Source organism: Coptis chinensis, unplaced genomic scaffold (assembly GCF_015680905.1).
Source record: "Coptis chinensis isolate HL-2020 unplaced genomic scaffold, ASM1568090v1 utg1487_pilon_pilon, whole genome shotgun sequence".
NCBI lineage: Eukaryota > Viridiplantae > Streptophyta > Magnoliopsida > Ranunculales > Ranunculaceae > Coptis > Coptis chinensis.
Window position 1 is genome coordinate 1915 of NW_028238105.1, and position 71118 is coordinate 73032.

Here is a 71118-nt window from a genome sequence, read left to right on the forward strand (position 1 = left end):
ACATACGCCACTAACCGCATAAATCATATCGGCATGCTTCTTTAATATTCAAAATATAGCTTTCACAATCATCATACAACTATTGTGGCCGCTACATCCTATTAGAATGGTGAGGGTACGAGTGGTACTTTACCTACACATGCAATCTCGGTTCAAGATTTCCCAGCAAACCATGCACCGTTGTTTTCCCCGATTTTACCCTACAGGAGCCGAATGCCGTTGTTGTTCGTAACACACAAAATCCCAAAGCTTTTAGGGCTCAAAGGGCCTGCGGACTACCCCCATTCCCCATATCTGTCACCTAACTTTACGGTGGTCAACCGCTCGACGACTATGATCGCCGGGATCCTCGACACATCCAGGAGTGGACTAAACTCTCACTCTCGCGTCTAAACCCTCATCGAGGTAGCATGTAACCCCACACAAGCTAATCACCATACAAATAAGGACACGCATAAGCAATGGTTATCTAGAAAAAGTAGAAAAGGAATTCCTGACTACATCCAAAGGATGCATCCCTTTAAAGGTGGCCCACCACCTCGAAGGTGTACACCACAGTTGAATCTAGAGCTTAATTGCCTCCTCAGAAATGCGCGACAACAGTTCCTTCTTTATAGAATTCACGGTTCCTTTTCTAAATCTCCTCGTGATAAACATAGTAATATCTATATATATATATACTAGTATTACCGATTATTTTCAAATACTCTAGTTACATATCTAGTTTTTCTTTTAAAATCTGTTGATTATATAGGTGTGAGTTCCCCGGATTTCCAAATCGAAAGGTAACAACCTATGACTCCCAAACGGGCGACCATAGTAAATAACAACCGATGATTCCCAAACGGCGAATCATCGTAAATAACACCTACCATCCCGGACCAATCCGTAACCTCGCACCTAGTTACAAACAACCGGGTAATCCTTACCCGCATTACAAAATCCATCTCTCTGTCTCCTTGCTGAGACAAGAGACGCGAACCTTTCCCCAAAACCAGTTTTTCACTTTTAACCAGAAAACAATCCCTCGCTACCCCGATTTTACAGAAAACCCATTTCACGCGAAAGCTATCCATATACTTAATTCATATCGAGGAAAACTACAATGCAAAAACATGAATATCATATATACATGCATGGTTGATACGCAAACTATTTCTTAACATTTTAAACAACTCAAATCATGCATGAAAATAAGCAGATTATATATTGGTATGTAGGTTCCTACCTTAGCAAGCTCCGTTCTCCTCCGTATTTCCACTTAATCAATCAATCCCGCTTAACCCAATCCACTCGAATTCATTCCTATAATAGCATATACAAATACGTCGATTATTAGAAGTTATCGAACAACGAGGAATTCTTAACTAATATAAGCCGAGAAGAAATCTCGACGTTAAGAATTTGGTTTCGGATAATTTCCATCTAACTACCGTTAACAGAGCTACAGGCCATTTCTGGCACTGTTACTCTGACGGTCTCTACGGCTATTTCGACCATGGCAGGCCCTCATATCGACGCCAATCCTATCCCCTCTCAATTCAAATTCCAAATTTCAACTACAAACAAATTCCACTCTTCGGTTCATATAAAATCTAATTACAATTACTGTCGTGTTTCTTATCAATCGTGCATTACTGAATCAAATCCTAAACAAGTTTAGACTAACATAACGTCTTTAAATTAAAGTGAATATAGCAATTCTTACCGAGTCAGCAAGCGAAAATCACTCCTAGCTTGCTGCTCCACCAAAATCGCTCACTTTGTCTCCTCCCACAAATTGCCGACCTAACAACCACCCATTTCAATCATCCTTCATCCATACAACCAAATAGAACGAAATCGAAGTTCAAATTATTTGATTGAGGCTTAAACTAACTCACCTCTTATCTCGATTTCGCCGGTATGCTTTCGAATTCACTTCATCTAACCAAGCATCTTGCCGAAATACTACACCCCGTCCAATACTTCCATCAATACATCCCCAACTATCGACGTCGAGTTCAAACTAGTTGTTTGGAGCGGTTAAACTCACCCGGCAGCGGCGGCAGCGGCGGTACGACGCAAATCCAATAATTTTTTGAATTCCCACGCTTGGTTGAGTGTTGTTAAGGTTTGGGCGTGAGGAATTGAGGTTGAATCGATGGAATTTTTGGCGAATTCGTGTTTCTCTCTCTTAGGTTTAAAGGATTGAGAAAATCAAAGATGGGTGCGATTTGGGTTGTTTTCGCGATTCGTTTAGTGCGATTTTTGTTTTACTAAGATTGGGGTGAGGAATTATAGGTTTGGATTCTTGAAATTGGGAAGAATTAAGTTTCTCTCTCTTAGGGTTTGAGATCACGAATTTGGGGAAGAAGAAGTGGGTTTCGCGATTTTCAGTTTTGTTTGGTGCGTTCTCTGTTTCCACGATTTTGGTTTTGGGCCTATTTTTGGTTTAGTGCGATACGGTCAAGGCCCAAACCCAACGTGACCCAATTGGCTTAAGGTCCTAATTAACTTCTAACCCCCACTAATTCGACTTAGCGTTTTGATTATTTTTCGGCCTATCCCGCTAAATTTAATCTGCTATATTCTATCTCACCGCAGGTTATGACAATAACTCACTCATGCGTGTAAGTTGTTAACTCGTGCCAGCTTCGACGCGGAAAACTGCTAACCGCCATTTTTGGTCAAATTTTCGCCTATGGTCGCTTACCTAACGTGACTTATGAGTCGGAGTTAAATTTCATTAAGTTACGTACGTTTGAAATATAAACCCGACGACCAACTTACATAACCGACCCTAGATTTAATAGGAAATTTACGAAAATACCCTTAATAATAATTCAGGACTTTACATGAAATGTCTGGCCTAGTACACACCATTGCATACATCAAACCATATAGCAATTTTTTCAGTTTGCACACCAAATCCTCTTTTCCTACAACTTTAAACCCACTTGGCTGAGTCATATAGATCTCCTTTTCTAAATCACCATGTAAAAAAGCAATTTTTACATTGAGCTGGGCTAGCTCCAAATCATACTAAGCTACCAAGGCCAAAAGGATGCGTATGGAGGAGTGCTTCACAACCGGAGAAAACACCACATTATAGTCAATCCCCTCCCTCTGAGCGTAGCCTTTAGCTACCCATCTTGCCTTGTAACGTAACTAATCACTTAGAGATCCTTCTTTCAATTCAAACACCCATTTCCTGCCAATCGCCTTCTTATATCCTTAGGTAACTTTACAAGCACCCAGGTATTATTCTTATAAAGAGATTGCATCTCCTCATCCATAGCTTTCTTCCACCTTTCTGACTTGGAGCACTGGATTGCTCCATAATATGAGGAAGGAACATCTTCATTAAGACTTTCAATAACAAGGAATGCATAGGTAACATAATCGTTTAGCCAATACAATGGGGGAACATTCCTCTTAGATTTACCAGTTGCAATAAGCTCATGAACTGGAGCCAAAGGACCAACATTCATCTGCTCCTCTAATGGAGCCATATCCTATGCATCATCATTTGTTCCATCACCTGTATTTACTATTTCTGTGTCTTCAATTGGAACATCAACTGATTGACTACCCATGGTTGCCAATCTACTAGATACAGAACCATCTGGACTAGGTGAAGATGCATCAATCTCCACCTGTTGCAATACCTCTTTGACCATACTCTCCACCTGCTGAGAGTCAGTAGACTTCAACATAGAAGCCTCATCAAATGTTACATCTCTACTCAAAACAAATTTCTTATCTTTCGGATCCCATAGCTTATAACCTTTAACTCCACTTTTCAGACCCACAAAGATAGCTTTCTTTGCTCTAGGATCCAACTTACCATCTTTGACATGAAAGTAAGCAGGACACCCAAACACACGAAGGGAATCATAATCCTGAGTAGGTTTACCAGACCAAACCTCCATAGGAGTCTTACCTCCAATTGCAGCCGAAGGCAACCTGTTAACAATGTAGCATGTATAACTCACAGTCCCAGCCCAAAATGCTTTGCCCAATCCAGCATTGGACAACATACACCGCACTTTCTCCATTAGAGTACGATTCATGTGCTCAGCTACCCCATTCTGTTGCGGCGTACCTTTCACTGTGAAGTGTCTCTCCATTCCCTCATTCTGACATACTTGCAAGAATGGATCACTCGTATATTCACCACCATTATCAATTTGGAGTCTTTTGATCTTTCTGCCAATATGAGTTTCAATCAACTTCTTCCACTTTACAAAGATATCTAGGACTTCATCCTTGTTTCTCATGGTATATACCCACAAATGCCTAGAGTAATCATCAACAAAGGTCACATAATAATGTTTGTTCCCTCCAAGAGATGCATTCCTAGAAGGACCCCAAACATCCGAATGAACATAATCAAGGGTTCCACGCGTACGATGGATAGCGGTGCCAAAATTTACCCCTGTTTGCTTGCCCAGAACACAATGCTCACAAAAATCCAACTTACAGGTCTTAGCACCTTTCAACAGTCCTTGTTTTATTAATGTTTGCATGTACTTCTCACCTACATGTGCAAGATGCATATGCCATAATCTGGTGGCCTCCTTAGCAACTGCCTATGAATGCTCAGTAACAGCTACTTCTCCACTAACTGTACCACCTTTCAAATAGTACAAGTTATATCTGACGTATGCCCTTCATGATAACCATTGCTCCAGAAACTATCTTTAGAGCACCATTGTCAATGACTATCTTGTAGCCCTTAGCTTCTAAAGTACCAATAGAGATAAGATTATTTTTCAAAGTGGAAACATATCGATCATCCTTTATTTCCTTAACCATTTCATCATACATCTTGAGACAAATATTGCCCATCCCCATAATGCGACAGGGTTGATCATTCCCCATCAACACATCACCACTTTCAAGCTCCTTGAAACTTGTAAACCACTCCCTTACATGACAAACATGATAGGTAGCATCCGTATCCAAAATCCAATGACTGGAATCAATGAAACAAATACTTGATGTAACAGGAAAAGAGAAATTTGAACTATTAGAATCATTACCTCCTTGAGCAATGTTGACATTGGACTGTTTCTACTCAGTATCTTTCTGCTTGTGTTTCAACTTCTTATAGTCCTTTTTCCAATGTCCAACCTCATGACAAAAAGCACACTCATCACAGGCTAGATTTCGTCCTCTTGACTTGGAATGAGATTTACTTCTTCCACCACCAGAGTTTGGGCGGTCATTAGACCTCCTTCTTACCACAAAAGCAGTGCTCATCGACTCTCTTGACTCATTTTCATTGTTGTTCATCATATCTCAATTTGTCAACGCAGACTGCACCTCAGAATAGTTCAAAGCTTTCTTTCCGAACATAATGGTGGTTTTTATATGCCCATACTCCTTCTTGGGAAGAGATCTCAACAAATGGAAAGCTTTGTCTTCAATTCATCCTTCGTTTCTTCTTCAATGTTCAACAAGTTGGTAAGTAACTTGTTAAACTCGTTCATATGCTGGGACAATGAAACACATTCTTTCTTTCTCATATCGTACAACTTTGATTTCTTAAAGACACGATCTTCTATTGTCTTATCTAAGTACTTCTCTTCAAGGGTTCTCCAGATTTTCTTGGCCGAAGTCTCATTGAGAACAATGTACTTCACATCCCTAGCCAAACACGATCTTATAATACCACAAGCTCGCCTATTTTTCTTAGCCCAAACACTCTCCTCTATATCCGATGGTTTTTCGTCTAACATATCATCCAAGTCTTGTTGGCATAGTGCATCTATAACTTCACAACGCCACATACTAAAATTGTTAGATCCATCGAATTTCTCCACATCAATCCTTGCATGGTTAATATTCAAAGTCGTAGGAGGTGATTTCTCCTTAGACGTCATAGAAGTAGTACTCGATGGAGGATCCGTCGTCATACTTTCTCAAACTTTCATACACCACAAAACAATCAATAAACCAACAAAAGAAGCCCTAGGTAGAACCTTGGCTCTGATACCAATTTGTTACATAAACGAATGCGGAAGCGTGACAATTGGACAAAGAAGATTGAATGTGGTGATAGAAATCGACAAAAATAAATCAATTAAATACTTACCAATACAAAGCGAATAACCAATAGAAGTGGAGATTTAGATTTTACGTGGTTTGGCTAGCCTAATCCACCAAGCAAAAGAGGAGAACTTTATTAATCAAGAGATAAACAAATAGAGTACAATCACTCACAAATAAATCCCGAAGAATTCACAAACTCTCTCTCACAAATTGAAGCTCACAAATCTATACTCTCACAAATTGAACTTAACTAATTTGAGCATCCAAACTTGAGCATGACATATCCCATAAATCGGTCTCATATTTATAGAGGTCGTGGGTATCAAATTAGAATCCTATTTAGAATAGGAAACAAAAAACTTAACCATGTGGTTTATCCAAATCTGAGCCGTATACCAACAAAACATGGGGTAACTGTGTCGTTGAATAGAAAACTACTAATTCATACCAAACATATGCACTACCTGTTGGGAGATTTCACTAGAAAGTCACACCTCAATCTAGTTACTTTCTATCCCAAATGATTTCAACTTGGAGCTCACACCAAGGAAATCACCCACCCAAGACTTTGGTAGTTATCACAACAACCTCAACAAAGCAAAACCACTACAATATCATCACAATTCATAACAACAATAATAATGGAAGTAACAATGCAAAGAGACACAAAGATTTAGGTGGTTCGGTAAATGTTACCTACATCCACACACAAGAGCCGAGTTTCCTTTATAACAAAGATTGGAGAGTTTACAAGAGATCAAGAATCAATAAGAAGAGGCCTCACTCAAACCCTAGCTCAATAGAGCTCCCACAATACCCTAGAAATGAATCTCTCAAAGTTGTACTTCAAAACCCTAATCTATTTCCTTTATATAGGTGTACATAGACAAAGGGGAAGTAAAATGGGCTTGGGCCGCACTTTAGAGGAGCTGGCGCTTCATAGGTGAGCTGAAATCCCCTCTTCATCGAGCATGAGCGAAGTCCGCCTCTTAGGTGAAGCGGCCTTCTTCTTCTTCGGACATCAGAAGGTGTGACGAAAGCGAAAGCCTTTATGGACGGCCAGCGGTCGCCCTCTTCATCGGGTTCGTAATGTAGAGTGGTGAACGGACACCGAGCAAAGCTTCGGCGGTTCCAACAACCCAACAATCTCCACTTGAACCTTCGAGATTCTTCATGCACATCACATCTCAATTGTAACCACTCAATCCAAATCCAATATACTAAAGAAACACTCGGCTCATCCATCATGGTCTTCAAGCAAGAAGACCCACCGGGTTGAACACAACTTCAACTTCTCGATAGGGGCACGCCTTGGTCAACATATCCGCACGGATTCTCACTCCCTTGGATCTTCTCAAGTGCCAAGACCTCATCCTCCAACAGAGATCGGATAAAATGATACCGGAGACCAATGTGGCTTGGTCCTAGAATGAAAGGCGGAATTCTTGGCAAGATGTATAGCACTGACCGGCCACCGTGTAACACACTTCTCTCTTGCTTCATCCCAAGCTCTTCCATCAATCCCTCAGAACCGGATCATCTCTTTGCTTGCCTCTCAGAATCTTGACCACATACTCGCTTACGTGGTAGACAAAGCAACAATCTTCAGAATCGAAAATCCAACTCATCATCGCAGAGCACCTACCGTAAAAGACATAACCAAGAGTGCTTCTTCTCATGATCTACTTCTCCCAAAAATCGGCATCCACATACCCTTGCGGGTTCACAACACCCTTCCATAACATAGGCATTTCTCTGTAGTACCTCTCGGATATCTCAATATCCACTTCACGGCTTCCCAATGTTGCTTGCCGGATTAGACATAAATCCATCGACAGCTCCCACTTTGCTTTGGGCTATATCCGACGCGGTGCAAACCATGGCATACATAAGACTTCCAATGGCAGAGGCGATGGTACCTTGGCCATGAAGTTTCTTTCCTCAACAGCCTTGGGAGAGTGTTCCTTGACAACTTGAAGTGAACCCAAAGGTGTGCAAACCGGTTTCGCACTACCCATAATCCGAACCTCTTCAATACCTTCTCAATATACTCACCGAGACAACTCCGAATACCTTTACGCCTATCTCTTCGATCCTCATCCCTAGAATGCTTTTTTTGCACCCCAAATCCTTCATAGAGAACTCACTTGCTAACTTCTTTCAATCTCCCAATTTCTCGACATATCGTAACTTGCTACTAACATATCATCAACATATAGCAACAGGGATGATGTAGCCGAGTCGAACCTCTTGGAAGTAGCAACAATGGTCGGCGTTGCACTTATAGTAGCCATTTCCTTGCATGAAGTTATCAAACTTCCCTGTACCACTGCCTAGGGGCTTGTTTCAAACCATACAAGCTCTTTTCGAGCACGCATACCATATTCTCTTTACCCTTCTTGATGAAACCCTCCTGTTGTCGCATATATAAATTTCCTCAACTAGGTCACCATGGAGGAAGGCGGTTTTAACATCCAACCGCCAAGATATAAATCTTCCGCCGCAACAATACTCAACACCGACCGAATAGTATTCCGTTTCACCAATCGAGAATATCTCTGTGAAGTCAATGCCGCTTCTCACAAAACCCTTGACTACTAGCCTTGCCTTGCCTATCTCTCTCAGGAACCATCATGTTCCTCTTTGACTCTAAACACCCATTTGTTCTGTAGAGCCTTCTTGCCCACGGGTAGTTTGGCTAACTCCCATGCCACAAGAGATGAGGGACTTCATCTCATCTTGCATAGCAAGCTCCCACTTGCTTGCATCACTCACCTCCAATGCTTCATCATAGCATTGAGGCTCGCCACCATCAGTAAGTAGCAAGTAATTCACATAGGTGGAGGGCGGATATCTCGAACTCGGTACATGTGGCCTGGATGTCTTCCTTGGGGCACGAGGTGGAGATGGACTCGGTGGTGTGGTATCCTCATTATTCTCTGAGTCACTACTACTGTCATCCTCTGACTGTGGAGCTCCCACTATACCACGACTTACATCGAAGTCTTCCAACTCAACATACTCTGTGCCTCTCTCTGTACCCGATTCCTTGGTTTGTGCTTCATCTCTGTCCTTGTACATCACCTTTTCATTAAACACAACATCTCTACTACGAATGATTTTCCGATTTTGATCATCCCAAAAGCGATACCCAAAATCATCACCGCCATAGCCAATGAAGGTGCACTTTAGTGACTTAGCATCAAGCTTGCTTCTAGCTTGGTCACTAATGTGGACATAGGACACACAACCAAACACCTTCAAATGGGAAAGGTTCACATCCTTCCCGCTCCACACTTCCTCCGAATCTTAAAATCCAAAGGTACCGATGGTCCTCTATTGATCGGGTAAGCCGCCGCCGTATAACACTTTTTCGCTTTTAACTCGCATAAGCCTCGCTAGTGTACGATACACCTAGCTCTCTCATCGGTGTTCTATTCATCCGCATTTCTGCACCCCATTCTGGCGAGGTGTCCCCGCAAAGTCTTTTCCATCTTGATGCCATTGTCAAGACAAGATTTTAAAACCTGAATCCTCATACTTCCACCGTTTGTCGGATCTCAAATTCTTTACTTTCAAGCTTGTCTCATTCTCAACCATGGCCTTCCAAGTCTTGAACACTTCAAATACTTCCGACTTGTGTCTCAAGAAATAGACCCACACCTTCCTAGTATGGTCATCAATGAAAGTCACAAAATATGACTTTCCGCCAAGTGAAGAGACATTAGTCGCCCCCGGACATCTCAGATGTATCAACTCAAGCCTTCTAGCTTTGGTCCGACCCATCTCTCGAAAACTCACCCGGCTCGCGCTTTCCAAATACCACAGTTCTCCACGAAGTCAATTTCAAATGACCGTAACTTTGGGAGTTTACCGTAAGAGTGAAGGATTTTCATTCCTTTCTCACTCATGTGACCAAGTCTCATTGCCAAACATTCGATCCTCTTTTGCCATGTGCCACGGCAATCGACTCACAACCATGTGCGGTCATGTAGAGAGTACCATCTTTCTTACCATTTGCAACAATCAATGAACCGCCGAGACCTTCCAAGTATCACCAAGAAAGATCAGAATAAATCCTTCCACTTGCCAATTGCCCCACGTAAATCAAATTCTTCCTCAACCGAACGTGTCGGACGCCCCTCAATAACCATGACGAGCCATTCATCTTGATATGCACGCCACCGCTTGCCGACAATGTCACAAGGTTGGTCATCACCGAAAGACCGTTCCAAGGTCACCTTCGTGTAGTTCTCAAGAAACTCTCGATGTGAGGTAGCATGGAAAGATGCGGCTGAATCAAGTACCCAAGACTCCTTCTTGTGCTCCATCGAACATATCAAAGCGTCATCTACCATCTCAACAACATTAGCTTCTTGATTCTTTTTCTTGTTCTTATTAATGTTGTTGTTGTTTCTTGGTGCCGCAATCAGGCTATAGTGGCCGTGCCTACCACAATTATAGCACACCACTTCACTCATGTCTCGAGGTTTGTGTTCAACGCTTTGCAATTGGGAGGCTTGAGATTTCGATCTCCCCACTTCTTACTTACTACGACTCTGTTTGACTTTCTTCCCCTACTTTTCGGTGCTCAATGCCGACCACGAAGTTGATCCCAAGATGACGGACAATCCCTCGCTCCGGATTTCTCGCTTAGTACCATACTAACAACGTGCTCAAACTTCAACTTGGTCATTCCCAGAGAGCCACTAATAGCCGCCATAGTCGTGATTCCAACTTGGTGGCAATTGTCCAAGTATCGCCAAAGCTAGCACCTCATCACTAAATGTAATCTCAACCGACTCCAATTGGTCCTTAGTTTGGTTGAATTCATTTAGGTGATCCTGAAGGAGGTCCCTCCAACATTTTCATACTAAATAGCTTGGTGATCAAATAGACTTTGTTCAGCGTCGGGGTTGTTCATACATCGTAGTAAGTGCCTCCATGAGAGACTTCCGCCGCTTCTCGGTCTTAATATTGAAGGCTACCGACTTCAAAGACTCAATCGGATTGTGGCCAAAGCCTTTCTATCTTGCAAATCCCATTTATCTTGCGGAATCTCCTCAGGCTTCTCACTTATCAATGTTTCCATCAAATCCTTTTGATAGAGAACATCCTCAATTTGCATCTTCCAATAGCCGGGTTTGTTCCACAAACTTCTCTATCTTGTAGCTTTCCTTTTCTTATCCATGATTCCCACTGAACCAAAACAACGGTGGAGAACTTCTCAGAGGAATTTCTTCAAACACCTAGCTCTCTCTGTGCTAAAGGTGGAGTCTTTCCTCACACACCTTGTTCCAATGATTCAAAACCGTGCTCTGATACCACTTGTTGGGAGATTTCACTAGAAAGTCACACCTCAATCTAGTTACTTTCTATCCCAAATGATTTCAACTTGGAGCTCACACCAAGGAAATCACCCACCCAAGACTTTGGTAGTTATCACAACAACCTCAACAAAGCAAAACCACTACAATATCATCACAATTCATAACAACAATAATAATGGAAGTAACAATGCAAAGAGACACAAAGATTTAGGTGGTTCGGTAAATGTTACCTACATCCACACACAAGAGCCGAGTTTCCTTTATAACAAAAATGAGAGTTTACAAGAGATCAAGAATCAATAAGAAGAGGCCTCACTCAAACCCCTAGCTCAATAGAGCTCCCACAATACCCTAGAAATGAATCTCTCAAAGTTGTACTTCAAAACCCTAATCTATTTCCTTTATATAGGTGTACATAGACAAAGGGAAGTAAAATGGGCTTGGGGCCGCACTGAGTTTGGAGCTGGCGCTTCATAGGGTGAGCGCCCCTCTTCATCGAGCATGGCGAGTCCGCCCTTAGGTGGCTGCGCCTTCTTCTTCGTGACATCGGCCAAGCGCTTAATTGCCCGAAGGCCCATGGACGAAGACGGGTCGCCTCTCTTCATCGTTCGTTGAGCAGTGGTGAACGGACACCGGAGCAAAGCTCGACGGTTCCAACAACCCAACACTACCACCTTCAGAACAAGTTAATAAATTGAAGTTTATATTAAGTTTACCTGATCATTCTCACTTTTTCCTTCTGTTTTCTTATAAATCGTCCTTGTCGTCATTCAGTTCACTACTCCATACTCTTGGTTGGATTGCTTCTCAAAGCAACATTGTACCACCTAGAAGGATGGAAAACCCACGAATGTTTTCACCTGAGGAGCTCAAGATAATTACATCAAATTTCAATACTATGATAGGTTCTGGTGGTTTCGGAGACATCTACAAAGGACAAATGTCTAACGGTGTGGAAGTAGCCGTTAAAGTGCATACGGGCGTTTTCACGGAAAAGGAATTCATGAGTGAAGTGGCAATATTGGGCAATGCACATCATCGAAATGTAGTTAAACTATACGGGTTTTGCTATGATGATGAAAACATGAAAGCACTTGTTTATGAGTATATCGAAAATGGGCCATTGGATAAGATTTTGTTCGACAATCACCTTAGTATAGAATGGGTGGAGTTATTCAATATTGCTATTGAGATAGCAAATGGGCTCTCCTATTTGCATGAGAGTTGCCAACCGCAAATAATTCACTATGACCTGAAGCCCGACAATGTGCTCATTAACTCAAACCTTTCTGCGAAGATTACAGGCTTTGAATTGGCTACTTCTCGCTACAGGAGTTCGAGTTTTGTCGAACAGTCCGGCTTCAGAGGGGCCCACGGTTTTGCAGCCCCCGAGGTTGGTAAGGGATACAATGTAACTTCCAAAAGTGATGTTTACAGTTTTGGGATGATGTTATTCGAAATTTTAAGAAGGAAAAGAAACTCTGCGGGCCCTGGTTGGTTTCCAGGGGATGTTGGAGCTCATTTGGAGAAAGGGGAATTTGAACGTATTTTTATTGAGTGTGGCATTGAGGAGAAGGATAAGGCAAAAGCAGAGAGATTATCTGTAGTTGCATTATTGTGTACTCAGTATAATCCCCTAGGCAGACCTAACATGAGCACTGTGGTGAAGATGCTCAAGGGTGAAATACAACTACCTCAGGCTCCGACCAATCCTTTTCCTTTTTATGATCAAGGATGTGATGACAGAAGGTACGTTTCACTTTCTTTGAGATATTTATATTAAGCGGCGGATGATAACGTCAGTTTTTTCCATTGAGCATGATCGCATTGAAGTTTGTTTATTTCACCATAGGAATCCCACTTTTTTTTTTTTTTTTTTAAGGAAAATTGATACCACTGCTCAAGCTATCTGATATTAATAAAATTGCATGTATATTATATTCATAAAACTATTTATATTTCTTACTACGTTTATGAATTACATACAAAATTAACTCTTTGATTTTCAGCCTGCGTGGGAGCTCTTTAGAGATATCGGAGGGTTCACCCCAAAGAGCATCTGGTTCAATACTATTTTCAGTGGACTCTCAAGAGGATATAGAAGGAGCTAGCACCAAAAAACGCATTGTGGTTGGAATACAAAAAGTACTAAATGAACTGAGAAGCGATCGTGATTTCAATTGGTATGGTAAGGATAAGCTTGAAGAGGTACTGGTTGAAACTCTCGAAGTTCTTAATGCTTTGAAAGAAGGGGCATATGGAAGTTCATCTCGAATTGAAATGCCACTAGGCCAATTGGATAGAAAGAAAACAAACATGGTCGGTCTAAAACAGTATTCTAATGAGGATCTCACACACTTTACAAAAAACTTCACTATTCCGATAGGTTCTGGCGCTTATGGAGATGTCTTTCAAGGTGAACTACCTGGTGGTGTGCAAGTTGCTGTTAAAAGACTAATAAATATTGCAACCGATGTCAACACATTCATGGCTGAAGTGGGAACAATGAGTAGTACTCTACACCGAAACTTAGTTAGACTTTATGGGTATTGCTTTGAGGACAACATAAAAGCACTAGTCTATGAATACATGGAGAAAAAATCTTTGGATATGATTTTAAGCCAGGAAGACTACGGTTTACAGTGGAAGGAATTGTATGATATTGCAATTGGGACAGCAAGGGGGCTCTCTTATTTGCATGAGGGTTGCGAGGATGAAATAATTCATTATGATGTAAAGCCTGCCAATGTGCTCCTTGACTCGAAATTTTCTCCTAAGCTCGCAGATTTTGGACTTGCTAAGATTTCGAAAAGGGACGCTAGTCATATCTCCCTAGTCACATTTAGAGGAACCCGCAAGTATGCTGCCCCGGAAATGTTCAGCCAAATCCCCGTCACTTCCAAAAGTGATATTTATAGCTATGGTATGGTGCTTTTTGATCTTTTAGAATGGAAGAGGAATGTTGAAGACCAAGAATGGTTTCCTGCACTAGTTTGGGATAAGTTCAAGAAAGAAAAACTGGACGAACTTATGGGGGAATGCGGCATCGAGGACAAGGACAGAAACCAGGCAAAGATACTGTGTACAGTTGCATTATGGTGTACTCAGCATCGACCAAATGACAGACCACCAATGGGCCATGTGGTGCAGGTTCTTAAGGGGCTCGTAAAGCTTCAGCCACCTAAGGATCCACTTTATCCGTACAGCGTCTCCTCAAACCGAGGCAAGTGGGGGAGGTAGTTCCACTTCCACAAGCATTAGTGGGCCGCCCTATGATTAGTTTCTTCAATTGTCTCTTACACAATCACTAGCTATCCTATTTTTCTTTCTGAAAGTAAACAGTGGAAACTCAAGTTTGTTTAGAGTGAGCAGTCTGAGCTTGAGTATCGAACGTTTGTAAAATGAAAACTAAATGAAAGAAAGTTGTCTCTACTCCTCTCCAGTATATCTTATTGTGAATTAAGCACAAAACATATAATATAACTAGGATCCCAATGCTCGGAACTAATTTGGAGTGAATTGTATGTCATTAGGTAATGTCCGTGAATATCCTTATTAAATTGTTCTGATTTGCGTCCTATCAAAGACCATTAATACTGAGTAGTTGAAAATGCTCCCAGTGATCCACGTAAGTCCTCTTTTTTTCTCTAATACTGACACATCAGATTTTATATAAAAAAATGAATTCTACGCTCTATTTCAATTGTTCGTAGCTCAAAATAGTTAAAAATCTATCTCTATACTCTTTTTTCAATTATACAAAACACTCCCAACTCTAAAAAAAAAAAAAAAATCATCTCTTTCAAACTCTCTCTCTTATTCTTCTTCCAAAATTAAACTAGGAAATTGAACTCTCAAAAAATTAAATAAATCATCTCTTCAAACTCTTAATGACTTTGAAGCATGCTTTCTATGTCCAACAGCGAGCACTTTTGAAGAAGCTTCCTTCTACTACTCTTGGGGAAAATATGAAAGCATTATTGAAGGTGAAAAAAGTTGAAGATATGCTCGCACATGATAAGCTTTCTGAGGTGCAAAAGGAGGAGATCTCAAAAGGAGTACATAAGAGGAATATGTGACTGGAACTTCAATATTGAAGGTATTAAGTTACAGGCGACACTAATTGAAGAAGTTAGAGAGGAAACTGTTTCGGCTGAGATTCTTCTAGGAATGGACGACGATTTTGGAGGAAGAGCTGACGACAATCACAATACTATGCTTACAAATGGTAAAATATGACACTAATAGCCCAATAGCCTCTTTCTGAGTAAAATTCATCTCTTCAAACCCTCTTTCTTATTCATCTCTTCTTCCAAAATCAATCTGATTTTGATCGTTTGTTCCCAAAATATGGACGTGTCGAACGCGTTGATATGAAATCAGGTAGTTCTTTCTTTTTTAATTCAATCTTTACATTTTTTCATTATTATTATTATTATTATTATTATGTAATAATGTTTTCATAATACGAACGACATGTTATGTATTAATATATTGTTGTTGGTTACGTTTATATGATTCAGATACAACATTGTGGAAGACTTCATATACAGAGGTGTTAACAGGTTGGAGGGGCGGTGATGAGAGTGTGATATGTGATGGTGTTCTATATTTCTTGATCTATTCTACTGGAGGAGGCACGAATCGGTTCAAACCCGCCACAGGCTAATTAGGTTCAATCTCAATAACTGGTATTGCCCTGATTCATTGATGCGCACTTATATTCCTGTGCCTTTCTCTCTTACCTGCGGTCGTCTAATGAACCTCAAGGTACCCATAGAAATTCCACTTTCACTTGATGAGTTAATTTTGCTTTGTAATGCTATTATGTTTATATTTATTTATTTCCATGATCCATCTCTCTGTCTTCCACTTTCACTTGATGAGTTAATTTTGCTTTGTAATGCTATTATGTTTATATTTATTTATTTCCATGATCCATCTCTCTGTCTCAAACACGCACATGTGAGGGTGCCGTTCGGATAGGGACCCGAGGGATGAGCTCCTTAAAAGGTTAAAACATTCGTTTTGTTTTAGTTCTAGGCTAGCATATTGAAATTAATATAGCATTGAGCATAAATAACTCGATTTAGGTCATTCTAGCCTGGGATTATCATCCGGTGCGTATGTTCTTGCCTGTAATTGGGATCTTTAATATTGTAGCCAAGGTAGTTGAGCCTAGAGTTCTTCTTTAGGTTTGCTGTTGTTTTTCCAGAATTTTGAAGTTTTGCATTAGATATTTGGTTGGTTAGTTGCATTTTCCCCCATGTTGAATTCTCACAGGTTTCTCCTCACAGCTGATTTTTAGTATATCGGTATATCCAAATAGAGCAAGCTAAGCTATATTGGATTATATTCCAAATTTTAATATTTGCATTCTTTTTGTGTAACGTATTAGTATTTGACCCAGTCATTTTTCGTTGGACTGATACTTTACTTGCATATAAACCTCGTGTAGCTTCTAATTGGTTAGATTAGATTCAATTTGAAATATTAAAATTGATATAAACTTCATTTCAAGGAATATTATCGATTGGTACCTGCCAAATGCACATGATGGTGTGGTGAGGCAGAGGGATGGAGGGATGAATAAGATGAGCTTGATTCCACAAACAATGGATGTAAACAATGTAAATATCCATCAACACATTTTCATTCACATTTGAATTCAATGGATGTAAACAATGTATTAGATTTTGGCTATGAATACAATCTCATCACGAAATATTTTTGCTCTTTGATAACATATATTTTGACTTCTCCTTCATCATGCTAGAAAGAGATTTATATATCTACTCATTTCAAAGACTACTTTTGCTTTACTTGATTATAAAGATTGATTTACTAACTGATATTTGTGGATACTGTTAATTGGTATTATTGATCCAATGTACCTAAAGGTTCAAGTATACTTACTTAGCTACGAAAGAAACTCAATTTCATGTATAGACCATGAATCTGAGTCCAAGGTAATTTAACACCGAGGAACAATAGAAGACAACGAAGGGATGTGAACTGCAAGAATATTGTTGATGAACCGGAGGGATGTAATGAAACTCACACTATGTATATGTTTATCAAAGCTATGATTATTGATACTTCTATAGTATTACCGCATTTGATCGAGTGATACCGATACTCGATAGTAACATCAAGTAGATAGTGTGAAGTCGTTTTCTTCAAGATTCAGATAATAGCACGTCACCATGTATCACAACTATTACTTGGAAGGAATAACAAGTGGAACAAAGAGTAAAAGGAATCTCTAACTACTGTTTTTTTTACTCCAATATAGTTCAAAATTTGAATCATTGTTATTTTTTTATCGGTAAGAGGTAATGTTATTTTTTTTTCTTATTTCATTTCTAATATATACATACTATCTCATAATGGTAAGGGTTGTAGTTTATCATTTGGAAGCATAGTAGTCTATAAACTGATATTCATATGCCCTGTACTGTGATCTGCCATATTAGTTTTCAAATGAAGAGAATAAATAGATAGGACATTATAAGTTTGCTGTTTGAATAATACATTGAGTGCACTGTTGGACAAGACTTGATCATTCTTTTGTATGAGCTGTATGTTACTTAGAGGGTTGTGGCTTGGATTTGTATAACGCCCCCCATTTTCTCTGCCAGAAAATAGATCGAAGTCATTCATAAGTGACACAAATGTTAAGAATGATAAAATACACTTTATTGTTGGATTGGAATGCTATATTGCTAGAGAGTTCAACTTAACCAAATCTTTATGAATTGTGATAGTTTTATCAAGGTGCCTTTGTTTCACAACCTGGATGATCTGATCTTGGACAATATATGTGACAGGGTGAAGCTCTCAGTCTTCTAAGGACGAAAAGGTATGCACAACCAATATTATTTTTCCAATAGTAATTACTTAGTTTTTGAGATCTATTACATCAATTAGTAAAATGCCTGGTAATCAGATATCATTAATTTATCAAGTTTCTGTTTACAAACAGAAAAACTAATTGCTTTCATCTTTCATGTGCGAGTATGACATTCATTGTAGATAAACAGATGTACTGTTAATTGAGTTTCTCTTGGATTTTAATTTTTTTTAGTTAACATACCTGTACTTTGGCAATGTTAGGTGTAAGTGTGTAATGGGTTGACTCAATTAGTTGCATCTGTCTTTGTGAAAATAATGGTTGATTGATTTTCCACTTAGTTATTAGGACAATCCGAGGATGATGACGAAGACTTGAACAACAATGCAGGAACTTATTGTGCATGGTCTTTTCCTTTGAGAATGTGTTGAGGTGGGTGTCTATAGATTATATCAATCACCTTCAAATATGAACGTTATGTTTTACGGTGTTTATTATGAACCCACGATGTTTGGTCTAGACGAGCCATTCATTAATCCAATGGTGACAGACTATTTTGATTTCTCGAGAAGAACACGTTTAGCTACAAACCAGTGTAGATGATTTTTGTAGTTTCAGAACGGCATCTATGCATGATTAACCACTGTATCCATTATCTTTTACTGTTTTAGCTAAATGGGAGTATCAGTTGTGTTGCATCTTTCTTGACTGGTACTTTGCAATATTAGTTAGCAATAGGCATAATGCTAAGTAGCACTCAGGACTTTGTCCTTAGCTCTTCAGACAGCGGCTATAAATTTTTGTAAGTATTATTATTTGCGGTCTACTTGATCTTTTCTTTTGATTTTTTGTTTGGTGGACATATCTATATTTAGAATGCCATGCATGGTTGTCATAATATAATGTGTTGGAGCTCTATGTATTTGTCGTCCATCCTTTGCATACGTAAGATTTGACAGCACCTTTTATACCGCTTAATAAGCTTTAACAAAACATTGCTTTGCTTCCTATGGGTAGGAGTGAACTACCCGTAATAACGAACTTGCAATAAGATCAAGTTTATTGTGTGTACATTGACTTATGCTCTACGCACATCTAGGCTCATTCCAATAAAAACTTCATATAATAAAAAGGTACTACAGGCTTGTATACAATTTAATGATTTTTTTTTTTTGCCAAGAAATGTGTTGATATGATACCGATTACTTATATTAGATTCAACGTCAGTAGTTACTGGATCAAACCAATTAAGGCTCACAATGGGAATCCCTAGATGATTTGATCGTCTCTTTAAGGCGTCATGAACCCATAATTCCAGTATTTAATTTTCACCTGTTGTGACTTGCTTGCAGCAGGTTCACATAGTTCTGGAACCACCACTCTTCAGTTTTCCAATGGATTAGAAGTGATGGTAGATAATTCACCAGCAGACATCACATTCAACCTTAACCATCTATTAACACAACTGATTGATGATTACCTCTCGCTGCCTTCTGAAGAACCAGCCTCTACCAGCCCATGGATGACAAGGAGGATGTTACTGAGGGAAAACCTGAAAAAGATGGCATTGAAATAGTTTCCTAAAAGAAGAATCAGGAGACAAAATCCTACAGAACCAAGTTCGAGCACAAAAGAAGTAGGCAAATCCACTTTTGATAAACTGAGTTCTTCTGAGTTGTTGCTCATCATTCGCCAAACCAATATAAAGAGGTGGAAGAGATCTAAACAGAGAAATAATAAACTGAAGTTAGGGTTCGCGACCTGGAAACCTTAACTTCAGTTACAAAGTGCTATAATTTGCTTTTGCCTCTCCCCAGAAATGTTCCGACTTCTCATAAAAGCAAAGAAACATATCAAGAAGAAGGGACTACAATGTTTGTGGTAGAGTAAGAGCTGGCAAGATACTAGACTCGGGGAACTCCATATATCATGGAAATATGCCACCGAACGGCGAAGTCACACGATCAATGTTCATTGACACTCCATGAAGCGAAAAAATGGAAATAGAGAAATAATAAACAACGGTGAGTCATTCGGGCCAACACCGAGGATCTGCGCTCTTGGGGCATTTCATACAAGGAATTGGGAATGTGCCAAGGCAGGCCTGACAAGTGTCAAGAATATCTGAAGACAAACTCCGGACTTATAACCGCAGGATTTGGGTGTTCAAGCTTTTTATTGAAACAGACGGGAGAGCAACAACACTTGAGTTAAAGAACTCTGGTATTTCACCACAAATTTCTGTAGATTCTCTGTTACTTCAAGTAAATGTTGGAAACATGAATGCGGAGAAAGAAAGTCCTACATTGTTAGAGGCTGATAGAGCATTGGAAAATGTAAGTTCATCTGAAAACACCAAAAATATTTCCAAGATATTGTCTTTATGTTCGAGTTCAAACTTCATTAATTGTTTTTGGCGCAACATATGTAGTGTTTGCAGTTTCTAAAATGGATGTAAGATCATCCATCAATAAACTTCAATCCTTATCTAATTTGAATATATATACTTCTGTATATGCTTTAATGTGAATGCAAACACTATGATTGATAGTAATAACCTATTGGAACTGAGGCAGTATTCACCTACTTCAGGTTACAGCTTAAGACCACGATATAAAATTGCAATATTATTAAATCAAGTAGATTATGGAATCAATCCTTTCAATGTTGGGTCGTATACTCTGTAATACATATGTGCTTACATTGGTTGTCCTTACAAATATATACACTGTTGTAGCATTACAAAATGAGTTCACATACATCTGTAAGAGCATGTATATATGTGGACATTGTGGAACATAAAAAATGCTTGACATCAAAACAATTATTATACCGACAGCTTTCTGTTTTCTCACCAATTTATCCACTTTCATCCGCCGGATCCCGATCACAACCTTCTTCTTCTTCTTCTTCTTTTTGTAGGATCAAAGGAAGCAAGCTCCAACAAAGTGAATTGGTAAAAATATGTTAGTAAGATCGATAACATACCGAAGAGCAATGATCCTGAATGTTATTGTGATCATTGCTCTATCAATTCACTTCAGTATGTTCCTTTAATAATATCAAAATATTAGTTGTGATCATTGTAGATTTTGGCTATGAATACAATCTCATCACAGAAATATTTTTGCTCTTGATAACATAGATTTTGACTTCTCCTTCATCATGCTAGAAAGAGATTTATATATCTACTCATTTCAGCACTACTTTTGCTTTACTTGATTATAAACATTGATTTACTAACTGATATTTGTGGATACTGTTAACAGGTATTATTGATCTGAAGGATTACAGATTATCAGTATATAAATTATTGACTTCAGTTGGGTAAGTGTAAAAAATTTTGTTTCAAACTCTTCCTACAATATCTAAGTTTCACATTGCTTAAAGTTAATGAGACATTTTAAATATTAAGTCTTGGTTTATGTTTTCGTAAGTTTCACATTACCTTGACAATTGATTATGTGTGATTTTGATATTTATATGGTTTATGATGGTGGTTGGTACATATTAACATTTGTTGATAATTTTGGTACCGCGGTAATCGCGTAATACGCTTAATTACAAAATTTAATGACCGGGTAATTCTTTTTTTCCCCACTATTTACTAATTAAGCTTATGGATTGGCAATACAACAATCATGTGTTTTGTTGTATGCCACCACAAGCCTCGCCTTCACCAGCCACCACATTACACGTAAGACTCTTTGATAGTTGAACAAAATCATGTACAAGGCAACCACATTTATATAGAACTAGGTTCACTAAAATTTCCTTCAAAGATCAAGGAGTTGCAACATTTTCCATGGCAAGAGGAGCAATTTCCTCGCCCTCAATACCTGTTATTTGCCGAAACCTCCAAACTCAACAAGTGTCTCCTCCCACACCTTGGCGTGTCCCCTCGAGCCAAAATAATATCTATTAGTATCCCGTGCAAGAATAAGAAAAGGGAAAATGTGATACATGGGTTTTTCTTGAGTTTCAAGTATGTACGGAGAATTGCAAACATATCTATTCACCAACCTTCCATGAAAAGTCTTGAGCCATGCAATTTTGGATCATCTTAGTCATTCTTGGAGTACCGTGAACTGCAAGGACCCTTTGACAAGATAGTGGTAATGGCAGTCACATCCTCTGGATCTACCGCTTCACACTTTTAAGGGGAAAAACAGAAGTTAGGTTCAAATTAATTCCAGATAGCATAAATAACAAGTAGATGGATTTGTAACGCTTCAAGCTAAGAAACAATCTACTTACTTTGACATTGAAGCTGCCCATCCGGAATCCAAAGAGATCTTCTATCACAAAGTGTCAACAAGTCCACCAGTTGATGCAACAAGACATGGCTGCACTGTAGTACCAATTATATTTAAGCTCATTTTCCACAATATAGAAAACAATTTTCTTCAATATTCCATTATTGAGAAACGCCATGCAGCTTTTCTTGTTTTACGATCTATGAGAAGAGAGGGTGGCAAAAATAAAAAAGAATGCATGAGGCCCGATACAAAAATCTCGTGTTGTTCTTTTGACATTAAAGAATTATCCGTGATTGTCGAGACAAATATGAGAACAGGATAATTACTCACAGCCTCCGCCAAAGACAATATAGGTCGATAGATATGGTGATAGGAAGCGTAGTAATGGCACCCACCAAATCAACCAAGAAACCAACCAGATGATCACCACGGGTTACGCCCAAGGAGATGATGAGAACTATGCACCCCAACGTAACTACGGTTCAAGGGAAAACTTTGGTCCGTGATCCAGTCCAAACCAAACCAAAAGTAGGAAGGAACGTGGGTACAACAAAACTGTCCCACCACAAAGCAAAGTTTGCTCCAAGTCCACCGCACTGGGAGATGGAAGGAACTATGTGGGCACAACATGTAATTATCCATCTGCAACAAAACTTCAATTCAACTCCACCGACCGGGGAGATGGAAGGGGCACTCGGGTACAATCGACTCTCCGTACCACAAAGCTACATACCTCGCAGAACTATGGTCCATGGTTCCACCGGACAACGGACTAGAGGAAGAGAGACTTATCGTGCAGAGCGGAGAGAATCAATGCCTTCAGATCGGAGGACTTCCCACAAAAGGGAAAGGAGATAATATACCTCCGAGAATAGGGATCTCGAGGGCGATAGTAGGAACTTTGGTCCTGCTCTTGGAGGCTACAAGCCGGGCAAGGAGTCACTCTAGCTATAGTCGAGTTATCCAGGGGCGGACAAAGGACAAAGATTCTCGTAGATGGAGCGAGAGGAAAGGAATATAAGTTGAAGCCCATCGGAGATCACGGGGGTCTATTATTGATGTCTTTGGTGGGATTTTTAAACATGCTAGGAAGACTGGGATGATTTCTTCCGCAAAGACCTTCTTAAGGTTTTACTAAAGCCCACCGTCTTTGGTTTCTATGGATGTTTACTAATGAGCATGAAAAATATTGGGTTCTATTAGTTTCTCATTTTGGTGATCATAGCTATCATATGGATGTTTTCAAATGATATGATATTTTCAAAGGTACTATGTAGACGAAACGCCACAAAGGAGACCGTGATGATGGACCCAATGGAACCAGATGAGGCTTAAGAGGATTGCTGCAAACCGCTCTATCGGCCGATTAAAGATGCCGCCGCTTTACTGGCCGCATTACCATGGGAAGAGGAAAGATAGAAGTAAGCAATATTTGTCAATTTCTTATTTGCTATAAATTTCTGATGTATATATGAATTTCTAAGGATTCATCGCGGATTTTGTTAAGTGTGAGGTTTTGGGGCGAGTTTTATGCTTCATCGATTAGGGACGTGCATAAAAGGCTGTTTTGTTTAATTATATTATGAATCAAGATTTAGGGAAGAAGCTAAAGGTGGTGATGGGATTGTTTGATAAGTCTGCGGAAGGGATCATGAGGGAACATGAAGAGAAGAGATGTCATGATAAAAGAGGAGGGATCCTCGATGGATGTTTTACTAGAAATTTACTGAGAGATGAGAATTCCGAGGTCAAATTGACTAGAAACGACATCAAGTCTTTCATCCTTGCGAGTGATCTTTTGTGTTTCCATTTCACCAAGTAGTGGGTTTTTGCTTGAAAAAGACACTACTGCTGCAGATCTTCCAGATGTATGTAGTCTTTGTCGTATACATACCGAGTCCCGACCAATGGCTAGAAGCAAATCTGCTTAATTTTTTTTTAGATGAGACCATTACATGGCTATAGTGAGTTTTTCTATATTCTGCAGACCAATACTAGAAAATAAATCTGACTGAGATAGCCTGTTAAACCTTGAAGTTTATTGGCACCTTCACGAAAAATGAAATCAAATGGATGAGACATGAAAGACAAACACTAGGACTAGCATCATTCATAACTTAGCAGTTTTGTTGAATTGCCACCCTATTTTGTTCTGTTTTTCACTATTACGACTTGAACATCCTTACATTCGAATCTAATTGGCTATTAGTCGATCACTATATCCTTTTTAGGAGCTTTTCAGTAGCAGTACGGACTTCGACTTCTACTTCAATCCAATGGGCATTGGCGAACTTATAAATCATCCAAACAAATTCAAGAAACTTTGAGAGGAAATTGATGTAGTCGCCGGAAAAAGTAGGCTTCTTCAAGAATCTGATGTAACTGCTCTCCCTTAGTTGCAAGCAGTTGTAAAAAGAATCGCTAAGGTTACACCCTCCAAAGACCCTTTATAAACCCGGCGATGTGATGAGGATCTGCAACATTAAAGGCTTCAACATAATGAAGGGTACTAGGACAATTATTAATGTGTTTGCTGTTATAACCGTGCCTATGAGCCAATTTCTTGATAACAAAATGTCCAAATCCTTCGGACCCGGCAACTACAGTGGAAATGGATCCTAGAAGCTCTCTCTCCTTCGACAGCCACTATTATCAAGCTCTTACACAAAAACAGGCCCTCTTTCACCGACGCTAAAGACTTCTTACCAAAGATTGGTTTGGCCAGGCTAGCTAGGCGACTCTGATGAATGGCAATGCATTCATGGTACGGTTGCCAAATCCATGTTGAAGATGGGAGCAATAGAAGTACTCACCGAAATGCAGGGGAAATAAGGAAGAAATGTCACGTAGTAAACCCTTAAGTTATTGAAAAAAATAGGGTGAACTAGTATTACCCCCACTAGATGAGCCAATTAGGATTTCCCCACTAGATGGGAAATTAGGGTCTCCCCTAAATACACACAAAAATTTTGGTCAACCCACTTTGACTTTTTTTTTGTGTGTATTTAGGGGGGAGACCCTAATTTCTCATCTAGTGGGGGGGAAATCCTAATTGGCTCATCTAGTGGGGGGTAATACTAGTTAACCCAAAAAAATATCAGATAAACCTGAATGTCTGTATTTCTTTGTGCAACCAAAAAGTGTAGAATGTAATATGTCGTGCTTGACCTACACATTTATACCAGAAAGGTTTTCAAATGAAAGTTTCGGGCATAAACAGAAGGAGATAAAAGGACAGGGTTTTCATTAACTAGGGTGATTATGCATCTATATATTTACCATGTTAAATATGCATTTTTACATATGCCGTGCTTGATACAAAGCAAAAGATCGTGGGGCAAATACTTGCCTACGATAGTAAGTATTGCGGTAATGTACTTGTGGTCTGTGGTGATATCCGGGAATAAATACCATTCCTAAATCAAGACACCGCCGACGATCGATTGCAAATTAAGTTCCAACTGAATTTCATTTGTGACAATAAATCTGGTAGTACCACACTATCTACCACCTACTAAGGCACATCCAAATTTTTGCGACATAGCTTTGATTGCAATCCAATCAAGCATGAGCAAGACAAAAAGTCTTTGTACACAAGAAAGAGATTTCTGCATGGGAATTTGATGTCCAAAAACACCTTAAAATGTCGGGCACGCCATATTTTCACCAAATCAAGGTTTTCGCAGTTGCTTGGGACATCAACTCTAGGCAGCGCCATGGTTTCTTTATAGTGATCTCTGTCAAAATGATTTGAATAAGCCCGAAAGGTCGAAAAGATTATGTAAAATGTTCATGCTAAAACGTTGCTTGAAAATCAAGCTACCGTGTTCAATGTTGGGTGGAGACTACCCTTCTATATTAGTAAAGGGCAAATTGTTATAACGCGTGGTGAGGGTTCACCTAAAGGACTAACTAATTAATCAGGGAAAGTAACAAAAAAAAAAAGCCAGTTGATGCAACAAAAATCTGTTTATAACTTCCCACCCTCTTTTTGGTTAGGAATGCCCGGAAGTAAACAGAAATATTGATAGAACAGGTGATGCATGACTAATGAAGAAGAAAGTTGGTCGTCTCAAAACACACTGGAGGTTCAATTCAAAGTAAAATTTAAGTCATCATCAAAATCAAAGATGATTAGTGGCTATAAGTGGATTGTTAATTGAAGACATGGGTCTACAAAACTGATGGGGCTGAGCTTTATACTTGCACCCCATAATTATCTACACATTATCTTGCAGCACCTATATCATCGGAGAGGCTTATTTTGCAGTGAAATCTTAACACGAGCTAGCACAAACATGAACAGAGCTATTATATAGGATCTAGGAATAGGATCCTGTTTTATCTTGATGAAACTAGGAATTTGATTTTGTTTCACACTCTTTATTCAAATAAGTAAATAACCTAATAAATTACTACAACTCAAATGTCCAAGGATAAATTTAAGAAGTCTTATACAATTAAAACTCTAAAGCTATCTCAGTTCTTACACAATTACAAATCCTATACAATTAAAAGTTTAAAGTTAACACAACACTAACAAAAGCTGTAAGCAAACCTGTTTTTCTTCCGCTCAAGATCCTCTTGATTGTCACATATCTTCACGGTAAACAAATTGCTGCCAAGTAGTAAACTCCCCAACGCCCTTAGCACCTCCAAGAGTTTTAACACCCCAAGCACAGCTGTCAATATAAATAATTCCCCCAAACACCTGCAACTTAATCATAGCACTGATTATATCCTAAGGCTTCCAATATAATATTTATACTAATACCATAAAATCAGCAAGAAGGGCACTAGAAGCCAACCCAAACTTAAAACAAATCAACGTCAAAATCGGCAAAGCAACACAACAAGCAATCACTCTCGGCGTAACAAAGTAATCTACTGGGTCAGTACCAAGAACTCTCAATGTATCAATCTGCTCCAAAACCTACATTGTTCCCAACTCCGATGCAAATGCACTTCCTATACGCCCCAAAGGAGTGCTGTCCAAGAAGACAATTTCTAAATCATTATTAGTCAGTGAATAAGAGCAAAGCAGCTATAAGAAAGAGTTAAAGCTTTAGCCAAAGAGAGGAAGAGTTGTTCAGGTTTACCTTATGGATGACGAAAAAATATATACCTCGAGTAATTGCTCGGTACAATAGACGATGTATTCTTGCAATTTGAAAAAGAATAATGGTAATGGCAAGTGTTAATTTTTATTTTACACACTTGATAAATATTCTAACAAAATAATATATTGAAGGGTCTAACCTTATGCGAATATATTGAAGGTTCTAACCTTATGCATCATAGAAGAATTATGATGTCTGCAAATACAAAGAGCAACCATAGAGAAAAAGTGTTAAAAGAGCATAGAAGAAAACATCCACAGCTAATGGAATATCAAAGTCACACTGGTATGTAACTTGAGAAATAAAAAAATACCATTTTATACTCTCATTTGATTTTAAGATATTGTATAGATGTAAGTAACTGATATCTATATTTTTCTTTATGCCTTTATTACAGAGGAATTGATACACACACAGGAATTAAATGAGCAACAGAGCAATCATTTAAGCAATAGTACTGGTATGAACTTACTGATTTTATAATGACACAACAATTTTAATATCCTTTCCACAAGAAATGGCTAAAGTTGACCCTTTTTTGGTATAATTCTCAAACAGTCAATGTTGAATCTACAAAGGAACAGACTGCTAAAATAGCTCGGCTTAATCAAAGTCGTTTGTTTGGCTTTAAAGAAACGTGATCGTTTGTTGGCTTCCAAGGAACACAACTTGCATTCAAATAAAGGTAAAATTGTATTTTATATTTGATTGAGGATTAATTATAGTTTTTGAAATTTCATATTTTTTATTACACAGGCCAAATAGGTACTTTGAATCTTACAGATGCTATAATCGTCAGATAATGACTTCAATATCTCAAATCACAAATATCAGTGAAAGGAATAAACGTTTGCAAAAGCAAAAAAAAATTCATCGTGATCTAAGAAAGTATACTAACAGTGATGGTATGTGTTTTCTTCTTCAATTTTGATATTTTATTCAAAATGTTTGCCAAATTCACAACTACTTTTTATATTTTAGGAGTTCATGACTTTGGACCACCAACTGAAGAGTGTATGTATTGTGGAGCAATTCTTTGGGAAGAAGAAATAAACAACAAAGGAAAATCATTTGTTCCAACATTCTCTATATGTTGTAGAGAAGGAAAAGTTCAACTTCCACTATTTGAGGCTGCCCCTGAGTTTCTTAATAAACTCTTAGACTTGAAAGGAGGAATAAGATCTACTAAATTTAGAAGATATATATGGACATACAACTCCATGTTTCAATTTACTTCTGCAGGAGGGAAGATAGATAAGACTATCAATGATGGAGGAGGTCCTTTCGTTTTCAGAATAAGTGGGCAAAATCATCATAAAATTGGGTCTCTTCTTCCATTCGAAAATAAGCCTCCTCAATTTGCCCAGTTATATATGTATACGATACTCAAAATGAATTGAAGAATAGGATGCAAATATTCAATGAATATAATGAACTTCTTGATCCTGCAATTGTTGATGGATTGATCAAAACGTTTGATCAACACAATAAAGTTGTACAATCTTTTAGGATGGCTAGAGACAGATTTAAAGAAGATCAAATGATTGATGTCCGCCTAAGACTTATTAATTCTCGATAGAGTGATGGAAGACAATACAATCTGCCAACTGGCAATGAAGTTGCAGCTTTAATTGAAGGGGATGGATTTAATGTTAATGATTTTAGGGACATAATTGTTGAAACTAGAGGAGGTTTTGAGAGAATAAATGAATTGCATCCTAAATTCATGGCTTTGCAATATCCTTTAATGTTTCCCCATGGTGAAGATGGCTATAGACCTGGGATTCCTTATAGAAGATTTCCTAATAGTGAGGAAAATGAAAGAGTTTTTAATATAGATGATCATAAAAGAGATACGGTTAGTATGAGACAATATTGGGCTTTTATACTGCAAAGAAGGACACTAGAAAGTCGCCTACTCTGGATAGGTGGACGTTTACGTCAAACAGTCATTGTTGATGGTTATACATGTATAGATGATCAAAGAATGTGTTGGTATCGGACACACCAAGAAGAAATTAGGGCTGATTTATACAAAGAATGTGATGGATGCAAAGGGTCGCAGGTATATAAGTAATATTATTTAATTTTAAATTTTATTTCCATTAGCTTATAATTTGTTTTAATCTATCAATAACCCGCTTTAAAATAAACGCAGGATACTACAAAGAAGATCAATTGGTAAACGTTTGATCCTTCCATCAACATTTACAGGAGGCCCTAGATACATGATACTGAGACCTACCAAGATGTTATTGCCATATGTAGATGGGCAGACCACCGATCTTTTTATTACTTGTGACTTGCAATCCAAATTGGAATGAAATTCTTAGTTATCTACAAAAAGACCCTGGACTATTGCCTAATGATGTTCCTGATGTTGTGTGTCGAGTATTCAAAATGAAGTTGGAGTGCATTATGAAAAGATTGCATTATGGAAATCATTTCGCAGAGTCATTGCCGGTTATAATCACATACCTTTTTTTTTATAGAATAGATAATGTCCAGTAAGACTATAAATTGACGTAGAGGAAAAACCTACAAAATGTGAAACAATAGTTAATAATTTATTCATAAATGTGGAATTCATGTTTGCTATTAACTGTAAAATGTAAATTTATGTGTTTTAACATCCTATATTTAGACAGGGGAGAACACACATACTAACTGTTATTATTTTGAAGTCCGAGCACCAATTGAGCTATGTGTTTTTTATGGACAACAATGCATTGTGGCTAAGATAATATATAGTCAAAGTTGTTAGAAACCGATAATGTAATGAAGAGGAGATGGGAGGAAAAAGAAGGAAGCTACCTTCACCGGTGAAAAAACACACTAACTGTTATTATTTTGAAGTCCGAGCACCAAATTTTAGAAGTAAGAAGTCCGAGCACCCACTCTGGGCATAGTTGGTAAATGCTACAATACGACAGTTAGACCTTCTCGAGATACTCAAGAATAACTCCCCAATGAAATGAAAACTGTCCTCATAGAACTCAACCAAAAAGCGTAACTAGCATCCATCTAACGAAAAACTACCCATTTTTTGTTGTGTCCAGTGTCATTTACTTAGTTAATGTACTTTAGTACCCTTTTAAATTCAATTTGTTAAGATTGATGCTTACGGTTTGTCTCATTTTCTCGAAAGTGATCCATCTATTTCACTTCTTAATAGGAAGATATATTTCTTACTTATTGATAAGATCATATACCTTTATAATTATTTAAAGACTGCTACTAAATAAATTTTTTCTTTGTTGTGTACAGTATTGTATGTTATTGAATTTCAAAACGAGGACTGCCACATGCTCACATTTTATTGTTTTACATCCGGAAGATAAATAATTTTTTCTTTTTTGTGTGCAGTATTGTATGTTATTGAATTTCAAAAACGAGGAATGCCACATGCTCACATTTTATTGTTTTTACATCCGAAAGATAAAGCTAAAAGTGCTTCGGATATAGACAAGATGATATCAGCTGAATTGCCAGACAAAGCCAGTGAACCTCTACTGTATGATATTGTAGTCCAAACAATGATTCACGTTCCGTGTGGTGAGAAGAAAAAGGGTTCTCCATGTATGGACACTAAGAAGAAGAAATGTACAAGGAAATTTCCAAAGGATTTTTGCAGTGAAACGACATTTGATGAGAAAGGTTTTGCAGTTTATCGAAGGCGAGATAATAAAAGAACTGCAGTGGTGGGCCGTCAAAATCCGGTTGAATTCATATAGGCGTTTATGAAATATTGACATGTTCATGGATAGCTAATGGGGTTTTGTTTAGGTGTAAGAATCAAATCCTTTTATTTGTTGAGTATTTTCTGGATTGTGTGGGTTATTGGTTTAATGAAGATATCAAATAGGCTTATGTTGATCTTTGAAGCTTCAGAGCATGTCATAGATTTGATTAATCAGGTATTATCCATTTTTATAACCAGTGTTTCTCTTCTGATTGTTTGCATTTCGGTACCAATTTCTTCACTAGACTCCAATTCCCCCCATCCTTTCCCATTTCCAGTTCCTCTCCATCATCTAGAAAAACTTCTCCATTGGCATTACCACTGTTGTTGACTGCCACCAAGAGGTGGAAAGCTGTCTTGCGTGCAAGTTCTGTCGTATAGGCTTCACCTTGCATGGCTAGAATATTACCTTCATGAACATGCACGTTTATGGAATCTGGAGAGGAATCAAGATTAATGTAACTTCCACTCTTTACACTTACTGACTTTGAAAAATTGAATAAATTAAACCAAGTCCCAGCTGGGAAGTACGCGTCAACAGATACTTCCCCTTGCTTTAATACAGGGGAGACCATTACTCCTTTGCTGAGTAGAAACTGCGAGCTAATGCTATAGGTTTGGACATCTTCAGGAAATGAGAAGAAAAGAGGTCGTGCAATCGAACCCCTTTAGTGTGCGCCTCATTCATCAATGTGTAAAAGTAAGGGAGTAGCCTATATCGGAGTCCAAGCGACTTCTTTGCTGATTCGGCAATAGAATCCCATAGATAGAGCTCTTGACGAATTGTAAACTTTTCAGAGTGGTCTCTGGCGAAGGGATAAAAGGCCCCTAGCTGCATTGAAACAGAATTGTGAACACAAATTTATAGAAGAATTTGGTATGTTGGTATAATATATAAAGATTCAAACTCTCAGGTTATTGAGGCCATTAATAAAGGACTGCAACCTACTACAAGTTTCATTGCCGAGTGTCATGCTATTGTGGAGGGAGGGGAAAGAGGTATTGTGGAATGATTTATGGATTGAGTTTGACTCAACTGCTTCTGTGCATGCCTTTGGAGGCAATGAAGTACCATGGGAACTGGAAACCAGGTGGCTTAATGCACTAGCATCACTCGATCATGCAGTGATCACATCTACCTGGAGAGAGGTCAACTTCTCTGCCGACTGGTTAGCTAATCAGGGAGTTACCTTGGGACCTAATATGTGTGTAAATTATGTTGGAAGGCCTCCACTTCTACATAAAGCGGAGGACCCCCATATGACCTACTTTAGATTCAAAAATCTATATAGGTGAGATTTGTTGAACTACGACCTATACTTTCTTTTCCTTTTCCCTTTGTTTACTGTATGTAGCGCCTATATTTTCCTTAATACAATAATTACTTATAGAGAACAAAAGTTTTACCTGAATCCAACGCAAAAAAGTTCTTCAGTTGTGTTCCTGGAGAAGCCACAGATATCAGCTCCAACCATTGGGATCCCGAACAGTCCAGAGTTCAAAATAGACGGAATTGAGTACTGTAGATCATCCCATTTGGCCGCATTATCACCAGTACAATGTGCTGTATACTTTCCAGACCCAACGAAAGTATAAATGGCCTCTTTTTTATAACTTTGCTTAAAGCTGTATTTGTGGCTTTGGATTCTAGGAACCCATATAGATTGTGGACGTTATACTCCGTGACATTACCAAAGATAGTGAAAATCGTATATTTATATTAAAAGTTAGTTCTGCACTCTTTGGTCTCACAAAATCTGGGTGCATTTGTCATTTAAGCATTTTGGATTGCGTGTTCATTGAGAATTAGTGTATTGATGATTAAAGAAATAGGGGCATTACGACTAATGTTTTGACGAATTCCAGCATAGATGCATAATATTTGCATATAAGAGGAGGGTAAATAATAATTTCCTAAACTTTCCTCCTTACGACGCAACGATGTGAATATTTAGCATTTTTGCATCTGTATTCTTTATTGTTCTTTTATGAAAGCACTTAAATGTGCCTTACTTTATTTATGCTCCCTAATGATATGCGTGTCTTCCTTTTTTGCAGAAAATGAGATGAAATCCAACAGATAAAATTTTCTGGTAAGCTAATTGTTTTTATAATATCATGTACCTGTTCTTAGGTGTGTTAACCTCCAAGAGATTCTGAGGGATACGAAACCCAGACTGCTTCAGTTCCAGGAGTAAACTTTGTAATCATGAACGAGGATGTATTGCTTGAAGAGGCTGTGGCCAGATACAAAGGATTTCTTCATATGATAAAAAGAAATAAGGAAAGGTCCATTAAACGCTTTTATGTTCCGACTTACGATATCGATGTTATCTGGCACTCTCACCAGCTTCACCCTGTACCCTGTTTCTTACTGCAAGGACCTGGTTGAGGTCTTGGGAGAGATATTGGAGCATGATGACACAGATTCTGACAGAACAAAAGGACAGAAGCTGGATACTGGATTTTCTGGAACTACTATACAGTGGGAAAACACATTTGGTTCTAGGTATTGAGAGCCAGGGGAATGTATAGGGGTGTTGCTCCATCTCCAGTGACACTCATTCCTCAATTGTCGAAAATTGAGAGCAAGACAGTAGTTTCATCCACCGTGTCTCAAAAACTACTTCAGCTTCCCAAGATGAAAGCTGTAGAGGTATCTCTTAAATAACTCATAGAACCTTTTTTTTTCTTATGCTTCGCTGATACTAATAACAAGAACTACCCGACCATCGGGATATGGTGCTGTCGTGGTTCTAGCCATGAATGGCTGGTTATGACGGACCAGAATTATAGAGATGTTCGATTATTTAACCCGTTTTTGGTTGTCAATAATGAGATTAAGCTCCCTAAATTTAAACTTGATACGACTTGCCTATACAAAGTTGTTTTCTCTCCCAACCCTGCATCAAATGCCAATTGTGTACTTATGGCTGTTTATGGTCGTTGTAGTAGATTGAGATAAAACTATAGAAAGAACTGAATCTATTTTTCATTTCTTGAATTGTTCATTGTACAATTAGTACCTATTTATACTTGTAGATTATAATGTTAGTTCTGAACTCGATTTGCACATGATTTGTTATAAAGAAAAAACTGAAGTTAGTTATTCTATTCTGAGTCACCACCGTTGACGATCTTTAACTTCGATATCTTATTTCCCCTTTCAAAATTTGAAGGAGAGGAGCGGTAAAGCTTGGATATCAAGTATTGAAAACGCTGTGATGACAGACCTTTAGTAAACAAGTCTGCAATTTGATCCTTGGTGCATAAGTACTGAAGTTCAACTGTTTTATTGACAACTAGCTCTCTGACATAATGGTAATCGATTTCAATATGTTTTGTACGAGCATGGAAAACAGGATTCTTGGCCAAGGAAATAGCACTGAGATTATCGCAATGAATGAATGGTACTTTCAACAAAGGTATATGCATATCTCTGAAGAGTACACGAATCCAATAAACTTCAGCAGCAGTATGTGCCAAAGACCTATACTCGGCCTCTGTAGAAGATCTAGCAACTGTGTGTTGTTTCTTTGCTGTCCAGGAGATCAAATTATTGCCTAAAAATACACAAAATCCAGTTATGGATCTTCTATCCATAGACAACCAGACCAGTCCGCATCTGTAAAAGCTTGAATATGTAACTCTCCTTTCTTGAACCAAATGCCATAATCAATTGTACCTTTTAAGTATCTTAATATTCTCTTTACTTCTGACAAATGTGTAGTTCTTGGAGAGTGCATGAATTGGCAGACCATGTTAACAGCAAAAGAAATATCTGGTCTAGTCCAAGTAAGATATTGTAAAGCTCCTACCAATGATCTGTAAGAAGTAGGATCAGCTAGAAGTTCACCTGTATGGTTATCCAATCTGCAAGTGGTGGAGATTGGAGTTGGATAAGGCTTGGCATTGACCATATTTGACTTTTGCAGAAGATCATAGACATACTTTGTTTGAGAAAGAAAAATTCCACTTGAGTTCCTTTGAACTTCTAATCCCAGAAAGTAATGAAGTGAACCCAAGTCTTTGATTGCAAAACATGAACTGAGTTGACTGATTGTATCATGAACATTCTGAATAGAACTTCCTGTAATCAAGATATCATCCACATATACAAGAATATATGTGATGAAGGAGTCTTCCTTGTGAATGAATAATGAATGGTCTGCCTCAGAAGTATGAAAACCAATGCCTAATAGGGCCTGAAACAATTCTTCATACCAGGCACGAGGAGCCCATTTAAGACCATATAAGGACTTAAGTAATTTACAAACATAAGTAGGTTTCATAGTATCAACAAATCCTCTTGGCTGATTCATATATACATCTTCCTTCAAGTGACCATGGAGGAAAGCATTAGATACATCTAATTGTCGAATATCCCAGTTGAAATGAACTGCAAGAGAAATCAGGAGTCTGATAGTTGTTGGTTTTGCCACTGGACAGAAAGTTTCATCAAAATCTATACCACTCTTTTTGATGATAGCCTTTAGCAACTAGTCGAGCTTTATATTTGTCAATGGAGCCATCTGACTTCTGTTTTAATCTAAAAACCCATTTGTTGTCCAGAACATTTTGAGATGAAGATGGAGGTACTAAAATCCATGTTTCTGTCTTAAGTAGTGCATTGAATTCAGATACCATGGCAGCTCTCCAGTCTGGATCTTTAACAGCTTGTGTAAAGCAAGTAGGAGTGGGAGGTAGTTGAGATAAAGAAGCATGCAGAGCATGTGGTAAAGGGTGTCTATTTACGTTAAAGCTTTTAGGCTTGAAAATGCCATTTTTAGACCTTGTTTGCATTGAATGAGGTTTGGAAGAAATTTCAGAAGGAATGGAAGATTCAATATGCATTTCTGAAGATGTTTGAGGTAAAGGAATGACTGAGTCAATATGCATTTCTGAAGATGTTGGAGGTAAAGTGAAATCAGACGTAGAATAAGATGGAGAAGACTTTTGAAAATGTGAAATGAATTGAGAAATAGACAAGACAGTATTAGAATCTGAATGTTCTTGGAAAGGAAAATTTGCCTCATTGAAAATAACATGACGTGAGATATAAACTCTACCTGTGTTTACATCAAGACATCTATATCCTTTGTGATTAAGAGAGTATCCAAGAAAAACACATGCCTTGGATCTTAACTCAAGCTTGTTTGAAACATATGGTCTTAACCAAGGAAAACATTGACAACCATAAGTTTTTAACATAGAGTAATCAGGAGTTTGTTTATTGAGTTTTTCCCAAGGTGAAATATGATTCAAAGAAGGAGATGGAAGTCGGTTAATTAGATAAACAGATGTTGAAAAAATTTCTACCCAATAATTTGAAGGAATGCATGATTGAGCTATAAGAGTCCGAGACATGTCAAGTATATGTCTATGTTTCCGTTCCACAACACCATTACGTTTGTGTGTGTGGACAGTAAACCGATGTTTGATACCTGAAGTGTATAAGAAATCTTCAAAACTATTACTAGTGAACTCACCACCATTATCGGACCTAACACATTTTATTTTCAAATTAAGAAAATTTTCTATAAAAGACTTGAAATTATGAAAGACTTTATCAAAATCGACTTGAATACAAGAGGAAAGAACCAAGTATATCTAGTATAATCATCTACTAGAGTTGCAAAGAACTTGAATCCTTTAAAAGAAGCAATGGGAGAAGGACCCCAAAGATCCACATGTATAATTTGCAAGGGTGCAGTAGTTTTACATGTAGAATTATTAAAAGGAAGCTTTGTACTTTTGCCTAAAGCACAAGCATTACAAAAAGGAAGCTTTGATGAAGATTCTACTTGAATGCTTTTTCTTGAATAAGCTTGTGAAGGATTGTAGTGCTGGATGGCCAAGTCTCATATGCCAAGTAGTGATGAAGCCTTATTGGTAAAGAATGCATGATGTTGTCTTTGAATGAGATTTGAAATGAATGGGATAAAGACCATTTTCAGTTGGCCCTTGGAAAAGCATCTTCCCGATGCAATGTCCTTGACAAAGAAAGAAGTGGGAGTGAAAATGAGTACACAATAATTATCATTTACAAACTTGTGGACACTTAAGAGATTATGTGTAATTGTGGGAACATGCGATATCATTCATTTTAAATTGATGTGAAGAATGATAAGTCTGGAATAAAGAAGAACCTGAATTTTGTATAGGTAGTCCTTGACCATTTCCTACCATGACCTTATCTTTTCCTTTGTAATCATTATGAAGAGAAAGATTGGCCGATCTGGTGTAATATGATTTGATGCCCCATTAATGCATACCAAGAGGAATCATCGGTGTATAAGAATCATGTTGTATAGGTTCATTCTGTGAATCTGAGTTGATCCGATTGTTGGTGTCACTAAAACTTGCCAACATAGCTAGTTTTGCGGTGGTATCCTTCCAACATAGCTATGATTCATTCGATTGTGACAATCAATGGCCACATGACCAAATTTGTTCTGATTTGACATTGAGGTCGTGTGCCATTTGAGTTAGAACCATTTGAGCCGAAGCATTGTTGGAACCGAATTCTCGGTGATATCCATTGGTATATGAATTTCCTCGTCCCACTATGATTATTGCCTCTACCATTTCCTCTATAATAGCCTCTGCCATTTCCTCTCTGATATCCTCTGCCAGAACCTCTGTTATTCCCAGAAGAACCTCTATTTGAGTTATTATAATAACTCATTGCTGTAAATGCTTGATGTATCTGCTCAGAATTCAAAGTACCCTTGCTGTCTTCAATTGTCAGTTCTTCACTGAGAATGAGACCATGTAATTCATCTAACATGACTGGATCATTGTTTGACCTTGTACGAATTGAAGTTGCAAAGGGTTTGTATTCATTAGGCAATCCACTTAAAATCTTAAAGATTATATCACCCTCACTCATAGGTTCACCAGCAGCAGCAAGATTATCGGGTATCATTTTAATCAGTTGAAGATACTCAGGCATAGAAGACGCTCCTTTCTTAAGACTTTGTAATCGAGTCTTAAGTTGGCTGGTGTGCGCTCTAGAGATTATAGACAACCGCTTTTCTAAAGTAAACCACAATTGTCTTGATGTAGGAATCCCAACAACATAAGGTAATAGATCCTCGATTTAGAGTAGCATTAATCCGATTAATAACATTTGATCGCGCGTTTCATCCATGATACATAAGCGGGATTAACAACAACCGTACCATTATCGAGTTAATAAACTTTTGAGGACCGCAGATCCGCACCTTCAATTAAGCCATTGAGATCATAAGTATAAAGAACAGAATAAAAGAGACCTCCACATCGATAGTTCTCTCGTTTCAACTTGATTGGTACCATGTTAGAAATATTCTCAAATGAATAAGAAGTGTTACGTGGTGGTGCGACCATTGGAAGATTGATTGAACTCATAACTTGATTTGGAGTATTAAAGTCTTGAGTTGGTATTGAAAACCTCTCGTGAATCTTGATTCAAAGAACTCAAAAACCGTGATTCAACAAAGCCAACCCGTGATTCGAAAGCAAGAAATCCTTGATTGAAAGATCTTAAGCCTTGATTCCCGGTATTAAAACCATGAGTTTGAATATTGAGACCTTGATTAGGTAGATTGAATCCATGATTCTCAAGACTAAAACCTTGATTAGGAAGATTGAAATCATCGTAACTCGATTTGGCCTAATTGATCGATTTGCGAGATCATTAGAAGAGTTGTTCACTGGATTTAGAGCATCAGTGGAAGAGTTTACACGATTTGAGTTGATGACATTGATGTTGTCATCAATTGGTATTGAGTTTAGATTGTTTGTTGTTGTTGGAAGGATGGTTTCAGCAAGATTTACTGCTGAGAAATTAGGATTTGAAGGTTGCTGAACTTGATTTGTTCTAGCCATGACTTCTATTTGATTAAGAAGATAGATTTGAAGAAAATAGGATTGAGCTCAAATGAACATTAATGGAGATCAACACCGTTTGGTGATTTTGGCTCTGATACCAAGATAAAACTATAGAAAGAACTGAATCTATTTTTCATTTCTTGAATTGTTCATTGTACAATTAGTACCTATTTATACTTGTAGATTATAATGTTAGTTACAGAACTGATTTGCACATGATTTGTTATAACAGAAAAACTGAAGTTAGTTATTCTACTGCTGAGTCACCACTGTTGACGTATCTTTAACTTCTGATATCTTATTTGATTGGCCTTCTTTATGGCTGGAGACACGACTTGGACTCACCTTCGTGATTGGATTTTGTAAAGGATGAAAGTCGACGAGTCAAAACTTGCTCTTTTGGTTTCCTTATCCATAGACACTTAAATATTAATATTGATTTTGTATATTATCATAAACCTCAACTCCGTCAAAACAAGTGTGCGTCCTTACAAATCCAATCACTTTCTTGATTTTGATTCATCGACGGACACACACTAATTCAGCTATAAAACCTCACACCTGGTGGATGAATTGATATTAATTCGACATTCTAAATAATAGAAAAGAAAGAAAGAGAGACAATGGGTACTACTGAAAAGACAATCCCTCTTCTCACACCTTACAAGATGGGCAAGTTCCAATTATCTCACAGGTATGATTATGCTGTTTTGGTCTCTCTTATACACAACATATTTTTCATAGGCTGGAAATTAGATGCTAAGAAATGTTAGTTGATCTTTTTTATGTTGCTATAGAGTTGTTTTGGCACCAATGGGTAGACAAAGATCTTACAGAAATGTCCCTCAACCGCATGCAATTTTGTATTACTCTCAACGAACCAGCAAAGGAGGATTTCTTATAACTGAAGCCACTGTGGTTTCTGATACTGCTCAAAGGTAATAACTTTACCATCTACTAACGCCTCTGTTACCATTTTCTATCAAACGTTATATACCTCAATTCAAATCGATTTCACTAAAGATCTCCGTTTCGTAACTTATTGGTCATGAATCCAGCTTCGCATCAATTTCAAATTCCTCACAAACTATCAGTATGTTTGTAGCAGCTTCCCCTAAGGCTAGATTCCATTCGATGAGGATATATTTGGTGCAGTCATCTGGAGATTTGTTGCAAGTCAGAAGGATATTGGACAATAAGGGCTCAACTTACTTCACTGCTGAGTTTGAAATATTCAAACTAGACTCGATGGCCTTTAAGTAGGATGAAGTGAAGAGTCTTTGCGAACGACCATTGTTTTGGGCGATAATTCTTCAATATGTCTATCTCCATCAGTCTTCCCTGGGTGCAAGACAATTGCATATACTTCACAGATGATTATTTTGAAGTTGTGTGTATGTTTTGGTATACATGCATTTTGGCATTTTGGTAATTGGAAACAAAACAAATTACAGAGATTAATATAGTAATTGAGTTGTATATACTATATAGTAATCGTGTTGTTGCCTCTGAAGCATCGTTGTACAGGTGACAAGAAATGAAAAGAACCCGTGAAGCAGTCATCGCTTTTGTGGCAACATTTGTATGTAAACAAAAACTTGCAGACGGCAGTATTCAAAAATCTAATATCGATCCTAATAGAATACTAAAAGCCATTCAATAGTTGTTTATCGAAGAAGAAGAAGAAAAAAAAAACCATTCAATAGCAGGGTGATTAATTTTTAGCGTTCTGGCGCGAGGGCATTGCGCAAACAGTACTACACAGCATCAGTTTCTCCTTTAATGACTTTTTTTAGATTCAGCCCGCAGGTATCACATTTCCAAGTTGTTAATATAAGTGTATTAACTTATTTTTTCACTTTGTACCCTTAAAGTTGCCCATGGATGATGTGATCAGAAATTTCACAAACCCAGAGATTCTGATAGAGCACAAGACCAACCAGCTTTTCATAGGCATATAATTGGGTAAGTGCAGTCCAAGAAGACCAAATTCTTAAAAGCTAAGAAAGCCAGGCTGGAATGTTGTACCATGTGCACCCCCTATGATAAGGCTCCTTTTAGAATAAGCTAAAGCAGTTCACCTCCACCTGCTGTTGCTAATAGAAGCAAATATCTTCAGACCTCAAATCACAAGGCCTGTAGCAGTTTTGCCCTCAGTTGCTAAGAAGCAAACATCTTTCGTATTAGGGGTGGTCTGACAGATTTTAGTTCTGAACTTCTGTAATTTTAGTTTTGAAAATTCTTTTGTGTAATTTATCACATGGTAAGACCGTTCAGATTGAATGTGAAATGGAACTTCTGATCAAGTATGATATTGGTAGAAGACATTGGTAGACACTCCATATTTTAGTTCTGACTTATATCAGAACAATAGAGTAGTCTAACAAATATTTTAGTTCTGACATATGTTAGTTCTGAAGCTAAAGGAATTACCAATGGAAGTAACAAGCACAACTTCTTGAATTTATGCATGAATAAAAACTACATAATCACTAACTAATCAGGATGGTAAACATGGTTTGAAAGTCATCCAGCAAGATAGAGCATTCCTAATGGCTGCAGTCTGCACTAATAGCATTTTCTAATAAGAGAAATCTGATTCGATTGGAACAAATTCGATCAGCAACAATTTTATCTCCAAACTAATAAAATTGATAAATCAAACTAGTAGTCAAACTTAAAAATGAGTAGAAGTGATCTCATTTGAGACAATAATACTACTACAAGTGATCTCATTTGAGTCTATAGTAGATCCTTAAATGACTTTCTATATTCCTCACATGCTCTGGCTTGCACTCTCTCCACGTGGGTGAGCTTAACAGAAAACATGGGAAAGAATGTGAAGGTCATAATTCAAAGTGTTTGCCAAGGATACCAATAGTCTGTGACAACATTCTCAAACAACGCCAAAAAACTTACTAACTGGAGCAATTACAGAATAACAAAATATCAACATAAGCTAGAAAATATTTAATCTGACTGAAACATCAGTATCAATATAAATTACAATTCAAAACGAAAAAAAAAACACTCATCCAAATACTAAAAAACTAACTTCAGCGTTCAACTTTCTTATCCATTTATGTGTTCGCAACAGCGACACATTTGTTTTCCCTATACATACTCTACCATTTTACTCCGAACGCAGGTTAACTACCAAACCTGTCAAATCAAACATAAAACATTCAATTCAACAAAAATAAAAATTACGAGAAAAACAAAAAAAACGAAAGATGATATAAAGGGAACAACCTCTTCATCAGATTCATCCAAATCAATATACTTCGTAAGAACTTCAACCAAATATTCCATACAGTTCAAGAAACTTAATCCTTCAAAGTTTTCCCTATAATACACGCATAAATTATCCGCTTCATTATTTAACCAGAACATCTTTATAGCATACGAACGAATACCAATACTTCACAAAACAATAAATTAAAAATTAAAATAATAATAATAATAAACATCAAATTAATAACATTATAAGTAAATAAATTACAAATAAAATTAAAACAAAAAAACAAAAAAAAACAAAAAAAACTTACTCATCTAATATGTTCCTCATCCTTAGAACCGACTGATGAGTTTCACTATTCGCGTAAACATTAGATTCACCACGGTGTATACAACACCTCTTCTGCTTGATTTTTTTCATGAGATATTCAAAAAAACCAAAAACAGTCATACACTCATAATTATATCGAGCATGCGATTTGGCAGACCATTTGTCTTTTGGAGAACAAAAAAAATTACGAAATTTACAAGAACAATCACTACAAAACATTAAAAAAAAAAAAAAAAAAATTAGTAATCATAACAAATATAAACATGTAAACATAAAACAAAAATAACTCAACTTACACTTCCATTTCGAACAAATTGCAAGAAAACCTGAAGAAAAAAATGGTACATTCAATATATCATGTATCAACATAAACACATACATTTAGTTTAGGATTTAGGAAAATGGTTTATGATGTTCATACATAAATATTCTGACACACATACAACTATGGGTTATCTAATGGGCTTTTTATGGGTTTTTTGAAAAATAAACAATGAGGTCCAAACAATTTAAAAAGTTCAACAAATTAATGGACTATATACACTATTCGTTTTTACTATAAACTACTGTGCAAATTTATACACACTTTATTAATCCTATTATACGGGCGAAAGATAATCGAGAAGAAAAAAATTCGATGACGATCGTAGACTTGGTGAGGTGGAAAGAAGGTGACGATGATACAACAAACACACGACACCACCGTACCGGGTCACTTTAAGAACTACGGAAAATATTAGCACTCGAGAGATTTGAGATGGACGAAGTGTATGAATTTGAAACGAAAGTCGAAGAAGATGAAGTAGTAATGGCGTACTCACAATTAAATTGTGGGAGTGCAATTCCGTTGAGCAAATAAATTGCGCAATTATTGGAGTGGTGGCAAATTGCACCGGGACAACTGCCAATTATTACTAGAAACTCCAGTGCAAGTTTATACATGAACAAAAACTTATTAATAAATAATATTCTGACCAAACACTTGCAAAGACGCAATCACATTTTTTCTTCATACTTTACAACTTCAATTTGATACACCTAAATAGTAGATAAATAATAGTTCAATTAATAATAAAAAAATCGTTCTAATTCGTTGATTAACGTTTTGAACTAAAAGTTCTTAATGTCTTTCATAAAATACATACATATTTAGAAAATTTATTCAACCATATTGATAAATAATAGTAGATAAATAATAAATAAATCGTTCTAATTCATTGATTCTTCTTCCATCACAACTTAACGTTTTGAACTAAAAGTTCTTAATGGATTTCATAAAATACATACATATTTAAAAAATTTATTCAACCATATATTCATTTATCAAGGTAGCAGGCCCGACCATAGGTCGGGCTTAATGGCTAGTATAATCTTAAGATATAATTTCTTCGTCGTAGTTCGTACATGCAAATATCAATTCATATCTTCAAGAACTGGCTGCTAGGGCTGGACATGACAATGACGAGTATTAAATATTGTAACCAATTTTGAACCATAGATTATTTGGAAGGGAAACATCATTGCAACTAAACTATTTAGCAATTACAATAAGATGACTTTGTTTGGTCGAGTTCTGGATGGAAGGGTGAATCTGAGCACAATCAAATCAACACTTGAAAAAGCATGGTACCCTTTTAAGATAGAAGACATGGTTTTTAATAAAGGTGAAATATTTCAAATTAGGATGGAGTCTCATGAACGGGTGGCTGCACTTATGTTGGGGCAGCCTTGGATTGTAGCTCAGCACATTTTTCAGATCATTCCATGGATGGAATTTTATGAAACTAAGGAGTTGAATTTCTCAAAGTTTTATGTGTGGATGCATTTAAATAACTATCCTGATGTTTATTTGGATAAGGAGATTATTGAGGGCAACCTAGTTGAATCTGGTTATTTTGACATGTCTAATCTAAAATTTTTGGAGATTTATCCTAAGACTGAAATACAACCTAGTTGTGTGCGAGTTAAAGTGTTGCTTAATGTTCAGATTCCTCCAGGCTTTCTTCTACCGGATTCCATTAATGGGGTTGACTGGATTTCTTTTGTCTTTGAGTATCTGCCAGTTTTCTGCTTTAAGTGTGGCTTTATAGGGCATCATTTCGCAGCTTGTAATGTAACAGAAGAAGGTCATGGGAATGAAGTTAGAGTTTCACCAGGAGGACAACGGTTTCAGTTTTACTCGTCCAAAACTCGGGTTGTTCCAAAACCTATTAGAGACCGCTTTGTATTTGGGTTCTCTCTATTGTTTGGTACTGATCTTAACCAACCACTTCTTCCTCTGATTACAAATGTGGGTGATTCTTCTGTGAATTCGAAGCTAATGAATACAAATGCTGAACCAACAAAAAGACCCTTGATCATTGATATTTCATCATCTCAACTGAATGCTACTGTTGGTCCAAGCAATGACCATGAATGGCAAACTGCACAAGATCAGTTACCTCTAACTGTGGAAGCGCACAACCCTGGACAGATGGGGTTTTCAAACTCAAATGGCTTTCCAGAATTTTCATCCCTTGACTGAACTGGAATGCCCGCCAGGATTCGCCCAGATTTCTAGTGATCCTAAGAATCTCCACTTTATTGATTTGTCGCAGTTACAAGATCATACTTGTTTCGACCCCCACCTATGTGGCAAACGTCCATTGGTAGGAGTTTCCACTTTATTCGTTTAATCAACAGAGCTAAAGCCCAATTTGCAATACCATGGATCAATGTACATGCCTATTAACTCATGTGTCTAAGGCTGAACCTTAGTCACATGACTTGTCACTGATGTACGTTAATTTATGTCCAGATTCGTTTATTATCAAAGAGATAATTATCAATTGAGAATTATATTCAATCGCAGTCACTTAAGATACAAGAATACTTGAGCTACAATGACACTCTACTCTACCTATATAAATACAAAACTATTTTTCATACAGAACTACGTTCTTGTGACTTGATCACATCGATAATTTGGGTACGTAGGCAACCGAAAGGTACAGTCTCATCATTCATTCAATCACCATCACTTTTCTCACTACTCTTCTACGTTATTCACCTCTTCCATCATCACTTAGTGTTCTGATCATATTTGGTCGAAACAATACTGTCCAGGAGGAGATGTACTCTTTTTAAAGGCAGGAAATATCGCAAGGAGTAGCAGGCAAAGAATTGATGAAACAAGACAAGGAAAAGTTCAATGAAATGGTGGAAAGTTTCTTTGCGGAAGATCGAAAGGCTAGACGAAAAACTCCTGTTCATGATGACCATGAGGTGGCTACTGTTCATCCTAACATACTACAGAAGACTTCAGCTGGAAAAGGAAAAAAAAAATCAGTCGGTTAAGGGTTCTGGCCGTAAGCAAACCCCAAGGAATCCATGAGTCTGTTATCTTGGAATTGTTGAGGGAGTGGCCAACCTTCGATGATGGAGGAGATGAAAAAGAAAATCAAGGATGTTAGGCCTATATTTATGTTTGTTATGGAAACTAAGTGTTCTGTAAATAAAAGAGTCAGTTTAATTAAAAGATTAGGGGATTTTGAGTCTTTTGTAGTACCAAGCCACGGTTTGTCTGGTGGCTTGTGGATCTTTTGGGACAGAAGTGTGGTGGTCGAAGTTATTATGTTCGAGTCCTGGTTCATTCACTGTAAACTCTCTGTAAAAGTGAATGGAGTAAACGAATGTTTCCTTTTGTCCTGTGTCTATGGCAACTCAAAGTCTTTCATTCGGAGATTACAGTGGCCTGTTCTTGCTATGTTTAAACCGACAAATGATGAATCATGGTTGCTCATGGGAGATTTTAATGAAATAACATGTCCAGAAGAAAAGTGTGGGGGAAAACATTTTAATTATTCCAAAGTTAGGACTTTCTTGGATATGATTGATGATTGTGAGTTGTTGGATTTGGGGTTTGTTGGCAGTATTTACACTTGGACGAATAGGCAGAATGGTCGTCACAGAATTTGGGAATGAATTGATAGAATGATGGCAAATGAAGTTTGGCGTTCAAGATTCTTTTATTGTAGAGTTCTGCATGAGTTGGCCACCAGTTCTGATCATAAATTCTTGATTTTAAAGTTGATTCAAGACAGGGTAAATGTCCGACGACCTTTTAGATTTGAAATAATGTGGGCGCAACATGGAGGATGTGAGGAGCAAATACAAGATGCTTTTCAGCATGAGTTGCGTGGTTCTCCTTCTTTTGTTTTATGTAAGAAGCTTCAAAACTGCCAGAAAAACTTAAGATGGTGTAATAAACATGTGTTTGGTGAGGTTGAACATAAGTTGGAGGTTGTCAAACAGAGACTGAGTGAGATTCAAAGTTTAATAGAGAATGCAACCGCGATGTAAGAGTTATTTCGTACGTAAATGACTTGATACTGGAACATAATGATATCCTTGTGCAGCAAGCAAATCATTAGGGGCAGAAAGCTTGTCTAGATTGGTTCCAATTTAGAGAGCAGAATACTCGATTCTACCATAATATGGTAAACTGTCGAAGAGAAAGAAATTATATACACTCAATCAGAGATCGAAATGGTGGAATTTTAACTAAAATGAGACAAATTGGTGATAGGCTCATGGAATTTTTTGAGGATACAATGACTACTTCGGAACCTGATCTTATGTCGCAGATTTTCAATGTTCAAGCGCTAAGTTTTGATGAAGGTGAAAAATTAAGATTGTTAAGGGGAGTTGATAATGATGAGATTGTGGCTACTTTGGAGCATATGAAGCCCTTTAAATCTCCAGGACCAGATGGTTATCAGGCCTTCTTTTTTCAGCATTTCTGGCATTTGGTGGGTGATCAAGTATGTGCGACAGTCAAGTCTTTTTTCCTTTATGGTTCTTTCTCCCTACAGCTCAATCATTCCTTCATTGCCTTAATTACTCCCGAAAAATTTTCGACCAATCAGTTTGACTAATGTTGTTTATAAAATTATCTCGAAGATTATTGTAAACAAATTGAGGCCTATCATTCAGAGACTTATTGGTCCTTTTCAGACTGCCTTTTTACCCAAGAGAAGTATTCATGACAATGTTTTGCTTGCAAATGAGTTTTATCACGAGATAAGAGGACATGGGAATAGGAAAGCAAAATATTTTGCTTTAAAGATTGATATGCAGAAAGCTTATGATAAAATCGAATGGAGTTTTCTAAGATTGATGCTTACTAAGTTTGAGTTTCCTGTTGACTGAATTAACAAGATAATGTTTTGTGTTCAGAATGTTTCTTACTCGGTGCTACTAAATGGTGTTGCACATGGTTTCTTTAAGCCTTCGAGAGGGTTAAGACAGGGTGATCCCCTTTCTCCCTATCTTTTTATATTGTGTTCAAAGCTTTTATGATTGAATTTCTTGAAACTTAACAGAGAGGGTCTCATTCATGGTTGCAAATTGGGGAGATATTGTCAGCCAGTGTCTCATTTAATGTATGCCGATGATCTTTTAGTGCTGGGTAAGTGTGGATTGGATGAGCAGCATCAATTGAACAATCTGTTAAAGGAGTATTGCAGAGTGTCAGGCCAGACTATCAACAGAACCCAGTCTCAAATTATTCATCACCCAAAACTGCATCGGAAGTTTGTTTACTTTCTGCGAAGATGTTTCAAGATGCCTTCTACTGCATGCCGCTGTACTTGGGAGTACCTAATTTAACTGGGAAGGGTAGAGTTCGAAGTTCAGTCCTTTCTTGGAAAGATTTCAAAGAAAGCTTGGGATGGAAAGCAAATTGTTTATCTAAGGCAGCCACCACTTTGGTTAATTCAGGTTTATCTTCATCGCCAACTCATGCCATGTCATGTTCTATTTTACCTGCATTTATAGTGGATAGAATGGATATTATCGAAGATCTTTTCTATGTGGACATACACCATCAACAAGGAAGCTTCATTATTTCCTCACGATTAGCATGCATGTCAAAGAATAATGGAGGGTCAAGTATAAAGGAACTGCAATTACAAAATTATGTTTTACTGGCAAAGAAAGGATAGGATTTACTGAATCCAACATCATTATGGGCTCATCAAATGAAACAGAGGTACTTTCACAATTCTAGTTTTTTGAAGGCGGAAGTTAAACCTACTTCATCAGTAATGTGGAAAAGGATTTGCGAAACACGAAGCATTATTAATGCTGGATCGGTTTGGAAGCTTGGGATTGGTACTTCTATTAAGGCATGGGAAGAAAAATGGATTCCACATTCTGAAGATTTGCAGGAACTTAATGGGAAACCACCTGACTGTCCTTTTCACCTTGTTTCTGATTTCATTGACATGGATACCAATACCTGGGATTGGGATAGGTTGAATGAATTTTGGCCTGTAGAATATGTGGAGAGAATTGTTTCTATGCCTATTACACCAAATGAGGAGGATACTTTGATTTGGAAATGGGGGGGAAATGGAGAATATTCGGTGAAGTCTGCATACAATGGATGCATTCAGTTGATTAATGAAACAAATACAGCGGTTCAAGATAACAATATATACAAACATGTTTGGAAGATGAAAGTCTCGTTTAAACAAAGATTTTTTGTATGGCAATGCTTGCAAGGTGTCGTCCCAACAGCGGATTTATTGGCATCTCATCATTTTCATGTCTATCCGGAATGCACCCTGTGTCAGAGATTTCCTGAAACACAGTTTCATGTTTTTTTTAGTGTTCTTTCTCTAGAGCTATTTGGTGCGGAACAACAGGTAAATTTATAATGGGAGCAACTATTCCTATATTTTATGCAACCAACAATGAAGCAGAATTCCTTGCTCTTTTATATGGACTTCAAATTTTGAAAACAACAGGATATATGAAGGTCGAAGTAGAGACAGATTCCCAATTGCTGTTTAAGGTTTTGACAGATGAAAAGGTAAACTGTAATTGGTTATTAGCTAGAATCATTATTTAGATTAAGCTAGTGCTGCATAACTTCCAAGAAGTAAACTTCAGTTGGTGTTATAGAGAAGCAAATTGTTCTGCAGACGATCTAGCTTCATATGCTGCTGCTCAAGTAAAGAACTTCCGCGTGTTAGGGCAATCAAATGTACATTTCTCAACTGGCCCTGCTGGAGACTTGACTTTCCTTCCACCTTTTTTTTAATCAGATGGTGGCGTAAAAGCTCCAATGTTTGTAAATATGCATGTTTTCTATGATGCTCTGGGCATATGTAAATATCGTTTGGTTTAATAAAAGTTTTAGTTTTAAATCAAAAAAATAGTACAAAATATCGTGATATATCACGATATTTTTCGATATCTATCCAAATTTCAGAGAAAGATATATAAATATCACGATATGTTCAGAGATATATACGACTGCAAATATCGATGATATTTTGGCAATATTTTTGATATTTTTGATATTTGTGGATATTTTACGATATTTGGAGATATTTTGCGATATTTTGTGTATGTAACAATTTTATTTAATATTTACCATTATATTTCAAATAAATATAAATAATGTATCATGATATATCCACAATATCCACGATATTTGTCGATATTTTGGATATATCTATGATATTTGCATGTGAAACAATGTCAAATATCCCCAAAGAAGAGGATATATCCACAATACATATCGAGAAATTGAGTATCGATAAATACCCATATCCTAATATTTTGTACTATGTTATGACCAAATTTACAGTCAATAAACTAAAAAACCATTACTATGACAAAATTTTGATACAACTTCAAGAACTGATTGTTAAAAACTTTATACAACACCATTTCTAGAATTGAAGATGCTTTTACCGCATCTCAGTCTTACTAAATCCATGGAAAATCTTAAACTACTATAAAGATCGTGGGTCTAAGCTACAGTCCCGCAATAGTGGTTTCTTATTTGTTGCAGGTTTTGGGTTTAATCTCCCTGGTTCATGAATAGTCCCCTACATAAAAACCCCCTCACTACGGACTAACCCATAAAAACCCCCTCTTTTTCTAAAATATCCGAACTGACTAAAATACCCCACACATAATTGACCCGTGAAGCCTAGATCTCAAATTTCTCTCTTATCTCTTTCTTCTCGCCACCTCCTTTCTTCCAAGATAAAACCTACTAACTCTACCAAGGTGTTCCATTATACTATTTTGCCTATGCTAGCATTTTTGCAAGAGTCTAAATGAAGAATTAGAGATGTTCATATCACCAAGACGAAAGAAACTCTTTTTGGACACATTTTTTATGGTTTTTGTTGAAAGACATTGGAGAGACTTAGTTGAATTGGGAGGAAGAGGACAATGAAGTAGGAAAGCCTAATTCGATGTACAACTTAAAAGAAAGGAAGAGAATACAGAAAACATCTAATATCTATGTGGTGGAAACTAAGAAAACATTATAAAGAAAGAAGGTCATGAAATGATGTGTTGTGTTTTATTGGTGGTCTGGTGGATCACTTTGGGATACTAATTTTGTTTGAATTATGGACATAAATCTTTGATCTTTTATGTAATGTTGAGCCTGATGCGGTTGTCAGTTTGTCAGATTTCTATAGCCATGTCAGAAAAAAAGTTTATGAGAATTCATATTTACACATGTAAATTCCGATTTGCATAGATCAGGTCCCCCGTAAGAAGATGACAAAAAAAACGTTTGTGAAAATTCATCTTAATCTTGAACAAAAAGAACTTCTACATCTTATGCGGGTTAAAATTTTCATAAGTTAATCTTCTGTGTAATTAAGATTTTCATTGCATATGTACGATATTAGAACTGTTTTATTTTAGTAATCTACTATGAAAATCTAAATTTTCATATATAAATACAAATTTCCATAGGTTAAACAACTATGAAAATATAAAGTTTTCATACATTTTTTCATCAGGTTTGTTTTGTTTCAAATCTACTATGTAAACTTAAATTTTCATATGTAAATTCCAATTTGCTTATATCAAACTACTCTGTAAACTTAAATTTTCATATGTAAACTCAAATTTGCATATGTCAAATTTGTATTTGCGTGCAAATTAAATAAACTATGTGAATTTCTATTTGCATGTGTAAATTTTTATTTGCATATGTGAATTTGCATTCACATATGTCAAGTTAATATATAAATATATATTTACATATATTTTGTCAAGGCATCAGACAATTTCAACTCTCCAATTTTGTCTCTGCATTTGCTTCGGTTTCTCCTTACCCATCACTTCTGAGTATATTAAAGCGATTGTTCTCTCCCATGCAAGATCTTCTACTTCACTAACCTCTTCAGATCAAATAAACACCAACTTATTTCCTACAAACATTTCATCAAACAAATTCCACTCAATCTACTAATCTCTCATCAATCATCGAGTGCTAATAACACTATGGTTCAAAGTCCCTAAAATGTCTCATTGGCTTATGAATATCATTATGAAGATGTATGTGGTAAAGAGTATTTTCACATAAGAATCAAATACAAGTGGCTCTCTTCAATGGAGAAAGAAACAAAGTTAAAATTAGTGTTTTCGTTGGCTTCTTCGTTAGAGCGAAAGCAACAAAAAAAGAATATATGGTGGTTATTTATTGAGAAGGGCAAAAAAGGAAACAGATAAGTGTGGAAATAAAAATTAGATTGAGATTTGCGTCCATTATAGAAAGCAGGGAGGTTAATTGGTTGAACTTGAATAATAGGGAGGTTTTATGGGTACGTCCGTAAGCAGGGGGTTTACATGTAACTGAACCGAAATGAGGGGGCTGAGGCCCATTTCTTGTTTGTTTATGTGTCTCTTCGACTTTTTTATGTACGATTTTGTCCTTGCCATGTTAATTAAATTACACAAACCCAAATCAAAAAATTTAAGTTAATTTGAATTAATATTAAGGACAAGTATGTCATTTAGATTCAACAAAAAAGAAACACATGTGGTCCGCACATGCATCAGGCTAGTACAAAAGAAACGTTCCTGGTGTTGCCCTCAAATAACTTGATCAAAACAATGAATCAACACATTCATTTGCAATGACTTTGAAGTTTATTTATCACATAAAGCTTGCAGATTTCCATCTTATAAGTTGAACTGCCATGACATATTTTATCTATACTGGTATGAAATCAGAAAAATGAGATGGGAGCGATATTCCTTGTGGCTCTGCATTTGAACTTCCAATCTCTATATTCATTGGAAGTGAAAATCGGCCCCGCCAATCCAATCAAATCTACTTGAATTCCTTACTACTACCACCCTATAATGCTCCCAAAAAGAGGACCCTGACGGGGGGGGTCTTACTTAAGGCCCAAATTAATAGGGATAGCACCCTTCAACTTCACCACAACCCGATCGGAATACCAGATCGTTCTGATTGAAGTCAGAACTAATTGACAAGATATAATCCAATCAAATTTCAAAGTAAATAGGGAGACATCCCCCACGAGTAGGGCTGTCAATGGATTGGTTTGGGTCGGGTTCTGAAAAATTTGAATCCGAACCGATAAGAAAATTGGAAACCCGAAACCGAACTGAACCGATAATATTATTTCTCATCCGAAACCGAACCGATAAGATATATTGCAACCCAAAACCAAACCAAACCGAACCGACCCGAATTGAAAACTATAAAATCAAATCAATCCTAAATTAAATCAATTAATTTCAACCACACAATTGATAAACATATACAAAATTAATCATAAATATTACTAAAATGTCATCTTATCGGTTTAGGTTCATATCGGTTCGGTTTCGAAATGGAGGAGGAAAACAAAATTAGCAAAACCCAAACCATTTTTTATCGGTTTGGTTCGGATCGGTTATCGGGTTATCGAAATCCATTGACAACCCTACCCATGAGAAGACGGGTATTGGGACATCACCAATTGATCGGCAACAGGGAAAAAAAGGAATCCAATTTTAATATATTTAAAGAGGCAAAAGAAAAAAGAAAAAAGAATGGCTAACACAATGCTCTCTGTGCTACACATCAAAGCAATTATATAAGAAACAATACAACACATGTTCTTAGGTGGTCTCATTGTTTAACCTGAGAGAGACCATGTGTAACAAAGCCACTGGATCCTTCTTTGCTGTTTGTTCAAAGGTGAGTTAAAGCACACCTGACATTTTTTTCACAAAGAACCCAATAAAACATATTTAAACTTTTTTTTCTTTTTAGTACATAATAGAAGAATGATCTAATCACATTGTTTGGGCAATAATTCACCTAATTCACACTAATGAAGTTGTAAGGAGTGTTGATTGTGGTGGAGGAAAGACTAAACCATGTCGATGGCTGGCTACGTATCCAGAGTATTTTATGGAATCAAGTCTTCATGTGCATAGTTCTTTATTGAAATGAATTGAAATGGAGTATTTATAGGCAAGCAATAAGTGAGGTTTCTTATTGCCTAAGAAATATAGTTAATTTCCATAATAGTCACAATATTTTCTTATTGAGTAATAAAAGTAGGCCAACGTAGTGGGCAATAATAGTATGACAACATATTGAGAAATAAAAGTAGGTCAGCGTAGTGGCCTAGTGGGCAATAAAATTAGGCCAGCATAGTGGGCAATAAAAGTAGATCAGTGATAAGATCCCAAATGTGCATTTTTATCTCATTATATTACTGTATTACAATCATTCTTACTCATAATAAATAGACAACTCATAGCTTTTACTATCATTTGTAGATTATAGGTAATTTCAGACTACTTATCATATAATATGCACTTTAGCGCCAAAAGGAGCTCTATTAACGCTACTTAGGAAGACTCAAGCTTATATGAGAAAATGCTAAAAAGTCAAGGTCAAAATCAACGGTCAAAGACAAACCCAAAAGTCTGAAGATTCTATCCTTAACTCAAAAGACTGAAAATGATGTCCTTATCTCAAAAGTGGTTTTAGCTTGCTCTTATTTGCCCTAGCTTGCTCAAGAAGAAAAGATAAAGCATAAAGCTAAAAGTTAAAAGGAAAAGTAAAAAGCAAACACCATGAGGTGTCCTATATCTAGAGGAGGAGGCCAAATCAGTAATTTCTAAAAGGGGAACTATATAACCAAAAAATGTAGAGAGAGAGAGGACACCTAGAGCTAGTATATTATCATTAGGAGTAGAGTAATTTTCATTCAAGTCTTTTTATTATTTAAAGTCTTTTTATTTGCTTTATTTTATTTTCCATTGTTGTTCTTCAAGTTTTTCTTCAATTAAGTATTTTCAATCAAATTAATTTATCCTACAAGTCTTCATCAAGTTACTCTTATCTACATGTTATTTTAATCAAATTCATCCTACTCTTCAAGTTATTTTAATCATCAAACAAGTCCCTTGTTCATTTACAACTTAGGAAATTAGAAAATGAACTCAAAACTCAAGAACTACATACCCTCTATTCTTCCTCTAAACTCCTCCATTCAACCTTCTTATTATTCCAAGATCGAACTTCAATTTTACTCACACTAACACAACTTCAAATAGCTCCACCGTCATGGATGATCAAGTTTGGATCAATGGTTGAGCACTCTAAGGAGGGAAGCATCCTTCTCCCACTTTCACTTTCTTTTTTCAATTTCTCATCATTTTATTTTTGTGTTCTTCCCTACTGATATACTCTACTTCAAATCCAGGGCCATAGTCAAAGAGTTGGACCTGTCGACGAAAACCGGAGTACTTTCGCCGAGATCCACCGTGCAACCGCCCCCACCAAGGACGCGCCCGCCCACGCCACATCAGCACCAACAGTAAAGCTTCCAGTCGGTCAGGTTGCCTCCACTTAGGATAGGGAAATCATATCACTTGGTTGAAATTGTATAACTTACCAAGAATTAGAGTTTTAATTACCTGGGGCCGTTTGAGCGTGCGAGGCGAGTCGTGAATCATACGCTCACGCACTACGAATCAACACTCTAATTAGGATTTTCTTTAGTTAATCTAATTAGTTATATTAGTAGTAGATTTACATTTATGTACTTGGGCCCTTGAAGGCAAAGTTGTAATTTATTGGCTATGCCACAATTCCAACCCGACATGTGGGTTTAGTTAGAAAAAAAAAATTGTAACCGAACGTTAAAGCTCGAACAATAGGATTTGACAAATTAAGAAACCACACACTTGGTCAAACCCCACCAATGATGACTCAACCTCAAATGACGTGTAAGCACAGCTTGAGAGGTAATCCCTTAACCTCCTTGAATCCCCTAAAAGAGGATAAAACCGTGTTGCAAAGTATGCATGTTTGATTGCCTGATTTAAATTTCGCACAAAAGGCTAAACCCAAGCCAAAATAACAACCATTGGGAGTCATAACCAATGTAGTAAATGGACATTGCTTGTTACTTGAGGCCTAGATAAAACAAAAATTAAAATCAATCAACTAAAGAATAACATAGTCACGTTCCTCCATAAAATGACAAAAATATAGCCACGAGGATTTAGAGTAGATAATTATCAGATTCTGGTGGACCAAACTACCTTCCTCACTCCCCTTTCCTAGATTCACTGTGAGTGAGTTTCTTGGTAGCACACCACTTGGTGAAGTGATTATTTTACTTTTTTGAGCCGTGCAGTAGATCCTACCCGTTCTCATAATAGAAGATTCTCTATACAACAATAGTGATATGATTTTCTACAAAACAAAAACACGGGCAATGGATTCCACATAGACCAACCGGTCGAGACGCACCACCACCACTCAACCACTCGTGATGCACTTAACGGTCCGCATTCTACAAGCAGGTCGTGCATACGACCTAAGGTCAGGTCGTCCAAACGATGTAGGAAACGTAACCACTGCAAGCTAGTCAACAGCATCATTAATGACAAATTATTACTTCATAATGGAAGGAGTAAAAGCAAACATCAAGACAACGTAAAAAGGGGATCTACGCCTATAAAAGGAGGCGTCTTCTCCATTCTCAAAAGAGGAGGCTCACATTCTCTCCATCTCCAACTCAATCACTTAAGATGAACTACGTCTGACTTGATTCCAATTCATCAGAGAACTGGATACGTAGGCAGCTCAAAACACCAACTTGAGTTTAGTCAGACATCTTATACAATCCCTATTCTCCAAGATTGTAAGGTCGTGACTAAAATGTACCTCTACACCAACCCTTAGAAGTACGCAATCTCCATTCTTCTAAGGGCGGTTTGAGGATCAGTTATGTGTTACTAAGGGTCACTCATATCACGTACCATGATATTCGTACAAGACATCTTACGTCACGTAATCTCCATTCTTCTAAGGGCGGTTTGAGGATCAGTTATATGTTGTAGGAAACTTATTCCAAAAATATACTTATTGTTAAGTAAACAAGAAAATCAAATTGATATAACAAATATATCATGAACAAACCTTTAGTTCAACAAACAAACAAACCTTTTAGTTTAACTAATGAACTTAATTTACCAATGATTAAATCCGAGCCTAGTAAAGATTCACTATGTCTTTAAGACAGATTTTCCCCCTCACGGTGCTTGAAGGTTGATGGGAAACTGTCTCCCAAGATAGAACGAATTTCCTTCTATAGAAAGCTAGCACTTCAATTCTATAAAATCGGCGAACACAACATAGTATTTGACTAAGAATAGGAGGAGAAGAGAAATATCAGAACTCTGTGTGATTTGGTGTGTCTTTCTCTCCAAATTCATCAACTATTTATCTTGAGTGGTGCCTCTTCAAACAACACAACACAAATGACTCTTGGAAAAAAACAAACAACTTTTGAAAAGTCGATGTTTCAAAAAGACACTATTTCGGCATAAAGCACTGTTTCAAACCAGTGCTTATTTCGAAAGGTCACACCTTTTCGACATGATGCACTGTTTCGAACCAGTGCACATTTCAAAATATCGAACCTTTTCGACATAATGCACTGTTTCGAATCAGTGCACCATTTCGAAAAGATTTTTCTTTTCAAGAGAAACCCATTTCATCCCAATGTGAAATAACTTGGGAGACAAATTACTCATTCATATCTCAATGGATTTGTGCAAATCCATTTTTCTAACATGTGTTACTGAGGGTCGCTCATATTACCATGCTATTCGTACAATACATCTTAGGTCTTGCACAATAAATCTCCCAACACACATAACTAAAATTTTTGTATCCGTTCTTGAAATTTTTGTTGGTCGCTATGTCTGACCATTCTCTTGCTTCTTGTGGTTGGTAAAACTTATCCTAAAATTAGCCCATTGTATCAATCTTTATGACATTTATGCATGTTGCTATTGCTCCTATGGCCTCATCAATCTTTGGACTAATGGGCTACTGTTCTTTTGTTGGAAGGTGTGAAGCTTTCTCTACGTACCCTCGTATAGTACTTATGATCTCCTCCATGGGGCATGGACTGTCTTCTCTGATGCTTGAGATGGACCGTATACTTAGACCTAATGGCTTCATTATTGTGCGAGACAAGCGCTCAGTTGTGGAGTACATTAAGAAGTATCTACCAGCACTGCATTGGGATGCTGTTGCAACAGCTGATGGTGAGTCCGACCCGGAGCAGGAGGAGAACGAGGTTGTCTTTGTAATTCGAAAGAAGATGTTGCTGGCAAGCGCAAGTGTTAGGGATTCCACATAGTTTGTGTACAGTTTTATAGCCACGCAAATGATGAGCCTCCCAGCAAAGGCATGGTCCTAGTAGTTGAACAATCAATAATCAACATGTATTCATCTGAATTTTGTAATCCTAGTGTTGTTCTGATAATGTGATCCCGAAGTTGTAAGTATAATTAGCTCCTGTTTCCACTAAATTATCGTTTCTTTGTAACAAATGACGTTAAAGAAATTTATTTTTCCCAAAATTTTGGCTTTAGCGGCTATAGAACACACACCACTAATTTGGAGTGTCTTGCAACGCTTTACGAACGTGAATGCGACGTCAAACCAACAATTGCAAAGAAGTAGGCAACACCCCATTCACTGATTCACCCATATTATGATAGTCTATAAACGAATCCTCAATTAAGAGATCATCCATTTCTTTATTGTGATGGGAGTTCCCTTGTGGTGGTCATGTTTACTAAAGTCAAGAAAAAAGCTAACTTCTTAGGTATATTAGTCTACTTAAAATATTTAATCAAGTTTAGGATATAATACATTAATACTTATACAATACTAAACAATAGCAGTGACCACTAGCAAAGTCGATAAATTTTTTGGGTGATCAAAGAGTACTGATCTTATTTAAAATAGACTTGCCAATTAAAAAAAAAAAACTAAACAATGTGAATGCAAAGGATCACAACAACGCTGGCGTATATAGCAAAACCAATAATCTTTAAATAATGAGTGGGAATATATTTTGACTAGCCTACAAATAACTAGTTGTTGGATGTGAAAGCTTAATTAGTTGCATTTTGGTTTCAATGTGGGAAAGGATCAAAGGAGAGAGATACATACTGATTTTCCTTGTGGAAATGTATAGTTCTTTTTCACTGCCTTATTTATACGGCATTTTAACAGGTATCTAAAATCTATTGTATAGGAATCAAATCGGAAATGGAACCAAAGGTTTTTATATCACGGTAAAGATGTACGATGTTGTCCTTATCAAAATCAATTAATGTGTTTACAGATTGTTGATGATATCATCAGAATCGATATTAGTAGTTATTTACTTATTTTAACTGATAAACGTTGGTGCAGGCCGGCATACAAGAGAGTTAAACTTTCGAATGTGTAAATGAGATAGCTTAAAGATAAATTAATTAGATGTACGACAAAAGTAATGAAAATAGGATAGAACTAACCCACATGGACCAGGACAGAAAAAACATCCGAAGTCAATTCTGGTGTATTGTATTAAAATAATGAGCTAAATTCTCTCTCTTCTCTCTCCTCTCTCTTCACTAGCCAATCACAGCTGACTTCTGAAGTCTTTTTCTGTGCTGGACCATGTGTGACAGTTGCGCCCATGAAAATATGTATGAAACCATGTGAAAGGGGTATTCAATGTTCACCATGAAATGTGATTGCAAACACGCAATAATTTTACACCAATCCAAGTTGTATTAATTAAATAGTACTCCTTCCAGAATGGACAATGTTAATGGTATAAAAAAATAATAATAAAAATAAAATTGCAACATGCGCCAATTGCCATTACAAAATGAGCTGCTGGTCGATTTATTTTATATATTTATAATAAAATCTTCAACGCCCATTGCCATCCCCAGTTCGCTTTGAACATTATTATATTAAACTCACATCAACACTGGTTAACAACTTAAAGATAAATCAGTCTGGTTTGGTTAGTATCCAGGCTTTCATCATTTGCTATTTATAATGAATTTAGTTGTGTATTATTGTCATAAGGAGAAATATTGTCTTTTACTTTTACTTGTGCAAAGCATACTGAAACATGACTTAAGAGTACCTGATCGGATTAAATTTAAGTACAAAAGAAGAAGATTGAAGATATATTCCCTTGTCGACGTGCAAGAGCTTCAGCAAAGTAAGTACATACTACCAGCTTAGTTTTGATTAAATAAACTATGTTTTGATTAATTGGCATACAAGAAAGTTATGCCAAACGAAAATTAAAAGGGAAGCATGCCCATTGCTCCCTTATTTCCATGGATTATATATACAGATTTCACTGGTTTGCTAGATGAAGGAAGAGCTTTCAATATAATATAATTAGTATGTATGTAGCAATGTAGGAGATTTCTTTTTATCAAAATTGTATTTATTTTGCTTGTCATTTTTTGTATATTAAAACGATGTAAAAAGAGAGAAAAGAAAGGGTGGCTATTTACAAAATGGTGAGAACATATTTCTGTGCAAAGAAATACATACAACACACAACATGGGGTAACTGCATCGTTGTATAGAAAACAAGTAAACCTACTAATTTCATACCAAACATATGCACTACATACCACCTACAGAACAAGCTAATCAATTGAACTTTACGTTTACCTCATTCTCACTTTTTCCTTCTGTTTTCTTAGGATATAATCGTCCTTGTCATTCACTACTCCATACTCTTGGTTGGATTTCTTCTCATAGCAACACTGTACCACCTAGGGCCGGGATGGGGAGTCGAAGTACAATGGAGGAGATTTTAAGTGAACTAACACAGGAAAACCTACGAATGTTTTCACTTGCGGAGCTCAAGAAAATGACATCAAATTTCGATAATAAGATAGGTTCTGGTGGTTTCGGAGACGTCTACAAAGGCCAAATGTCTAACGGTGTGGAAGTAGCCGTTCGAGTGGATAAGGGCGTTTTCACGGAAAAGGAATTCATGGGTGAAGTGGTAACATTGGGCAAAGCACATCATCGAAATGTAGTTAAACTATACGGGTTTTGCTATGGTGATGAAATGAAAGCACTTGTTTATGAGTATATCGAAAATGGGTCATTGGATAGGATTTTGTTCCACAATCACCTTAGTATAGAATGGGAGAAGTTATTCGATATTGCTATTGAGATAGCAAATGGGCTCTCCTATATGCATGAGAGTTGCCATCCGCAAATAATTCACTATGACATCAAACCTGACAATGTGCTCATTGACTCAAACCTTTCTGCGAAGATTACAGGCTTTGAATTGGCCAATGTTCGCGATGGGGGTTTGAGTTTTGTCGAACAGACCGTCGTCAGAGGGACCCTAGGTTATACTGCCCCTGAGGTTGGTAAGGGATTCAATGTAACTTCCAAAAGTGATGTTTACAGTTTTGGGATGATGCTATTCGAAATTTTAAGAAGGAAAAGAAACTCTGTGGGCCCTGGTTGGTTTCCAGGGGATGTTGCAGCTCATTTGGAGAACGGGGAACTTGAACGTATTTTTATTGTGTGTGGCATTGAGGAGAAGGATAAGGCAAAAGCAGAGACATTATCTGTAGTTGCATTATTGTGTACTCAGTATAGTCCCCAAGACAGACCTAACATGAGCACTGTGGTGAAGATGCTCCGGGGTGAAATACAACTACCTCAGGCGCCAACCAATCCTTTTCCTTTTATGATCGATATGATGACGAAAGGTACGTTTCACTTGCTTTGAGATATTCATATTAAGCGGCGGATGATAACGTCAGTTATTTCCATTGAGCATGATCGCATTGAAGTTTGTTTATTTCCCCATAGGAATCGATCCCACTTTTTTTTTTTAAGGAAAATTGATACCACTGCTCAAGTTATCTGATATTAATAAAATTGCATGTATATTATATTCATAAAACTATTTATATTTATTACAAAGTTAACTCTTTGATTTTCAGCCTTTTTGAGACATCGGAGGGTTCACCCCAAAGAGCATCTGGTTCAATACTATTTTCAGTGGACTCTCAAGAGGATATAGAAGGAGCTAGCACCAAAAAACGCATTGTGGTTGGAATACAAAAAGTACTAAATGAACTGAGAAGCGATCGTGATTTCAATTGGTATGGTAAGGATAAGCTTGAAGAGGTACTGGTTGAAACTCTCGAAGTTCTGAATGCTTTGAAAGAAGGGGCATATGGAAGTTCATCTCGAATTGAAATGTCACTAGGCCAATTGGATAGAAAGAAAACAAACATGGTCGGTCTAAAACAGTATTCTAATGAGGATCTCACACACTTTACAAAAAACTTCACTATTCCAATAGGTTCTGGCGCATATGGAGATGTCTTTCAAGGTGAACTACCTGGTGGTGTGCAAGTTGCCGTTAAAAGACTAATAAATATTGCAACCGATGTCAAGACATTCATGGCTGAAGTGGGAACAATGAGTAGTACTCTACACCGAAACTTAGTTAGACTTTATGGGTTTTGCTTTGAGGACAACATGAAAGCACTAGTCTATGAATACATGGAGAAAAAATCTTTGGATATGATTTTAAGCCAGAAAGACTACGGTTTACAGTGGAAGGAATTGTATGATATTGCAATTGGGACAGCAAGGGGGATCTCATATTTGCACGAGGGTTGCGATGATGAAATAATTCATTATGATGTAAAGCCTGCCAATGTGCTCCTTGACTCGAAATATTCTCCTAAGCTCGCAGATTTTGGACTTGCTAAGATTTCCAAAAGGGACGCTAGTCATATCTCCCTAGTCACATTTAGAGGAACCCGCAAGTATGCTGCCCCGGAAATGTTCAGCCAAATCCCCGTCACTTCCAAAAGTGATATTTATAGCTATGGTATGGTGCTTTTTGATCTTTTAGAGTGGAAGAGGAATGTTGAAGATCAAGAATGGTTTCCTGCACTAGTTTGGGATAAGTTCAAGAAAGAAAAACTGGACGAACTTATGGGGGAATGCGGCATCGAGGACAAGGACAGAAAGCAGGCAAAGATACTGTGTACAGTTGCATTATGGTGTACTCAGCATCGACCAAATGACAGACCACAAATGGGCCATGTGGTGCAGGTTCTTAAGGGGTTCGTAAAGCTTCCGCCACCTAAGGATCCACTTTATCCGTATAGCGTCTCCTCAAACCCAGGCAAGTGGGGAGGTAGTTCCACTTCCACAAGCATTAGTGGGCCGCCCTTTGATTAGTTTGTTCAATTGTCTCTTACACAATCACTAGCTATCATATTTTTCTTTCTGAAAGTAAACAGTGGAAGCTCAAGTTTGTTTAGAGTGAGCAGTCTGAGCTTGAGTATCGAACGTTTGTAAAATGAAAACTAAATGAAAGAAAGTTGTCTCTACTCTCTCCAGTATATCTTATTGTGAATTAAGCACAAAACAAATAATATAACTAAGATCCCAATGCTCGGAACTAATTTGGAGTGAATTGTATGTCATTAGGTAATGTCCGTGAATGTCCTTACTAAATTGTACTGATTTGCGTCCCATATAATCTTAAGATATAATGTCTTCGTCGGTACATGCAAATATGCAATTCATATCTTCAAGAACTGGTTGCTGACAAAGACGAGTATTAAATATTGCAATCAATTTTGAACCATGTGATTAGCAATTTAACATAGATTATTTGGAAGGGAAACATCATTAGCAATTTAGCAATTGTTAGAAAAATAGATTTGCACAAATCTATTGAGATATGAATGAGTAATTTGTCTCCCAATTTATCCCACATTGAGATGAAATGGGTTTATCTTGAAACAGTACGTAAAGTGAGAAAAATCTTTTTGAAATGGTGCACTGGTTCGAAACAGTGCATTATGCCGAAAATGTACGATCTTTAGAAATATACTCCGGTTCGAAACAGTGCATCATGTCGAAAATGTGTGATTTTTCGAAATAGGCACTGGTTCGAAACAGTGTTTTATGTCGAAATGGTGTCTTTTCGAAACATGTGATTTTTCAAAGAGTTACTTACTTTTTTCCAAGTCATTATGTTGTTTTGAAGAGTCACCACTCACCTATAAATAGTTGATGAATTTGGAGAAAAAGACACACCAGATCACACAGAATTCTGATCTTTCTCTTCTCCCCCTGTTTTTAGTCAAATATTATATTGTGTTCGCTGATTCTATAGAATTGAAGTGCTAGCTTTCTATAGAAGGAAATCCGTTCTATCTTAGGAGACAGTTTTCCATCAACCTTCAAGCACTGTGAGGGGGAAAATCTGTCTTAAGGACATAGTGAATTTTCACTAGGTTTGGATTTAATCATTGAAATTAAGTCCATTAGTTGAACTAAAAGGTTTATTTGTTTGTTGAACTAAAGATTTGTTCATGATATATTTGTTATATCAATTTATTTTTCTTGTTTACTTAACAATAAGTATATTTTTGGAATAAGTTTCCTTCAAACTTAGAGCATCTTTAGCAGAGCAACCAAAAAAACACCAAAATTTTGAACCAAACCAAACACCAAACCAAAAAAACACCAAGCAACTTTAGGAGCAGCACAAAAAAAACACCAAACAATTACGCGGCATATAGCCCACGCGGTTTTGCCAAAACCGCGCCACTAAAGCCCAACTGACAGGCCCAAGCCCATGCGATTTTGGCAAAACCGCGCGGTGTTCTCAAAGCCGCGTGCTACTTCTATATATACAGCTCCAAAGTTGCGCGGTTTAGTCACTTTCACCTCTTCTCACAATTATAAAATCCTCTCTTTAGTTAAAAAAAAAACAAAAACCTACCTAAACTCTTAAAATTTGATATGGATCCTTTTGAACCTTTCGACGGTGATGATTGACAGTACACATACGACATTGGCGATGAGAAAGTAGAATACGGTGGGGGAGAAGACAGTGAGGAAGAAGAACCCGAGGATGTCGCGCCGGCTGATAGACATCCCTATGTACTGGAGTATCAGATGAACGACTTTGATTACCAATTTGCACCTGGAGAAGCACTTGATATGGAAGTTGTGTCTTCTACACGCGATACAAAACACGGTCGAAAAGCGATGGTTAATACTCGTAATTAATTAGTTTTGATTAAATATTTTGAATATTAATTAGTTGAGTTGGACCAATTAATTATTTATCTTATAATTATTATTTTTTTTATAATATCGGCATGTTGTTGACTACCGAAGTTAGATTGGCTTTACTTGGTGTTAGAGAGTGGTGGAAGGTTATTAGGAGTTTGGATGAGTTTGTACATATTAGAGATAGTATTTTGTATACACCTTTGGGTATTTTGATTGATACTGGATTATGAAAAGGTTGATTAAGCAAAGGGTCATAGCTTTAGTAGAAAGATGGTGGAGTAGAACTCATACATTTCATTTTCCTTGTCTTGGAGTTAGGGTTCACACCAATCGGACTTCACTATGATTTCGGGTTGAGTATCGGTATAGGCCAACCGATACCTTTTCATACAAATTATGAGAATATGGATAGTATGCTTGTGAGTTTTCCTCTTTTGGGTGCGGATGCTTATGATTTTTCTGGGATTAAGCTATCTCATATTAAGATTGCATATATGGAACCCCTCTTGCATCCTGATACACGAGCGGAGTTAGCTTTGACTGTTCTACCGGGTAGTGAGGGTGCTGATCAATATGTTAGGGCTTTTTTGATGTTTTTTATTGGGCGTGTTTTGTTTCCCAATGGTCATTTTACGGTACGACTGAGATATTATGCTTATGTATCTGATTTGCATACTATGAGAGATTATGACCTGGGTAGCTCAGTATATGCCACATTGATATCGGCGTTATATAAAGCTTCAAAGACATTCGAGTAGAAGTCCTCGATTTAGATTCACTTTGACTTTTAGAGATTTGGTTTTATGAGTACTTTCGATGTCTTTGTCCTAACATAGACATGATTTGTCACACCCCGAATTTCGACAGAATTAGGAAAAACATTATTTGGTCCCGACTCTTCGATCTCCGAGGTGTGACGACTCTCAACTCCCAAAACCCATAAACAGCTTTTTAAATAATGCGGATAATTAAAACCAAAGAAAAATTTCAACTTAAACAAAAGTCATCTCCATTACAAAAATTTACAAATGAAAATACAAAAACATTGTCTAGACTGAAAATCTATATCACCTCAAAGGAAAACAAAGCCTATCTTGAAATGCGACGCTAAATTTAAAACCACGAAAGCAAAGAACCAATCTTCTTCAACACTAAACCTCGTCAAGACTTATCAACTGTGTTCATTTAATGAACACACCCGATAAGCAAACATGCAAATCGGGTCAGCATTATAAAAATGCTGGTGTGAGTAGCCCAAAAATACAACATATACTTATACCAATATATACACAAACCATACGGCAGTTAGTTCCTCCACCGAGGCGCCTTAACTTTCAACGACTAATATAACATCATTAAGTTCAATAATCTAGGCAGGTAGTTCCTCCACTGAGGCGCCTTAACTTCCCACTAACCACACAACAAACTATACACATAATAAATAAGGCAGGTAGTTCCTCCATCGAGGTGCCTTAGGTTCAACTAAACAAATAACCAACATATTACCATAATTAGATTATTTAAGGCTTTCTTTGTGTGTCTCTAAAATCACGTCGTATCTATGTCTTACCTAGTTTCCCTGGTTACCACAATCGCTACCCAACGCCGAACATGTAGATCCACATGCCTCCCCTTACATAATGTACCACTCCGTGCGTAACTACCCTAAGCGGGATGCCGCACACCAGGTAACCTTCACACGAAAGCCATTATGTAAGTAATGCCACTATTCGGCATAAAATATCGCGCATCTCGTTCTATATTGCGAACGGAATAATCAAGCCACTATTCGCTACACCAGGGAGGGGTCATTCAAATTTTATCAAACGCCGGAGGGCCAATCACATTACTTACCAAGGCCATTCAGATTAACTGAAACGCCAGAAGGGCCAATCACATTACTTACGCCCGAAGACCATTCAGATTAACTGAAACGCCAGAAGGGCCAATCACATGAGTTGTGGTAGCTAAGTTCTAGGATTTTCGTTACGTAATTTATTCAAGTGTCATACATTAATGACTCATAATAAAATTCCACTATATCACGTGCAGGTCAATTACCTTATTGCACTAAGCCACAATATTTAGACATATCTCAATTATTTCACATAACCACTTTCATTCTTTCACGTGTCAATATATTATTGCACTTCACCACACTCCCGTGGGCAAATATTCATCAATACTATACTACCTCATAGTAGCATCTCACATATATAATAATGGAGCGTTTATATACATTTCTCAAAGATATTGCATTAATATATATACTCCAACATATTATATCATGTCACAATTACTTCAACGTATCGCATACATTTTTAGTATAGCGTATTAGGAATATAACGTCTCCTAACATCTCAATATCGTCACGTGTCAAAAATACACAACATCAATGTCCAAACTTTCTTAGATACTGACAACCAAATTTATACAAGCTTCCACAGCATTTTATTACTACATGTGTCCATATAATATACAACATAAAACGTAGCACAATTAGACAGTCCACAGTCCACAATCAAAGCCCAATATATATATGTTTTACACACTACTCACGTCAAATCTTAATTAGATAATGACAAACAACGTTATATAATCTTCGACAATAATTTATTACTATATTTGTCCATATTCTTAAATATGTGAAAAACTGGAAAAAGTCAACATTCCACAGTCAAAGGTCAAAAGGCAAAGTCAACGGTCAACGGTCAAAGTCAAAGTCAACGTTCAATGGTCAACGATCAAAGTCAACGCATCATGGTCGAAGTCAAACTGTCATTGTCAAAGTCAAATTGTCGTTTCCATGTTTGACAGGTTCAGGGTCATAGCCATGACTCATGGCTAAGGTCAATGTGTATGGCTCATGGGCTCATGGCTCTAAGGTCATGGTTCGGACCCAACTCGCCGAGCCCAAACCTTAGAACCCGAAAGTCTAAACATTTAAAGACCCAATTAGATCTATTTTAAGTCCTATGGACCGCCCTAAGCAATATTATTAAACCGCCCAAAAACTTTAAATTAAACCGGTCCACAAATTAAAACAAAATCGGACCAACATCAACCGAATCGCCCATAGACTAAGCCAAATTAGTCCGCCCAAACAAAACTTAATTAAACCGGTCCAAAGCTTAAAAGATTAATATCGCCCAAAACAGAAAAATGGATTTCGCCCAACCAACTAAACAAGTTAGGCCCCAACCAAAACTAAAACATTTCGCCCAACTAACCAACCCAAAGCCCAACAATCTAAACCGCCCAAGCCCAATCCGGCCCACGCTTCATCTTCTCCAAACTGATCCTCCACCACCAAATACCAAAACGCCACCACTAATCCCTTTCTCCCCACATATCGGTTTGACTCATTCAGAACAACCCCTACCACTTTGTCAAACACCAAAAACTCAATTCTTAAATCTAACCTTCCCCAAAACTAGATCTAGACACAAATTTCGGCCACCATTAAAGCTTGTTCCAAGCTCCAATCGACAGCCCCACACAATCCAACATCAACAACCCACCAAATCCAAACAAAAACAGTTCAAACGATTTTAAAAACGCATAAACCCCGAGTCCCAGTATCACAGTAATGGCAGTAACGCCATTAACAAGTCTTGGGAGCTTCCACCGAGCTTCCCAGCACCCATTCGACAGCCTCATACGCCCTACACTATCCCACTTCAACCCATCATCACTCAACCAAATGAAACCAACCCAAAAACAGCCCAACCGCCGGCGCCATTAGCGCCTCTCGAAGCTTCGACAGAGCTTCGACAGCCCGACGTCAACCAACGACCCCAAACAAGTTTTAATGTATCCACAGTGTTAAAAACTACAAACACTGAACCACTGCTTGTTGTGGCTCGCCACCATTAACGAGCTCAGTTCCAACAGTTCAATAAAACTTGGTAATTAAGAACAACAACCAATATACAACAGGTTTTAACAATGCTACAGGACGCCGAGTAATGAACAGTAAAAATTTAGTGAAAACATTGGACAATAAAACGGTTTCTGTATTCCGGTGAAATAGCAAAATAGCTACTCACCTTTATTAACAGCTCGACGAATCCTCCTAGCCCGATTCGTCGTGCTCCAACCTCCAGCAAACAAGCTTCTAGCTCTGCCTCCATTTTCATTATTTTTATTATTTTTAAAACCCTATTCTCTAGAACAATGTGTTTATATACTTGGGTCCGAAACCCAAGCCCAACACAAACTCGGGCCCAGAAAATCAGACCCACATGTCCCGAGTCCAATCCAGCGAATTTTGAAAATAAATAATTAAATTAATAAATAAATAGAAAAATATGTATTTAAAAAATACAGGCGTTACATGATTGCTGATACTCGCCCTAGATTTGCTAGTTGGTCAGGGCCTCACTTGACTCGTAACAGATGGCAGATTAGGAATAATATCTGTATGGCTCGTGCTCAGATTGATATTAGATCATTGTCATCTATTGAGTGGAGACCTTGGCGTTTGTCTCCTTTTTGATCCATCCAAATATGCAAGATGCTTGTGTGTTGTCACGCCACAGAAGTTATTTTTGCCGCGTGGATCCGAGGTTTGGTACTGTGGTGACAGATGTTGGAGGCAGATGACTGGACGTTATGGAGTTCCATGTGCTCCCATGCCAAATGTTAGTGATGCAAAGTTGTGGGGTAGAATTCAAGTTCATGAAGTTCATGCCAGTGGTGGTCCTTGGCGAGATGCGTCTTCTTTTGTTGTTGAGCAGACTGCTGATCAGTATTATAGATGGTGGAACCGTGTCTCCATGGGTCGTTGTTGCCTCCCCGCTGGTCGGCAAAAACAACGAAGTTTGTGGGCCTGGAAGGGATGAGACATGAGCTACGTATTCCTCATCCGCCACAGCCTGTTTACAACCCACAACCTCTGAATGCATATCAGCCAGCTCCTGTGTCTGCCAGTAATCCTTAGATGTTTGTCGTGTGTGGACCTGATGGGGAGCCTACTTATATTTCCATTCTTGAGGTGCCTCATGCTCGTTTCTCTGAGTTAGATCCGCATATTGATCAGTATACCATGGTGAGTTTAATTGTTTTATTTATCTTCTTCATTATATATATAATATGTACTCACATTGTATTTTCTTGGATTTTCAGGCTGAGGTTCGGGAAAGATATGAGAACCAGGTTCTTATGTTTGATGGGATGAGGACTGCCCTGTATCATTATAGCCAAGAAAGAGAGGAGGCATATTCTCAGACATATCAGCAATCCCAGCGTGCGTATGACGAGACTCGGAAAGCGTATGAGGATATACAGCAAGTGTACACGCAGCAACATCAGGGATATGAGGAACTTCAGGCTGAAGTAGTTAACCTCCGTGCAGACAGAGAAGATCATCAGTCTCAGATTAGGAACTTAGAGGAGCAGCTTCGGAACGTCCAAATAGAGAGAGGAGAGGGATCGAGTGGTAAGGGGCGTAAGAAGAGAGCTAAATAAATTTGATGTAATATGATAGGTTTTGGATTATTTTGGATATTATATGATTATATCATAATCATAGATTTTGGACTGCATAATCATAATCATAATCATAGGTTTTTAATTTCTTTAATTTTTTCGATTTTGAATTACAATTCTTAATTTCTTCAATTGCACAAATGTTAATTTTATTAACTTCTATGCACAACTCATAATTTTTCAAGTTCTATGCACCACAGTTCTAATTTTCAGAAAAAACGCACGCGGTTTTAGCAAAACCGCGCCATAGAAGCCCATTTAGCAGCCCAAGCCCACGCGGTTTTGCTAAAACCGTGCGGTTTTGCCAAAACCGCGTGAGTGATTTGATACAGCACCAAACCTGGAACCAAAATATTGGTCGATTTGGTGTTTGGTTTGGTGTTTTTTTGGTGTTTTCATCAACATGTAGTTCTCCTGAAGTTGAGAATTTGGTGTTTGATGCTAGGTTGATATCACTGCTAAAGATGCTCTTAAGACAGACTTATTTCTTGGATGGAATTTTGGTTATTATACTTATTATTAATGCACTAACAATCTTTATTGGTGTGAGACAATATAAAAGTGTCTACAGGTAAATACTAATACAA

General features: G+C 37.4%; 8 protein-coding genes, 2 long non-coding RNA genes and 1 pseudogene across 16 annotated transcripts in view; 10 read left to right on the plus strand and 1 right to left on the minus strand.

Moving 5' to 3' along the window:
- The first annotated feature begins 12081 nt into the window (after positions 1-12081).
- LOC147473980 (receptor like protein kinase S.2-like) lies at positions 12082-14877 on the plus strand. Its single transcript, XM_086586803.1, has 2 exons — positions 12082-13118; positions 13379-14877. The coding sequence occupies exons 1-2, from the start codon at positions 12205-12207 to the stop codon at positions 14607-14609; spliced, it is 2145 nt and encodes a 714-aa protein (XP_086442929.1). The 5' UTR covers positions 12082-12204; the 3' UTR covers positions 14610-14877.
- Positions 14878-17528: 2651 nt separating this feature from the next.
- Positions 17529-20160, plus strand: LOC147473981 (uncharacterized). The gene is made up of 3 exons (XR_015210192.1): positions 17529-18231; positions 18564-18654; positions 19575-20160. It is a non-coding gene; the product is annotated as an uncharacterized LOC147473981 (long non-coding RNA).
- Positions 20161-20284: 124 nt separating this feature from the next.
- LOC147473982 (uncharacterized) lies at positions 20285-21747 on the plus strand. Its single transcript, XR_015210197.1, has 3 exons — positions 20285-20558; positions 21145-21265; positions 21492-21747. It is a non-coding gene; the product is annotated as an uncharacterized LOC147473982 (long non-coding RNA).
- Positions 21748-27792: 6045 nt separating this feature from the next.
- On the plus strand, positions 27793-31335 carry LOC147473983 (uncharacterized). Its single transcript, XM_086586791.1, has 8 exons — positions 27793-27886; positions 27999-28061; positions 28583-28925; positions 29009-29096; positions 29181-29459; positions 29578-29666; positions 29760-29899; positions 30968-31335. Exons 1-8 carry the CDS (start codon positions 27793-27795, stop codon positions 31333-31335), a joined length of 1464 nt encoding a protein of 487 aa, XP_086442917.1.
- Positions 31336-33856: 2521 nt separating this feature from the next.
- Positions 33857-41524, plus strand: LOC147473984 (12-oxophytodienoate reductase 1-like). Of its 5 annotated transcripts, none has more exons than XM_086586796.1 (4): positions 33857-33999; positions 39822-39912; positions 40016-40156; positions 40277-41524. In XM_086586796.1, the coding sequence occupies exons 2-4, from the start codon at positions 39842-39844 to the stop codon at positions 40479-40481; spliced, it is 417 nt and encodes a 138-aa protein (XP_086442922.1). In that variant the 5' UTR covers positions 33857-33999; positions 39822-39841; the 3' UTR covers positions 40482-41524. The 5 variants fall into 5 exon arrangements, 2 of the variants coding, with proteins under 2 accessions (XP_086442922.1, XP_086442924.1); XR_015210193.1 differs by lacking the exon at positions 33857-33999 and having other exon boundaries at positions 39550-39912; positions 40277-41027; positions 41116-41524; XM_086586798.1 differs by lacking the exon at positions 33857-33999 and having other exon boundaries at positions 39550-39912; positions 40313-41524.
- A 589-nt stretch (positions 41525-42113) lies between these two features.
- LOC147473985 (uncharacterized) lies at positions 42114-43232 on the minus strand. Of its 3 annotated transcripts, none has more exons than XM_086586800.1 (4): positions 43083-43232; positions 42767-42858; positions 42471-42639; positions 42114-42380 (listed from the first exon to the last, which is right to left on the minus strand). In XM_086586800.1, exons 1-4 carry the CDS (start codon positions 43131-43133, stop codon positions 42372-42374), a joined length of 321 nt encoding a protein of 106 aa, XP_086442926.1. In that variant the 5' UTR covers positions 43134-43232; the 3' UTR covers positions 42114-42371. The 3 variants fall into 3 exon arrangements, 2 of the variants coding, with proteins under 2 accessions (XP_086442926.1, XP_086442925.1); XR_015210196.1 differs by having other exon boundaries at positions 42125-42380; positions 42471-42564; positions 42767-42994; positions 43083-43144; XM_086586799.1 differs by having other exon boundaries at positions 42126-42380; positions 42767-42994; positions 43083-43144.
- A 4101-nt stretch (positions 43233-47333) lies between these two features.
- Positions 47334-48770, plus strand: LOC147473986 (uncharacterized). The gene is made up of 4 exons (XM_086586792.1): positions 47334-47588; positions 47728-47967; positions 48150-48209; positions 48294-48770. Exons 1-4 carry the CDS (start codon positions 47334-47336, stop codon positions 48768-48770), a joined length of 1032 nt encoding a protein of 343 aa, XP_086442918.1.
- Positions 48771-57908: 9138 nt separating this feature from the next.
- On the plus strand, positions 57909-58283 carry LOC147473987 (putative methyltransferase PMT8 pseudogene; annotated as a pseudogene).
- Positions 58284-60019: 1736 nt separating this feature from the next.
- LOC147473988 (uncharacterized) overlaps positions 60020-71118 on the plus strand; it is a 17302-nt gene continuing 6203 nt past the window's right edge. The window contains exon 1 of the mRNA XM_086586790.1: positions 60020-60158. The gene's annotated coding sequence lies outside the window, so the exon portion shown is untranslated. The remainder of the gene's footprint in view (positions 60159-71118) is intronic.
- On the plus strand, positions 60759-63187 carry LOC147473989 (receptor like protein kinase S.2-like). Its single transcript, XM_086586794.1, has 2 exons — positions 60759-61692; positions 61911-63187. The coding sequence occupies exons 1-2, from the start codon at positions 60759-60761 to the stop codon at positions 63185-63187; spliced, it is 2211 nt and encodes a 736-aa protein (XP_086442920.1).
- LOC147473990 (uncharacterized) lies at positions 69874-70618 on the plus strand. Its single transcript, XM_086586802.1, has 2 exons — positions 69874-70091; positions 70169-70618. The coding sequence occupies exons 1-2, from the start codon at positions 69984-69986 to the stop codon at positions 70508-70510; spliced, it is 450 nt and encodes a 149-aa protein (XP_086442928.1). The 5' UTR covers positions 69874-69983; the 3' UTR covers positions 70511-70618.

Bases quoted from the DNA above. Each gene is read 5' to 3' on its own strand.
- LOC147473980 (XM_086586803.1), top strand. From the start codon at position 12,205: ATGGAAAACCCACGAATGTTTTCACCTGAGGAGCTCAAGATAATTACA. The intron at 13,119-13,378 runs GTACGTTTCACT...TTTGATTTTCAG, and splicing joins CAAGGATGTGATGACAGAAG to CCTGCGTGGGAGCTCTTTAG.
- LOC147473983 (XM_086586791.1), top strand. From the start codon at position 27,793: ATGTCTGCAAATACAAAGAGCAACCATAGAGAAAAAGTGTTAAAAGAG. The intron at 29,667-29,759 runs GTATATAAGTAA...AAATAAACGCAG, and splicing joins ATGGATGCAAAGGGTCGCAG to GATACTACAAAGAAGATCAA. The intron at 29,900-30,967 runs GTGACTTGCAAT...TTTTGTGTGCAG, and splicing joins CACCGATCTTTTTATTACTT to TATTGTATGTTATTGAATTT.
- LOC147473984 (XM_086586796.1), top strand. From the start codon at position 39,842: ATGGGTACTACTGAAAAGACAATCCCTCTTCTCACACCTTACAAGATG. The intron at 39,913-40,015 runs GTATGATTATGC...ATGTTGCTATAG, and splicing joins AAGTTCCAATTATCTCACAG to AGTTGTTTTGGCACCAATGG. The intron at 40,157-40,276 runs GTAATAACTTTA...TCATGAATCCAG, and splicing joins GTTTCTGATACTGCTCAAAG to CTTCGCATCAATTTCAAATT.
- LOC147473985 (XM_086586799.1), bottom strand. The intron at 42,640-42,766 runs GTAAGTTTTTTT...TGTTTTGTGAAG, and splicing joins ATGAGGAACATATTAGATGA to TATTGGTATTCGTTCGTATG.
- LOC147473986 (XM_086586792.1), top strand. From the start codon at position 47,334: ATGAGACAAATTGGTGATAGGCTCATGGAATTTTTTGAGGATACAATG. The intron at 47,968-48,149 runs GTTGACTGAATT...GAAACTTAACAG, and splicing joins TTACTAAGTTTGAGTTTCCT to AGAGGGTCTCATTCATGGTT. The intron at 48,210-48,293 runs GTATGCCGATGA...GGAGTATTGCAG, and splicing joins CAGCCAGTGTCTCATTTAAT to AGTGTCAGGCCAGACTATCA.
- LOC147473989 (XM_086586794.1), top strand. From the start codon at position 60,759: ATGGAGGAGATTTTAAGTGAACTAACACAGGAAAACCTACGAATGTTT. The intron at 61,693-61,910 runs GTACGTTTCACT...TTTATTACAAAG, and splicing joins GATCGATATGATGACGAAAG to TTAACTCTTTGATTTTCAGC.
- LOC147473990 (XM_086586802.1), top strand. From the start codon at position 69,984: ATGTTTGTCGTGTGTGGACCTGATGGGGAGCCTACTTATATTTCCATT. The intron at 70,092-70,168 runs GTGAGTTTAATT...TTGGATTTTCAG, and splicing joins ATATTGATCAGTATACCATG to GCTGAGGTTCGGGAAAGATA.